Source organism: Tachypleus tridentatus, chromosome 3 (assembly GCF_004210375.1).
Source record: "Tachypleus tridentatus isolate NWPU-2018 chromosome 3, ASM421037v1, whole genome shotgun sequence".
Lineage (NCBI taxonomy): Eukaryota > Metazoa > Arthropoda > Merostomata > Xiphosura > Limulidae > Tachypleus > Tachypleus tridentatus.
Window position 1 is genome coordinate 93,691,239 of NC_134827.1, and position 72,089 is coordinate 93,763,327.

The 72,089-nt window shown below is 33.0% G+C and overlaps 1 protein-coding gene across 5 annotated transcripts; it reads right to left on the bottom strand.

Annotated features, from left to right (window-relative positions):
• Positions 1-7,261: 7,261 nt before the first annotated feature.
• On the bottom strand, positions 7,262-40,903 carry Sap30 (SIN3-associated polypeptide 30). Of its 5 annotated transcripts, XM_076495727.1 has the most exons (8): positions 40,748-40,870; positions 37,806-37,901; positions 26,036-26,120; positions 24,785-24,844; positions 19,342-19,520; positions 13,017-13,139; positions 11,390-11,488; positions 7,262-8,181 (listed from the first exon to the last, which is right to left on the bottom strand). In XM_076495727.1, the coding sequence occupies exons 5-8, from the start codon at positions 19,507-19,509 to the stop codon at positions 8,053-8,055; spliced, it is 519 nt and encodes a 172-aa protein (XP_076351842.1). In that variant the 5' UTR covers positions 19,510-19,520; positions 24,785-24,844; positions 26,036-26,120; positions 37,806-37,901; positions 40,748-40,870; the 3' UTR covers positions 7,262-8,052. The 5 variants fall into 5 exon arrangements, with proteins under 5 accessions (XP_076351842.1, XP_076351841.1, XP_076351840.1 ...); XM_076495726.1 differs by lacking the exon at positions 37,806-37,901 and having other exon boundaries at positions 40,748-40,903; XM_076495725.1 differs by lacking the exon at positions 24,785-24,844 and having other exon boundaries at positions 40,748-40,859.
• Between the last annotated feature and the right edge of the window lie 31,186 nt (positions 40,904-72,089).

Below are 72,089 nucleotides of genomic sequence, written 5' to 3' on the forward strand. Positions count from 1 at the left end.
GGAGGAAGCTTGACATTTTTATAATTTTTTTATGCTCAATATATCTGTGTGAGGAATTCTCTGACTACATATACTCTTGTTAGGACCCATTCTTGACACTGATATGAAAATGTTTGAAATAAACGATTCAATAATAGATTCCTTTTTACCAACCCTATCAGTATAATGTACATTAATCGACATTTTTATTTAATCTCAGTTTAATTACAGTACTCATATAAATCGTAAACATTGTTATGTTAATTATTATTACTTTTCACATTTATGAAGATTATTCTACATCTTTAGCTTAGTATGTGGATGTAGGACAAATCTTAAGTCTCCTAAGTTGGCTAAATGCTGAATCTCGTGAAATATTGGGATAATGACCAAAAATATTGTTTGCGTGTGTGTGTTTTCTTATAACAAAGCCACATCAGGCTATTTGCTGAGTTTACCGAGGAGAATCGAACCCCTGATTTTAGCGTTGTAAACTTGTAGACTTACAGCTGTACCAGCGAGGGACAAACATATTGTTAATGTCAAGAACATGGAACTAGTTTCACATCTTAATCGTTATCTTTCAGTTTCATTGTGTATTGATGATGAAACTATGGCCCCTCGCTGGTACAGCGGTAAATCTTGTGATTTACAACGCTAAAATCAGGGAATTGATTCTCCTCGGTGGACTCAGCAGATAGCCTGATGTGGCTTTGCTATAAAAAAACACACACATTAAGTTAGGTACTTCTTGTCAGTTTGCTGTATACTGACCTATTAATTTTTAGTTCTGACCATTAAGAATAGCTTTCTTTTTATCATAGGTTATTAATAACGATGTTTTTATTATAAGTTGATGCAAATAGCAAATATACATTTATTTTTACTCTTACACTTTAATACAAAAAATATAAGTGTTAGGAGTGGTTTGTTTTGAATTTTGCGCAAAGCTACACGAGGGATATCTGCGCTAGCCGCCACTAATTTAGCAGTGTAAGACTAGAGGGATGACAGAGTCATCACCTCCCACCACCGACTCTTGGACTACTATTTTATGAACGGATAGTGGGATTGACCGTCACATTATAACGCCCTCACGGCTAAAATGGGCAAGCATGTTTGGTGTGATGAGGATTCGAACCCGCAACCCTCAGGACTAGGAGTCGAATGCCTTAACTACCTAGCAATAGTGTTAGTAACGTTAAATAAACCGTGAAGGAATTTTATGGCATTCAGTTCTATAAGTTACACAGAGAAACATTTACACTGAATTTTATTAAGCCATAATATAAATTAATTCATTCATAAAATAACCATGTAAATGTATTGTGATCATATACGTAAGTTAAACTTTCATAGATATATTGACTCTCAAAACATTATGATGACCAATCTATAAGGTCAGTTTAATTGTTCTGGTATCAAACTCTTGAAGTGTAGTTTTTATATGTACATTATTTTTGTGAACATTTCATTAATTTTAAATTTACGTTTTCCTTACAGAATAGTCTCTACGAAAAATTAGGCCTGGCATGGCCAAGCGCGTAAGGCGTGCGACTCGTAATCCGAGGGTCGCGGGTTCGCGCCCGCGTCGCGCTAAACATGCTCGCTTTCCCAGCTGTGGGGGCGTATAATGTGACGGTCAATCCCACTATTCGTTGGTAAAAGAGTAGCCCAAGAGTTGGCGGTGGGTGGTGATGACTAGCTGCCTTCCCTCTAGTCTTACACTGCTAAATTAGGGACGGCTAGCACAGATAGCCCTCGAGTAGCTTTGTGCGAAATTTAAAAACAAACAAACAAAACAAACGAAAAATTAGCTGACGTTATCACACTGACCCTTCGCTGTTTTCCTAACGTACAAGTGCTAGGTTTCAGGAACCATATAAAACATACCCCGAGGATGAAATAGTGAAAACCTCACACATTATATTTTTTATTATAAATCACTTTATTTCTACACTAAACAATACTGCTACATTTTGGAAAACTGTAGCCTAAAGAAACAAGTAAAATATTCCAATCTGGTTTTTGAAAGCTTTATACCGACTTACATTAACCCTGCATAAATCAGGCGTTCTCTGTAGATCATAATTTTTTTATGTAAAATTCTCTAGTACCGGACTATGAGAAGCTTTTGTTTGTTTGTTTTGAATTTCGCACAAAGCTACTCGAGGGCTATCTGTGCTAGCCGTCCCTAATTTAGCAGTGTAAGACTAGAGGGAAGGCAGCTAGTCATCACCACCCACCGCCAACTCTTGGGCTACTCTTTTACCAACGAATAGTGACCGTCACATTATAACGCCCCCACGGCTGAAAGGACGAGCATGTTTAGCGCGACGGAGATGCGAACCCACGACCCTCAGATTACGAGTCGCACGCTTTAACACGCTTGGCCATGCCGGGCATAAGAAGATTAGTGTGAAACTTTTTCTCAAAACATAACAATGTAGTCGTATTACATTTTACTAATAATCCGGCACATTACAATGACAATCATTAAACTTTATCACATTAAGTATTACGTTGTTAAGAATTTTCTGAGTTATCAAACATGGTATATATTGTTTAATTAATGTGCACCATACAATTCGACAGCATATTCAATACCTGTAGTTAACTTTACTTATATCATCTTTAAACTACAAAGTTACATAGATTTTATTGATACACGTTTATTTGGGAATTTCTTTCGATAAGATATACTCTTAGCAAGTAATAAAATACGTGTGTGTGTGTGTGTGTGGCACTCAACTGGCAGAATATATGTTGTTTTTCCTTTTGTGGTTCACTGCTTCTAATGTTAGTTCAAACGTGAGACTGATCAGTTATTACACCAAGCTCCCTTTCTTTTATGACGCTGTTACGGTTAATTCTATCCATATTTATATTATGAGGACCCACATGTAATGTCTCACATTAATTATAATTAAAACTCATTCGCCATTTATTTGCACAACTCACTGAATGATTTAAATCCTTTTGTAAATTAACAGTATCCTCTTCACAGCTGTCAACACCCAATATCATAATACCATCTGCAAAATTTAAGCATTTTATTCACCATTCCTTCATTTATGTCATTAATATAAATAAAAAAAAGAGCAAAGGTCCTAATTAGGCTGAGTCTTGAAATAACCAACTTGTAATGTTAATCTAGTTTAACTGAACTACTTTAATGTACAACCCTTTGCTTTCTTCCATCTAGCTATTTTTCTATTCAATTAGCTAACTTATCACCCACACCTATAAATGTTTTTTTTTTGAAAGGCTTTTACGTGGCATTTTGTCAAATACCTTCTGGAAATCCAGATACACCAAATCTAGACTCTTACCCTCATCTGCATAAACAGTGATCTTTTCAAAGAATTCCAAGAGATTTGTAAGGCGAGGTTTCCCTCAGTAAAACCATTTTGACTATCCAATAAAATTCTAAACTTTGTTAAATGACTTTGCAAAGTATCTTTTATCAGACCTTCCAAATCTTTTCCCACAGGTGATGTAAGACTAATTAAGTCTATAATTACTGGAACAATTTTTATCACCTTTCTCGAAAAGAGGAGTTACATTAGCAAGCTTCTATTTCTCTCACTATTGAAAGACTCCTGGTACCTGACCATTATTCAAGGATTGGCAACAATTAGTATCCAGCAGCTCACGTATCCAATCTTTAACCTCCTTCTAAACCATTTTGGAAATATTATTTGTCTCGAGAGCCTCGTTGTTCTTTAAGCTTCTCAGTTTATTTCTTAATTAGTTCAGAATTAACGTTGTCATGTTGTTTAGTCTCGTTTCCATTTATCAATTGTTTTTTAACGGTATATATACCATTAACTTTAACAAACCTTTCAGCAAATTGGCAATCTACTTTTAGGCTCATATGTAACAAGCTTTGTTTTACCAAAATGACAGCTTAATATTAATTTGGAGGTATACAGACAAATACTTCGATGATGATTCTGATGTGATACAACGATGGAATACTGTTTTAACTGCATTCTGTGGATTGGGAATGAAATATGGTCCACTTGACCACGAATATCAAGATATTCAAAATAACATCTTTTAAGATGTTAAACAAAATTAAACAATTTTATTTTCTCATGTCTAGCTGTTATAGATAATCTCAAATAAAGCAATTAAAAAATAAAATGACCATTAGATATTATCTTTAGTTTAAAAAACAAAAGTTTGACTCTAAACTCAAGAGTATCGTGCAGAAGTTATGTTTGTGAAGCACCTTTAGACAAAAGAAATCCGTTAGACTAAGTTTTCTTACACAACTTTGTATGTGCTTAAGACTGAATCTCACGTTTCGAAAAACATAATAAAATATCAGAATTGTTATGTTTCTCAAAGGCTACTTTACATCAGAGCCATTTCATTTTGGCCTTTGGTCATTCTCTCAGTGTATTTTACAAGCCAACAAGGATTACAACATCCTTTTTAAACTAACATGTTGATTTCATTCACGTATCATACAGGTTCCTCCGACTTTTTATGAATATTCAAGTAGGTATATCAATTTCAGTTTTATGGAAACAACTAGTTACTTATGGTATAATATTGATAAGCGGTAGGTATGTATATCAGTAAAAGAAACTTGCTGGGTAAATCTCATTACAAATTGAAATACAGCATTTGCAGAACTTGTCTCAACCACCCGTGCGGTGAAACTTGACTCTGTTTATGTATATAACCATAAAGCTATTTACACTTCGCTTCGAGAAAATTGAGCTGATTATGAAAACTTCATTAGAAAAACGTTTTCTAATTTAAGAAATTAATGGAATGTTAACATTTGCTTTGAAAATATTATATGATCAGGCCCAGCTGGTTAGAGCACTCGACTCGTAATCTGAGGGTCGCGGGTTCAAATCCCCGCCACACCACACATGCTCACCCTTTCAGTGGTGGGGGCGCTATAAAATAACGACCAATTCCACTATTCGTTGGTAAAAGAGTAGCCAAAGAGTTGGCGATGATGACTGCCTGCCTTTCTTCTAGTCTTACACTATTAAATTAGGGAGATAGCTATCATATAGCTTTGCACGAAATGATAAAACAAACAAATGTTATGTGATCACGCAATAAATCAATTATTTTTGATCAACTACATTTCCATTCCATGCTATTAGTTTGCGATAAGTTTCTAATATTTGATTTTCAATATTCAGGCTCTTTATTGGCCGAGGTAAATCTGTGAGCTCATAACGCTAAAAATCAGAGTAGTACACACAGAGCCCATTGTATAACTTTGAATACTTCACACAAATACAAACAAATCAATATACAGAAAATAATGACAACCCTTCTTATTACTGAATGGTTTGGTTAGATCTTGAAGGTAAAATTCTGGTGAAAGATCTATAACTGCGTTTGTACTCCAGTAGTTTCGCTTTTGTTCGATAGGTTGAGAATTAAGATTAATGATAAATTTTAAAATCATCCTTTACTTTTGCAACGTAATTTTCTTTTGTGAAGATGCTTCTTTGCAAAAACACATCTGATAAACAATTCAGTAATTAGCTTAAGCCATTACATGTTTATTGACAAGTAGCAACAGGCTAAAGAAATAAGTTTGTGACAAAGTACGTATAATTATTTAGTAATAATGTCTACAGCAACCAGTATCCGTGTTATATCGTTTTTGAAATTTGGTTGATAAACTCGTCAATAGTCATGTTAATGGTTAAGGCACTATTTTACTTTGAGGGAGTTGTCAATAGTCACAAAATTTATGTTCCTTACACTTAACAACCAGCAATTGGAAAATTGTCATACTTACTAAGTAAAAAAATCAACTTATTTACTGAATGAGAAGATGTAGCACAGAAAAAGTCAATTAGGCCTAAGGTTTTTATTATAAACTTTATTAATCACAGTTCTTTAATTATTTAAGTTACGTATCTTTTCTACCTAAGTAGAAACTTTAAATAACGATTTTTTTTTTAAATGTTACGCAAAGCTACTCAAGGGCTATCTGCGCTAGCCGTCCCTAATTCAGCAGTGTAAGACTAGAGGGAAGGCAGCTAGTCATCACCACCCACCGCCAACTCTTGAGCTACTCTTTTACCAACGAATAGTCACATTATAACGCCTCCACGACTGAAAGGACGAGCATGTTTTGGTGCGACCGTGATTCGAACCCGCGACCCTGCGATTACGAGTCGAACGCCTTAACACGCTTGGCCATGCCGGGTCTCAAATTGGTAATTTTTAAATATAAAAATATTAAAACAAAACAAAAACTAGTTTTGGTATTAACTATATTAAAATAACAAAATCCACTAACCTGAATATGTCAGTTAAGGAAGGCTTCTGTATGTTTGGATTATTTTGTGTCCGCTTAATGTGATAAAAAAAATCTGCATTTATTGTGGTTGGCTTGCAAGTTCTCAGTGACGAATATGTCATTATTAAAAATGATAGTGATAACGTATAGTGTAAAACGAAATCAAAGAGAAAGATACAACGAAGACGTAGCACATTTCCTAATACTTCTTAAACATCTCCAACATGAAACGAAAATATTTTGTATAAATTTCTGTTTCTCGTCTTCAAATACCTACATACATTATTATGTCTTTACTTCTATCATTTTTAAAGCTTTTAACATATAAAAAAAAGACCTAAACTGTATGAATCGCAGGTGAAAGAAAATTCATTTCTATTATATTAGTGCCTAAACAATCATGCTTTAACTTGTAATCATGTTCTTTACATTTGATTTTTATCACTGAATCAAGAGAACGTTTTTACTTACTTTAGTGACCTAGGAGTAAATATTTACCTGTGTCAGTGGCTTAAGAGGGACTATTTTATTGGTAGTAGTAATTTATAAGTGAATAATTTACTTGAACTTTTCCTATAAACAAAAAGTTTTTTTTTAAATGAAAAACTGAAAGAATTTTATTTTAGAAATATAATTAAAAAAAAAATGTGTTAGTAGATCAGCTGTTTTATTAGCAATACTAAGAAATGCTTAAGAATAACTTGTTCATGGAAATAATTTCTCTGCAATACTTCTAAATTCTTAATAAAAATAACATATAGGTTCTGACTGTTGAACATAAAGAGTACTAGATTTTATTTATTTTGACAATAATGTCTGAAATCTAAAAGAAATAATGAAATATCTTCCCACTATTTCATCTTACTTTATTATAGTTTTTATTGTTTTGAATAAACCATCATATACCTTAAACTAACTACAGTTTAGTTATTCAAGTTGATTTTAACAACAGATATGAAGCTTAAAAAAAGAAATAAATGTACATGTTAGTGTACTTTAGGTTTAACTTTATTGGTTTCATAGAAATGTATAAAAATACCTTGAAAAACCACCAATTCAGCTACATTTCACTTTATAAAAAATTCACATGTAGCAAAAATACAAAATAAAAATCATTTTTATCAGATATTTTGTTGTTGTTCTAAGTATTCAACAGTTCTGTACTTTTCCCTTTCAAAGGAACCTTGGAGATTTAGGATTCCAGCCAAATACAGTATCCATTCCTTCTTCGCTTATCAATTGGACATATTACTGTTTCAAACATACAAGTCTATTACATAACAGACCTTCACTAGAAAATTACAATGCAAACATTTTCAGGTGGTGATGGTATGAGGTTCTATTATCTAATATGAACTTACATATTTTCAGTTAAAACGATTTTCAAAATTCACTTTATTATGATACACAATATCAGGTATATTATCAGGTAGTGCAACTTGTCCTATGATAAAATAGCAAATTTATGTGATAAAAATATCCTTCCAAAGTAAAGATTACTGTAAATTACAAAGCACTGATTCTTTAGAAGTGTATATCTTATATCAACGTAACAATGATCAACAACTACACTGTACATCCATGGGAAATAAATTTATATGGAAAATTATAAATAAGAGACTAATTTTTCTTGATATATATATGTATATTCAACTTGAAGGGGTAATACTGTGCTGAACAGTGTATCATACATTCAGGATAAAACAATTCAGTAAATTCTTCACTATGTACAGTTAGTACGTGCACAGGCGAATCTTAACAAAATGTAAGTCATTCAGTTTTTAGCTACCACCAGAATCTGCTCCATTTTTTTGATCTAGTTTGTTCTTATTGTTTTTCACCATATAAATAAAAAAAGTTATTGCTTCTTTCTCCACAACCTGTATGGTCTTGAAATGTCGACTTAATGCCTGGAATGAAAATGAAATAAAGGCTTTTATTAACTAAAAAAAAAATTATTTCATGTACAATATTGTGGGTGTACTTATGGTAATAAATACAAGATTTACATCACCTCACACGACTGTCAGGCTTGACTTTAAACTTTCCAATTATTTCATAAGCATACTGTGCTTCCTAGTTCAATTAGCATTTATTACTTTTACACACAACGTTCTAAACTCAAAACATTTAGTGAATATCTTGAATATTAGATATTTCAGTTATGTTTGTTTTGTAATTTTGCACAAAACTACACGAACTCTATCTGTGCTAGCTGTCCCTAATTTAGCAGTGTAAGACTAGAGGCAAGGCAGCTAGTCATCACCACCTTCCACCAACTCTTGGTCTACTCTTTTACCAACGAATAATGGGATAGATCATTACATTGTAATGTTTCCATCGCTGAAATGGCAAGCATGTTTGATGTGACGGGGATTCGAACCTGTTCCCAGTTAATTTTTTTGCTATTCAAATATTTCAAGGTTCACAAAGTGATGTAAAAGGTATATGATTGGTCTTTCAGCCAATGTCCATAAATGAAACTTGGCAGAGGTTGCTGTATCTTTATAATTGAAAATACTTTATTTCAGTACTGAGTATGGTTCTCATGAACGCTAATAACAGCCTGGCACCGATTTTCATACTTAAAATCATTAATTACAAATCCCAGATATATCATCAAACAAAATGATATCATACATTAGTCTGAATTCAAATTAACAAACAGCAGCAAAAAAGTGTCACAGGATGTAGTCTGTATAATAAATGGTATTAATAGTACGATTCTACAGAGAATGTGGAGAGCAGTAGATCTAACAGTGCTTATTCCTTCTCAGACTGCTATGTAAAAATATGCAGTTCACTTTGGTTCCAAGTTCTCTTCAATTTAGTATATGTTTGTTATTTGTCAGTAGAACAAAGCAAGGCTCTTCTGCAGAACAAATGTTGCACCATGTCATTAGTATCTTGGACATGCCCTTGCCACCATCACAGATGCTCATTTAAGTACAATCTATTCACAGAAGAGCAGATAACACTTGAACTGGATGTTCTGAATGTCAAAATTAACAGAAGCATATTTGCCTTGCGGATCGTGGCTGTACTTACACTAGGAATTACTCCGTTGAATGGAAAGAAATTACATGCTCTGCTGTTGAGAGCTGTATCTATTTTGAAAATCCCTATTGTGATTGGCTGGTTTCTATCATTTGGTAGTTCTCCATTTGAGTGAAACATCCAGTTGTCCTCCTGGGTCTCCAGCAGTGGTTCATGAATGATGTGAAGCACTTTAAACTGTGACCAACATGAAAGTGACAACTTGGACAATAATACTATGCAAGAAATAGGCTTAATCATTTTTACTTCAAACATATGACTGGTCATCATATTTAATTTACTTAAGTAGGAACCATGGAGGCAATTGCATATTTAAAAAAAGGAGTGTTTAATAACAATACAAATTTTAATTAACCTTTATTTAACTCAGTATTTAATTTTAAATTAGAAAAAAACAAATGCTTTTGTCTTTAAAGCTAAACCTATTTTAAAGAATTTTGAATCTATAATTTTAATAATGTTTTGAAACAAATCATGTGTGAAGTAAACAATTATACTTGTTATTACATCAGTGACTTATTTTGCAGCATAAAACCCATTTTCAAAAGAACTTTATGATAAATTATCATAAAAATACCATACCAATGTTTTACTCTTGTATTAAGATACTGGTTGAAGCCACTTAGAAAGAATTTCATGTTATTTTGGGAGAACAAAGTGGTTGTTTTTAAATTTATCGGTTATTGCTACGATGTTCTTATTTTATGGATTGTGGTAAGAAATTTACTTAATGTTGTTGATATAAATTATATTAAAATAAACATGAAAATTTATTTTAAAAAACTACTAATTTCCTTGTGAAACAGAAACATTGTTTAGCTGATCTTAAGTACGATAACAGTTAATCAAATTTTAATAAATAAACTTAGAATTACAAAATTTTTTAATCTCAAAGTCTTATGTGCGAGACAGGTCCAATTTAATCTACACTTTGATCAACCAGTGTTACTGGATTATAACAGTTTCAAAGAAGTCTGCCCCTCATCAGTAACCCTGAACAGAAGTTAACCAAAGAGAGATAAACTGAACCTACATCATTTTGTAAAGTATCAAACATACTGTTAGCATAAGCAAGCTTTGTTGTTGCTATGAAAAAAAAACTAATAAATTGGATAGATGAAGGAAAATTGTAATTGCCTATTATTCACTTGCTTATCCAGTGTATATGGTTTTCTCACAGTTACTATCAAGCTCACTCACACATACACCAACAGTATGTTTAATATAAACTAAGAATTTATATAATCCATGCCTACTTGGGAGAATCAAAAATTTATATATTGTCTCTGAAGGCCCCTTTCATCAATTAAATGACAAACTATTTTATATTTACAACTGAGAGAATAAAAGTTTTGTATCATAAGTGGTAGGGTGGGTCAAAATGACTCGTGTAATAAACTTCAAAATATTTTTTATAACACGGTGGGGTATGAATGACTTCCAAATAATAAACAATTACAATAGTTGGAAAGAGAACAGCAACGGAACATCCACTCTGCTTAACTGTGAAGAACTAATTGAGGGTAGGGTCCAGAAAATGTCAGAGTTCCTGAATTGAAATACTGAGTTGAAAAATCAACATGGTTCATTCTAACTCCACCCTACCAACTAGTTGGGGGGTTAAACTTACATATCAGCTGTATTAGTACAAAATAGTTGAAGGAGCAAATCTTGGTTTCTGATTGTTGGCTTTCTTACTAAACTCCAATTAAAAACTTTAATGAATTTTATTTACTCTTCTCAGTGGTGATCATTAGAAATAACACTAACAGTCCTCAATCTGACTTTATAGTTATTAAACCTAATTTGTACAATATATAAAATTATTTGAAATAATATTGGTAAGATTAATCAAATAATTATTTTACTAAAAATTTTGGCTAACGTTCAAATGCATAAGCTGACAGATTATTTAAAAATAAGCAAAGAAAAATATTGAGTCTAATATGATTTTGTTCACAAAAATTGTTGTCCTACATCTATCAAGGGCTTAAATGATGACCATCACAGTATTTCTAAGGTATAACTTATAACTAGTACAAAATTAAAAATATTCCTTACATCAGCAAGCTGGGCTTTGTTTAGCCCTGGTCGAGTTTGGATCTTATAATGACGTTTGTACCTTCGCAACGTATTAACCTGAAGCTGGTACAAATCAACCTACCGATAAAAGAAATAAATGAAAATTATTTAAGAACTGTCAGCATGTTAATGTAGTTGCTATAACTTTGAAAATACTAAAATTCCTGTTTCCTCACTTTAAGTTTTCTTTCTTCCTTTTGTTATTAATTATCTTTCATTTCTCTTTTAACTATTCATAATTAATTACTTAACTCTCTCTATTTTGTCAAACAAATAAGAAATTGTTACAAATGTAACTTCTTAATGGTATATATATAGTTTTTTTTAAAACATTTGCCAATTTTTCACCTGAATGTGAAAGTGTCCCCCCTCACACAAATATATCAAATCACCTATGATAAGATTTTATATATCTGCCTGACTATTTGAATGTCTTGCTGCTATATAAAGTTGGTTATTGTGTATACATTTAGAGGAGCAATCAGTGAAATTTGCTAATCAGTTAATAACTGGACTTCAACTATGCAATTATTTGCACAAGACTTGAATAGTTTAAATAGCCAACAATAGTAATAACTGAAAACATTCACTTCAATCAAGCTGAAAAGCCTTAAATTGAAAATAATGACAAATCATAATGTCAGTATTCTGATGACTTGGATGGTTGAAATAATTGGAAACCAGTTTCAGTTAATTATTTTCATGTTACATATTTGAAAACTGTTTCTCTATGCCAGAAATAGTTCAATTATATTCATTTTTTTATTCTAGTTTTTTGTAGCCTATATTGCCACAGATTCCTGATCTTAATTTATTATGCAGAAATGTGTATACTTTTTTATTTATTATTTTTAGTATCCTTGAGTTGCATCAAAAAATAAATTCATTAAACCCTGAACTCATTCCTCAAGTGATACTACATTTTACAAAAAGTCCAAGTCACGTAATTTAAAAATATCTGCTGTTAGATTTTTTTAGTACCTTTAAGTTACAGATTAGACCTTGCTTTAGCAGCCTATTTATGTGTTTCACAAACTGATTTTTATAATTAATATATAAAGGTATTTATTTTAATAAATTATTTTATTGACAACCTCAATTGGGTAAAATATGGTAAATAAAAAAAATGAAGTGCTTCTAAACAACATTTTGAACAAAAAAAAGGCACAAACAAGATACTTTTGGCTTGGTTTGTTTTGAATTTCGTGCAAAATTACACGAGGGCTATCTGCACTAGCCATCCCTAATTTAGCAGTGTAAGAATAGAGGGAAAGCAGCTAGTCATCACCCCCACCACCAACTCTTAGGCTCCTATTTTACCAACAAATAGAGGGATTGACCATCACATTATAACAGCCCCACAGATGAAAAGGCAAGCATGTTTGGTGTGACGGGGATTCAAACTTGTGACCCTCAGATTACGAGTCAAGTGCTCTAATCATCAGGCAGTGTTGGGCCTTGACACTTTTAAACACTGTTTTTACTAGTAACATGCACATACTGTTTACCTATACTTTTAAACGCTGTTTTTACTAGTAACATGCACATATTGTTTACCTATACGTTTAAACACTATTTTAACTAGTAACATGCACATATTGTTTACCTCTGGAGCATCAATGTCTTGCTCATTTGATGCATTGTCATCATCACTGTCTTTTCGTTTTCTTTTAGCTCTAACACTCTGAATGACACTTTTATGGTGATCACATATGTAAATATGCCGGGCCTAGAAAACAAATACATTTTGTTACAATAAATGTTTTCAGTGTAACCACTTAATAAAAACATATCACAATGCATTCACAAATACTTTTTAAACTTTAAATAAAAAATCTAACACTTATAAGCAAAACCCATTTAAAAGTTTGATTAAATACTTATGATATGATTCAAAACGAATAACACTGACATCTGCTGAAATAATCAAGGAAACAACTACTTACATCCACTTTATATGAGGAAAAGTTGAGTACATTTTCAAAACTTAAATTTAAGTAAACCATTATGGAGTTGCACTTGTAATAACAAAATATTATAGTGTTTACCAATTCAATAAACTGATTTCTCCTTTGAAAATAATAATATTTTTTGGGATAAAGTTGTTGATGACCAATGATAATAAAATAAAACTCAAAATTACAACAAAGCATGCTTGAAAGTAATTATAAATAAAAGGAGATAAAAACAATTATAGAGGAAAAGGGGTTTCAGCACGTGAAATGGGGAAGGGGGTAAAATAACAGACAGAAATAAGTTTACATCAAAGTTAAGTAGCCTTTATAATTATGGCTATCAAAATCCTTTTTAAATTTTTTCATTAAACTGAGAAACGTTAATCATAATAAAAATAATCCAAGTTGATTTAACAAAAAACAAGGAGCATTATAGCAATGTCTGAATACAATTTTTTATTCAGATACTGCTAAATACCAGAAGAATTGTAAAACAGTGTGCCTTCATTTTGCGATACACATATAAGGTAACTATGTTTAAAATTTGTCTTATGTTATATACATATAACCCAGGTTGCCAGGTGTTAGGAACAATTAGTTCTTGTCCTGGATTAAAAACTACCCAATTACTTTAATATTAACTTGGCATTTGCTAGCCAGAACTGATAAGCTTTTAACTATGGTTCCAAACAAAAATCAAATAAGTCAGAAGACATTTCATAAACAGCTGCTGGAAGTCTGTTGATTCTTCAGTAGTGGTTACAAAAAATTTACTGTGGCTGAATATGAATCAGTTTACTAGAATTTTAGAATATTTTTTTTAGGTCTAATGATAAAATAAGTTTCAATATGATTGGACAGAGCAAGAATAAGAATATATAATATCATAGTAAATATAACAGAATGAGTTGGGTGCTAATTTAGAAGAAATACATTATTCAATTAAGTTTTTAATTGACTTCTTTGTTATAAATTGATTGTTTAGTTCTGTCTAAAACTACAATGCTTTTATAAATAGAGTATTTTTCAACTTACAAAAGTTTTGAGCATGGTGTTTTTATTACATTAATTCACCTTGAAATGAGATATATAAACTAAGTTTAGCAAGTAGAGTAGGTGGCAGCAAAACACTGAAAATGCAAATTCTTATTAACTGAATATCACTTTCATGTTTATCTTAGCGAACAACATATATAAATAAATACACTAACTAGCTATCTAGTTATTTCTAATTGTGATTATTTATGTATTTCACACAAGATAAACAGGATACCATAGCACACTTTACGAAGAAATAAACTGGTCATACTGCAATTGTCTTTAGCTGTCATGTGATTCACCACATAGGAAATGCCCAGATTACTTTACAAATACAACTTGTGTTAAAAGATTTATCCTATAATTATTTTTATTTTTGTAAAATGTGCAAATTGCAAACAGAAGATTTTTTATAAAAGTGAAAGAAGGATAAATTAAAAATTACTTTTAAAATTACCAGCTTTCCTATTATTCTATAAGTCTGATCAAAAACATTTTAGGCATAAAAAAAAGTATGGCTAAAAATGATTTGAACGTGCCATTTAAAGGAATGAATTAAAAACTGGCAGCCAAACTCGTAGATACACTGACACCATTGACAATAATTTTAAAATAAATATCCATTTGTTGGTTAACTATTCTGCTAATTTCGTTTCACCCATCGTCATGCTCCAAGCTGAACAAAAAACACAACCTGGCTAACTAATGAATAATCATCTATATGATTATATAGATGTGATTATTCACTATATGCTGTTAAACTTATCAATTATATGAGTACAGCAAACAGATTGGTTGCTAATTTTGATTTTTACCCCTTTAAGTCACATAATCAATCCTTTTTCAGCCAGCCACACCTTTTTCTTTTTTTCATACCTAAGGTGTTTTTAATTAGATACCATGACATTTAGTCAGTATACACCAACAAACCACTGCAAGTAAAAAAGTGACACTTTATAGTAACCCACATTAGTTTTTAAGATTGCAACCAAGTTATTCAAAATATACCTTTACAGAAATAATAAGATTCTTTAAAATATATGGTGATAGTTTTCTCTCTCTAAAACAGTGCTAATAACTTCCTTTATCGTAACGCCAGGTAAACTAGGTTAACAGTAAACTGTCATCACCCTCCATACAATTGTTACAGCCATATCAAGCATTGCTTTTTATTATAACTGCTAAAGCTAACATCATGTAACATTAAATACTCTTTAAGTAGGATAACTTGATAAAATTGAGTAAGTTTGAGCTGAAAAGTTGGCAATGGATATTCAATAATAACCATCCACCCATACAATTCTTTTGAAAACTTGAGCTAGAAACTGCTGATTTAGTTTGCTTGACCTAACTAATACTTATATATCTGCACATCCTTTTAACCAGAGTTCTGCTGATCTAAAATCATCTGTCTTTAATCCAAATGATAACACTCTTAAAAAATTGTCCACATTTACTTTTAGGTGTAGCTGTAGTAAAACGTTCAGACTGACAGGTCACAACTTTTTGCGTAGGCACACAAAATTTTTGACAAATTTGAGTGGTTTTCTTGAACAACTATGCATATATAGCTTATATTTACACCAGATAAAACTTTTAATTGTAGGTTGAAATAGTTATCTGTGAATCACCTTTGAAGAAATTCATAGAAGTACGTTTTTCTATCAAATAGTTTCTCTGCTTGTTGAGAAGAAACTTAATCAAAATTGGAGGCATTATGTCTAAAGTTTTTTTGTTTTTTTTTTATGGAATGCCTTAAAATTTGGTATGTGAAGAAGTAAGAGTCCAGTGGAGCACATCCAATGAAAATATGTCACAGTTTGAATTATCACAGTACAAGATAAAAAAGGTGGTAAATCCTTTAACTATCACTCTTGTTAATAACACACTATATCCTGCAGCATGCTGTTTCATTCACACAACACACTACCATGTGTCTTGATCTCCCTTCTTACCTATTGTGTTTTTGTCAGAAAGCACCATAAGCCATTTAGCCTGAGATGCAAGATTAAAACCTTACCTAACAGATATGGGCAGATTTCAGAGAGTGATTTCTTACTTACAACAGTCTAGTCAGAGATGGTGAATAAGATCCTTGAAAAGTTATACAAATTGTGCCATAATATGTAACAAATACACATCAAAACTTCTGTAAAACCTATCATTTGGTTCTCTTCACCTGTTATTTTGTTGAAAGTTGTAATTTTACTACACTGTAAATTTGAAATATTTCTGATAGATGATTTCATCCATTCACAAGACAGCTATTCCCATTTCTTGTTGTCCTCTACAAGAGAACTTGTATTTTTATTACATATGCCAAGTCTTTCACATCACACACACCCTTTTTAGAATCACTTGATCCTAACATGTCTCTCATGCAAATTATCATGCATTACTTCTCCACCAGTTGAAACATAGTACACTCACTTGGCACATATGACTCCCTCTATGCACTTTTGAATTTTTGCAGATTATGGAAGCACTGGAAATGAGTGAAAAGGACAGGAACTGTGAGAAGAGGAAAATACCTATCAGAAATACATTTTCAATACAGGAATATTTTAACTTTCAACATTGTGCATAATTTACTGAAGGGAGTGAATATATACATAACCAAGGGGAATTAGTGGTGTCAAAGAAGACTACTCAACAAAAAATATAAGTAACTCAAGCCACCCAAAGGGGAGGGTGCAAAATTGGTATACTGTCCTTCAATGGCCTAATTGAAGATAAAGACAAGATAGTACAGAGATGGGAACATGCAGATAAGCATAGGAGATGTTCATCTTGGTCATCCACAGACCTGGATAAAATACCTACTGAAGACTGAGATAGTAATCTGTGGTAAACAAAATGAATGAAGTTGGTCAGACTGATGAAGGGCCTACAGTCCTGTCTTTTTGGAAACCACAAACAGATGAGAGTAAAACCCTAGTGAATAATATGCAACAGGTTTAATAGATGACAGGTTATGGGATCTTGAGGAGAAGGGAAAGAAACAGGTACCTGGGACAAGGGAAGTGGGGGTGAGAAATGGAATTTTTGTGTCATTCAGACAAAAACATAAGAGCCTAAACATCAGTGGTGAAAGGACTCCATTCACAAACAAAGGCCACAAATCAAGTTTCTACTAGGCCTGAACCAATCAGGTACTCACCAGAACTGTTGATGACATATTGCGAGTTGAGAAAAATGACAAATTATGGTACTGTGGTGAGGAACAGGGCTGGAAAGGGAAGGACAAGAAACTGCATTTGATGTAACATTCAGCTCCAACCGAGATAAAGAGACTACCAGATATGAAAGGGTTGATTGTTGCTGAAAAGATGCCTCCAAGGACTCCAGAACCATATCAAAGATGAAACATCTTAAAAAGAACTCCATATTCAAATCTTGGAGATAAAGAGCACGTAAACAGGTTCTAGATAAGTGAGCATCATGACCAAAATAAAATACCAACAACAGATAAACCACATTTGCAAAGCCAGAGCCAAAGACAATATATGAGCCAGTGGAGTTTTATTAGTCTTAATTCTCTATTATCAAATTACTAGCCCAATAATTGTACAATTAATTAAAATTAACATATTCCACAATTTACAGGTTAAAATGCAAATATAAATATCAAAATATCTTTTAAAACTTGTAATAATACTATTAATTACTAGTAATGCAACTGTGTACACAACTTTCATAAAATAATATATTTTTCATTCATAAAAGTAACCCTTTTGTGACGGGCTTGGTATAACATACTAGTTTGTCTACACATTTGCACATGTTAAGTATTTACATTATGTCTTTTAATGCATCATGTATATCTTCATAAAAGTTGGTAGATATTGAATGAAGATTACAAGCATTTTGTACACAAAAAATCAGATTTTTAATGAAATATTTTCACCGAAGATTTGTTTTTGATAACACCTTGTCTGTTTCATTTCTAGTCTAAGTACAAAGTGATTTCATGTTATGATTAAAAAAACTATTCTTCATTCCAAAAACTCAAATATCATTTGTATAATCTCTAAAACCTTCTAAATACATTTCATATGCATGTTTTCAGTAAGACTAAGTTATTTACTATACTCTTAACTATGTGAGATTTGTCACCTGACCAACCTCAAAACCATTATAAAAAAATTAGGAAATATAAATTATGCTTTTAGGATATTGTAATTGTAGATATTGTAACACAAAAATGCAAATGTTTAGTCTAAGCAGCTTAAATCTTATAACACTATATATTTATACCAACATTTATTATTATTGTGTAGACCTTCCAGTTGTGCCTGGCTAACATCACATAACTGGCACTGATGTGGTGCATCTGCACTTATGTATCCAATAATATAAAACTGACTTTTAGTCTTCCTTGTCTTGACTGTGTTTTACTGGACCAGTATGTTGTAATATACGGTCACAATTCAATTATTATGTTGTTATATATTACATATAAAATACTCAAGTAAAAAAGTTAGTTCACATGAACTTCCTATAGGTACTGATTTTCATGTTTGCATAATTTACAAATTTTTACATTCTTTAGGTGCCAGGTAGACGATTCAAGTTCTATAAAATTACTGAGTTTACCTTCACTAGCATTCAAATACCTTACTAGAAAGATAATTATAACATTGTTAGGAAATATAGGGCTAGTAACTTTTAAAAGTACAATGCACATAACAATAACCCTTAAACCCAATTGCAAAAAGTTTATCATTATGAAACCTTTTAATTGTCTATGTTTTATACACAAGCATATATACAATACTGACAGGAAACAAGAAATATATCATTCACGTTATATCGAAAAATAAAACCAGTCATTTTACACAAATACATAAAATACTCAAGTAGCTTACAAACATTTTAAAAACAGAAACAGTTTTAAAAGTAAATTCTAATGTTATAAAAATCTCTCATGCCACTTACATTGTGATCAATGTTGAGTTTTAGCTTTCGCTGTGCCACTGTTTTCTGAATACGTTTACTGTAACTGGCATTTCCAGCAACTCGTGAACAGCGGTTTCCTTCTTCCAGAAGGCAGCATATTTGATTATGACCAATTGGTGTATCTTCTTCAGTACTAAAACCATTCATTCTTTTTTACTCTGCAAACAAACAAGTACTCTTTATAAACTTTGCACAATAATTTCAACATACTTAAAAAATAAGTAATATTTAGATTATTAAAGACCTGATAATAAAAAACTGTTAATACCTGCATCTGTATAGAAAGCCATATTATCAGTAACATAAATCAACAGAAGAAATACAACATTTATTTATTTATTTTTTAAACTTAAATTCAATTTAACCATAAACTAACATCAAGTTTGGTTATACAAGAAACAAAATAGTTGCAGTAAAATAAATCTGATGTCTATTCCATAACCAAGTTTCGATAGTGAACATACTTCATAATTAAATCGAGAATAAATGTATTAAACTGCTTACATTAAACATCTGTAATAATTTCCATAAAAACTTCTCAGTCAATTTTCGATACTGTTTTTCTTTACATCTTAGCTGAATAAGCAGTTGTCAACAATGAACATCATAAAAACTATATTAAGTTTTGTAGATAAAGCAAAATTTAACACGAAAGCCACACTAATCAAGTTTGTTTCAGAAATTTGTGTGAATCTACAGTGCTATCAGTAATTCTGAACTACTAAACTAGAGGAAAAGCAGTGTGTCAGCCACACCCATAAGCAGTTGTTATGTTACTCTTGTCTTACCTGAATAGTGGGATTTGGCCACTTTCACAGTGCAACCATAAACCCAAATACAGAGTTCATTTTTACCATGATGAGTCATAACCAAATTCTTGGATTCAGAGTCAAGACTCAGAACAAACTTTTTTGGTCAGGGTGTATGCCATGACCTCACCACATACAATTAATTTCCACAAAGTATTTTCAGTTTTTGTTGCTATTTTTACATATCATATTTTAAGTATATGTGATAATAAATAAATTTCTTAAAGTGAAAAAAAGAAAATACTTAAAAATTTAAACAACTCATGAATACAATTATCTAAAACTTGGAAAATATTGAAAAATCTTCCATCTTACATTAAAACTAAGCTCTAAAGCTGTACAATATTGCTGTATAAATTCAACACAAGTTAATATTTGATAAAATGTGGTAACTAAATTAGTGTAAAGATAAAGAGAAAACTGAAAACTGATGGTATCAAATAGTGAAAGCTGTTACAGGCAAATACTTTATAGACTTTAGCCTTATTTTACAAAACTTACCATAAAACTACAGCAGTTTGGATAATGTATTGGAAAATTATAATTATTATTCTCTAAGTTTTTTACTTTTTACCTTAGTGAAGATAAAAGTGTTAATTTGTGTGTTACTGTTTGAATCTTCTAAGTTGCTCTTTAAGCAAATATTTGTTACTTCTGACTGGATCATGTGGTGAAATTAAAACAGTACAAAAAAGACAAACAAAACAAGAGATTTAATGTAGTATTACTACCACAGGCAGTCACTTCCATGTATCGTGATACTTTTTACAAAACTAACCCTGTGTGAGTTAGTTATTATTTTGTGTCAATAATCTGTGTTAAGTGTTTAGAATTCTACATAATTCTCTTGTGTCAATCAAAGCTTATATTGTTGGCAGTTACTTGAGACTGAATAACTAAGAGTGTAGAAGCTGAATGCACAATAATGCTTTCAGATTTAGTTAGCACATAGGATCACCTACAAAAGTTGTAATATTTTCAAACGAGGCCCAAAATTCGAACGCTTTCAAATAGTTGACTATTCTTCTTCAGGAAGAAATCTCGAAAATGCTTGGATTTTGTGTCTCATTTTGAAAATATTAAACAATAATGCTGTCAAGTATTGGGATGTAATATTAAATATGTGGTTGGTTTGTTTATGTCACTTTTCCAATCACAGTTTTAAACATAGCAGAAAAACATCAGTGAGAAAAAAAAAGCATAAATGTTTTATCCAGACTGGAATATAATTAATTAATATAATTAATTTTTTGTTTTTTTATAAAATTCTACAAATTTTCACACTAACATTATTTGATTAGTGTCTTAAATTAGAAAACAAAAAAGTTTCCTGTGATATTTGCCATCTTGGTGACAATAATGTATAAAAGTACAATGAATTGTTTCTAAGCTTTTTTTTATTATTATTCAACTTATGTTTTGACACTGCTAGTTGCTCTATAAGATCTCTTTGCACATTGTTGTAACTTGTGCAGAAATATTACTGACTGCAATATGACAAATTTACTAACTGTTTCTCTGGATGTACTCTTCAGCAGAATATTAAATATCATAACTATTCTGGCTTGATTGGTCTTTAAATTACATTGTTAACTTGTAGAACTGAGCAGTTTTTTCTTTCTTTTTTTTTTTTTACAGCAGCTCCAAAGGCTAATATTTTTGCAAATTATGAATGGCTTATTTGAACATCCTGTGTTACGTCTTGTTGATATGAAACATTGTACACAAAACTGTAAAAAACACTCAATATTATGCAAGCCATGGTCATCGTATACATGCTGAAATGCAAACTGATAAAACAGTAAAAAATGATCAATGTTTTCTGACCTAAACATTAAACACAATTCATTACTATCATGAGACCAATAAATGGGTAGTGACTATATTTATGCAATTTGTAACAATTTCATGAACTACGTAATAATGCCATCACAAATATCAATGCATAGTCATGTTATTTTTCTGAGCATTATTGAGTTATTTTAGATTGTAACCATGCATTGCCATAACAAGATCTACCATTGCTTAGATTGTGCCATTTCTAAATAAATACTGATGGCTGAGTTATAACATTTGAAGTCATGGACTAGGCCCATTGACTGTTAGAGATACAGGTACCGAGATAATCCCACATTATAAGTTTCATGTTTAAAATACAACACTGGGCAAATAAGAACAAGTGAATGCTGAAATTTCAATAATGATTGATACTATCCTTCTACTAGCATTTTCATAATCTGTGTATGTTTAACATTTCCAGCAGAAACGTAGATATTAAAACTGTGTTACAGATGGTGTAAATATAATTATAATAGGTACTGAAATATTACATTTCTGCAATCCCAAGGAATTAAATTTCGCTTCAGGAATTTCACCTTTTATTTGGCTTTCCCAATCGGGAATGTGGTCTATCTGTATTCTTGTAGTTAAGACCAACGAAAGTGAACCTACTGCATGGATTAAATAAAAAAAAAAAAATTTATTGGGAAATGCAACTTCAGATGAGGGAATGTAACCTTCTTGATAGCTTTCCTTGTGAATGTATTGTTGTACTTTGTTCAATCACTTGTTTGTCAAACAATTACTTTAAATAAGTTGGTGTAAATAAGACCAAGTTTAATCCATGTTACAATAGTAAATTAGTTTATTTTTCTTTAACCTACAGCATACTATCACTTGCATGCACATATTTTTATTTATAAGTTCACAAATGTTTTCACTTTAAAACTCAATATATTTACTCACTAACAGTACTATGACTAATTGACAAATAAACTTGCTTGTAAAACTGCACACCTAATCAATCAAGTAATAAAACAAATGATAATGAACACTGATTCAAGTGTTTTACTGAATAATTTACATTATTAATTAAAAACTAAGGCATGCTGATTCTCATTTATAAAGTAGCCTTGTTTCATGACACTTCACAGTCTCTCAATCACTAATATTCCTAACAATTCTAGGTATTCTAAGTATACTTTTATAAACACAATTTTAAAATAATACACCCTAAGGCTAACATCTAAAACAAAACATTGAACATGTAGTTACAACAATTTCCCTTCCTGGACTGGGAGGTTTTTTGAACAATTACAACTTGGAAATGAAACAGTATCATTAAACCAAATCATTTTGGTGTTTTTCACTTCCAAGAACCAAAATATGCAGATATCACTACCTCTTGTCTCTTATCATCATAGGCTTCTTATCATTTAGGGAATTCTTCTTAGGTTGATAATTTAATGAATCCACTGGCAGCTCCATCCTTGATCATCCTCAGGAAGGAACTCTGGTTAACTTTCCACTTGCAAATTCTTTTCTCACAGACATACTTCCAAAGAGGATGGCAGTGGAGGATCTCTGGCTTGGGTTGCTTGTCTATCTGAATAACAAACCACAGTGCCAATTCTTTTAAATACAGTATATGGTTCCTCCCAACACCTGCTTAATTGTAGAGTTTGTCCCATCTTGTGGCAGGAACTGTACAGCCATACCATATCAACTTGATGGAATCTAGTCTTATGAACATTAACATCATAATTACTTTTCATTTTACCATTAGTTTTTTTCTGCATAAAGTCATGCATTATATTAATGGTGTTCCTTGATCTCTCCACATATTCTTTTCCAGACTTTTCTGAGTGAATAACCACTTGATTAAAGAACAAAGATTCAAATAATAAACTCTCTCCCAATTATCAGTGATGATAGCATTTTACCCATAGTTTCATGTACTGCAGTGTTAGATCCAGATCTCAGCTTTTCTGATGTTCATCCACGTAAATGGCTGATTTCACTATGTATATTTTTATATCTTCCTGCCATCAGATGATGGATGAAGAGCTATTGTTTGTCTTTTTCTTTTTAATCCCAAGAATTCAACACAATTCCTAAAATAAGGCTGATTCAAAGATCCATCCAAAGTTAAGGGAAGCTCAACAGACATACATTAACTTGAAGAGATTCATTGAAAAATGTCCTTGCAAGTTACTGTTTAATACTCAGGAATAGCACATGCTTCTAACTACTTTATAAAATAGTCCATCAAAATTTTGATGTGTTTATTCTGCCAGCTACTATCAAGTCCAGTGGTAGCAACTTTTTCAATCAATGTTCCAACAGAATACTACTATAACTGCCCATGCTGTTTCTTTCATGGACCTTTTTGCTCACAACCACAGTTTACATGTTTCACACCAATTTTGTAAAACAAAAATCACCAGAATCTATATCTAACATGAGTGTATTTTCAGAAGTTGATTGTCCTTATACAAAAGTACTGATCAATTCTGTCTCCAGTTTATTAAATGCTTTTTCACACTTGGTCATCAAACAAACCTTGTTTGGCTTTCCAGGTAATCTGTATAGAGGATAAGCTATGTCATCTTGATTTTACCAAACAATTTTCATTAGATCTGTAGACAACCACCTCTCCACTGAATGTGTATATTGTGTAAACACCTGGTGACAGAACAATTCACAATTCTTGGGATTCAGTTCAACTCTACATGCACAGGTAGAGTCAAAAGTATACATTACTGTCACTTACAAAGTGTCATTTAACATGGTATTACATATTTGATGTTAGAGTTATCAACCATTAATTTTACCTTTGTTGATTTAGCAACAGTCCACACCAGAATAAATAACAGATACAGCATAAAGGAATACTAAAAAAAAAAAAAAAATGCTGTAGATATGCAGGAGGTTCTATAGGTTATGTAAATACAATAAGCAAGATGAATGAGGGCCAAAGGTATTTTAATTTTTCACAAGAACATCCTTGATAACAGCTACTTTTGTAACATCTGATTTTTAGTACAACAATTTTACTATTTACTAGAAGCTTGTCACATTTCAGGTAGATGCATAATGAATTCATAACAATAGTCAGAATTCCATCTCCAACACAGATTTGCACACATTGGTTCTCATATTTATAATGTAGCCTTTTTCTACACACTTCATAAAGTCTCTCAATAACCAACAGTTGTAAACATTCTAGATATTTTAAAACTACTTTTATAAATATACTTGATTCAAAATTACATACCATCTAGTTAATACCTAAATTAAAACAAACCATAAGACAGCATGTTAAATACAGTGACTAACTGAAACGAAAGTATCATCAGCCACATGACTAAAATCTTTGTGATCTAGTCACATACACTGCGTATGTGAAGTTTAAACATGACGAATTAACACACGTACTGTACAACTGAAGAGATAATACTCTGTAATAAATAGCTATTCCTATCTGTGCACACCACTACATAGTGTGTTTACAGTTATTTTACTAGTGACAACTTAAAACAAAATATCAACCACTGTTTTACATGCTTGGGAAAACTGAACACTATCAAAGCAACTTTTTGCATCAATATGAAAATATCAATTATTTCTAGATATTAAAGCTTGAAATTTATTGAAGGCAAATAATAAAGTTTTAGCAATTTTCATTATATTGAATAATTGTGAATAGTTTTGCTATAACTCATACCTTAATGTTATATATTATCATTTCTTATAGAGCAAGAATGCTATATTCTCTAACTAAACCATGATCAGCAAAGCTCAATCATAATAAATGTGTAATATTTTAGAATCTAATTGATTATGTAGATTAAAATACAGGTGTTGATCATAATAAACAAAACCTTGTGACAATCTGCATTTGAAAAATTTGGTACATCAGTGGGCTCATTTCAGACTATTAATCTCACTTTTTTTGTTTGACTGATGTGAGAAATAGTGTAACATACATCATTTTATATCTTTTATAGAGCAAGAAATAACCAAGTTTATCACATTTATAATACACTAAAATGAAGATAATGAAATTTATGAATTCAATGTACCTTTTAGTAATAGTTGAAAGAACTGACTCCAACTGCTGGTCTGTGCTCACACATGCAACATAGTCCACGATATAGATGAAAACAACTGGAAGAGGTAGAAAGTTTGTGAAAAAAAATATGCATTGCAAACAGAACTATTTACTAAATGCAAAATTAGAATAAAAACAGGGCAGTTACAACTAAGTTATAATTGGTCTTTTTTTTTTAGATGAAATTTCTTGTGGTTGAAAGTGTACAACTTTTCTCAGTATTGAAAAATCACCTTCCATGTTTAGGTCCAAGAACAATGCCTGACAAGTCTCTTCTTCAGTTAGAAATAAATCTATAGTCACCTCTTCCTATGTTTTTAGAATCGCAAAAAATAAGAGCAATCACAAAAATTGCATACTCTCACCCTGCTGCCCCTTTTTGAGATTGCACGTGTTTATGTTGGATAATGTTAACTTGCACTTTGAAAACTCGGAAAATCCTTCTCAGATCCAGAATGATCAATGATCCAGATAATTTTCTGTAGCATGGTGAGGAGTTTCAACCTTAATGTGCACATGAAATTTAGTAACAGCTTGATCACACTTTACAGTGAGAACTAAGAAAATTCCCTATTTCCACATTACAGAACATGTTTCAAAGTGATCCAGAATAAGGACTTCAATCAAATTTGGAAAGTAATGTCCCTTACTGAATTTATATCTTGTGTACATCATCATATTCATTTCTGAGAAACTCATGTGGAAACACAGACCAAAGTGAATACCCTCATCCTGTGAGGGTAAAAAATGTGAAATTATTCGAATCATTCACTTAAGTAATTAATAACACAGAAACAAGGTGGCACATGACAGACTCTACCAGAGACATTCTTGGCTATAGGAAAAATCTTGGAGATTCAGGCCTAGCAAACAATTTACCTCATGTGTGAGATGGTCAGTAAAATTATGGAATGTTTCAGGCTTGATTTGTGAAAAGAAGCACTGAAACCTTCATACATCAGTTTAGTTTTTCTTGTCAAAACAAGTAATACAGTACCATATGAAACATGTTTTTTACTTTACTAAAATTGTTTTGTTAAGGGCTCTGATCTTGTAGGCTAGCACTCAGCAATACCCATGTACTATACTATTCACATTCTCTCAACTGTTGACTTATTACTGCCTTTTGCTCTCTGTATGTACAATAAGCCAATTTTCTAACAAGTCCTTAGTTCAACTTTTGTAATCAAATTTTTAGGTGCATCTTAAAAATGGCTTTCTGAAGGTGAAGTTTTAGATGTGTCTTAACAAAAGCTTTCTGAAGGTAAAGTTTTAGATGTGTCTTAAAGGCTTTCAAGGTTAACCTTTAGATGTGTCTTTACAAAAACTTTCTGAAGGTGAAGTTTTAGGCATGTCTTTACAAAGACTTTCTGAAGGTGAAGTTTTATGCGTGTCTTTACAAAGGCTTTCTGAAGGTAAAGTTTTAGATGTGTCTTAAAGGCTTTCAAGGTTAACCTTTAGATGTGTCTTTACAAAGACTTTCTGAAGGTGAAGTTTTAGGCATGTCTTTACAAAGACTTTCTGAAGGTGAAGTTTTAGGCGTGTCTTTACAAAGGCTTTCTGAAGGTGAAGTTTTAGGTGTCTTTACAAAGGCTTTCTGAAGGTGAAGTTTTAGATGCGTTTTTACAAAGACTTTCTGAAAGTGAAGTTTTAGGTGCATCTTTACCAAGGCTTTCTGAAGGTGAAGTTTTAGATGCGTTTTTACAAAGACTTTCTGAAAGTGAAGTTTTAGGTGCATCTTTACCAAGGCTTTCTGAAGGTTAACCTTCAGATGTGTCTTTACAAAGACTTTCTGAAGGTGAAGTTTTAGACGTGTCTTTACAAAGGCTTTCTGAAGGTGAAGTTTTAGGCGTCTTTACAAAGGCTTTCTGAAGGTGAAGTTTTAGATGCGTTTTTACAAAGACTTTCTGAAAGTGAAGTTTTAGGTGCATCTTTACCAAGGCTTTCTGAAGGTGAAGTTTTAGGTGCATCTTTACCAAGGCTTTCTGAAGGTGAAGTTTTAGGTGCATCTTTACCAAGGCTTTCTGAAGGTGAAGTTTTAGGTGTATCTTTATAAAGGCTTTCTGAAAGTGAAGTTTTAGGTGTATCTTTATAAAGGCTTTCTGAAAGTGAAGTTTTAGATGTGTTTTTACAAAGGACTTCTGAAGGCAAATTTTAAGGTGTGTCTTTACAAAGGCTTTCTGAAGGTGAAGTGTTAGATGTGTCTTAGCAAAGGCTTTTTGAAGGTGAAGTTTTAGATGCGTCTTAACAAAGGCTTTCTGAAAATCAAGGTACACGATATAAAATTGGATTTCCTCAAAAATCCTGATGTTTTGACAACACTTAGAAAACTTTTTTTTTAATCATACTTAAAATCAAAATCATTAATTATTGCTTTACAAAGGATTCTTCAAATAACTTCTGAATATAAACGTCAATATTTTGCAATCATTCAATCATCACAAATTATTAACTTCAAAACATACGAGTTAAAGCTTCTATTTACTGGTTAAGTTTCTTCAACACTTTATGATAAATTTCATCAGAAATGTCTGCTTTATTTTTAACGAGTTTTTCATCTTCTATAAAGCAGCTTCTTTTGCAAAAATACAGTATAGAGAATTTCCTCTTCCACTTTTAAAACCAAAAACCAGAAACTCCATGACAATTTGTTTGTTGGCCAAACAAATAATCGAAGGCTATCTATAGAAATATAAAAGTTTTGCAATATTATTGATCAGAAAGTTGCATTATTAATCAGGCAAGTAACAACACTGCCTATGTATGGATCACTGCATCTATTCAATGAGATGGTATTTTAAATATCTCACTAGGCCATCAAAACTTTACAATATTATATAGTGTTTCATTTTCTAACAACATCTACATAATGAAGTCACAAGTTCTCTAAATATTGTAGTAAAATGTTTGAATCACTTTTTATTCTGCTTCAATTTTATTACACAGAAACTTAAAAACCAAAACAATGGTGTCAAACAAGCTCATTATGGTGACAGTTGCAAATGAAGTTTCCACTTTTATAACTAATATCAACTAGTGTAAATGATATTATCATTAATCTTTGAAGTCAGCTTTCTTACAAAAATTTGGTTCTGCTTTAAAAAACTTAAGGACGAGGTTAGTTGGTTGGTTTTGTGTTTAATGGTACAAAGCAGCTAGGCTATCTGCACCAAACATCTGGTAAAAAGGTAAAAGTAAATTTAGTAAAATTCATAAAAGGAAATTAAGGTAAAACAAAACAAAGTTTAAAAAACAACATAAATAACATAAAACCAATGTTTACATCTGGTCTACAGTGTTAAGAGAAAAACTACATTAATATAAGTCATAAAGGACTTTCTGTAGCATAATTGTAATTATCATAACCTGCCAGGAAGACTAACAGGTAAGTACAAAACCCACTATCAGTCACCTGAAGTTGGCCTTTCCAGTCCTGGTTCTGCATTATTTGACATTATGGTCATTTTCAGAAAGTAAAGTAAGAAAAGTTTGAAAAGACTTGTACCAAAATTTCAATTATAACTCACCAGGATAACTAAAGGGTAGTTCAAACAACATCATTAGTCATCTGAAGTTGGCCTTTCCAGTCCTGGTTTCAAGTTATTTAATGTTATAGCCATTTCCTAGTTTCAACTCAAACTAGATGGACTTTGATTCTTGAAAGGGAATCTCATTAAAAAGGTTTAATGTATAAATTAAAAAACTTAAATGGCATTAAAAATATTAATGGCCTTTAAAAACTAAAAACCTTACCAAGGTGGACAGTGTCACCATCACCAATAACACTGTGTAACATAATGGACAAACCTTGTGACAGAACATGTTTAAAATGGTGCCATTGTTGAGAGTCGTAATGACAGCAAGAAAGTAAAATGTGGTGTATTGTGATCTGAGTGTTACACAGACTACACGCTGGTGCATCAGTTCCAGATAAAAGAAAACGATGAGTTAAAAAACCATAACCAATGTGCAGTCTAGTTAGAACAACTTCCTCTTTCCAATCCTTATGGAAGCAATGGTTGTTGAAATTGATTTATCAACTTTTTTAACCATGGAGGTCAAAAGACTTATTTGTTTGGAAAACGATTCTTTTGGAGGCACAGAGATCTATCTGCACTCCCACTGTAGTTGTGGAATGAAGTGCAGCTGCATACATCGAAGATGAAGCGGTGGACAGCAATTTTCAAGCTTCAGGATAAATAATGTTATGAATCTTTTTCAAACGCTGCACCTCTTTTTCTTCCAACCATTTAGAGCATGAATGAAAGTAGGAAGGGGAGAGCCATTGCAATTGATGCAATGAAGGTCCATTTCACACTCATAGGAATCATTGTCCTTGCCACCACAACATGACATCTTTGAATGACTAAACCTCTGACACTGGAAACATTGGAGAGGGTTTGGAATATGTGGCCATAGCCTGCAATTAAGATAACCTGCCTTGGTGGTGGCAGGTGGACATGGTGACATAAATGTCAGAACAAGGATATTGGTCGGCATCGTAATTCAATCTTTGCAAGTGGAGATACGCCTCACTGCAGAAACTCCCTTGAATGGAGAGACCAGCAAGAATCTCTGACTCAGGGATGTTCTTCAAATCCCTCTCAACAACTCCTCATGATGAATTCAAAGTAGCATGAGGTGTAACTTCAATAGGTATATCCCCAATTGCCTTTGAATTCAAGGAGTTCACTGTGTTGAGATGTGGATGTTTCCACCAATATGTCACCAGATCGAACCTTCTTTACTAACTTTGGAGAGCCAGCAAGTCCTTCTAGTCCCTTCTAAATAAAAAAGGGGACATTTGCTCTAAAGGTTTGTCTGAAAGAGAATATAGGATAAGAAAATGAGGTACAACAAGTGGTACAGATGTTGAAGATTGCTGCTCAGGAACTTCAAGACATTGTCATTTACCTATGAACTGTTTTTTCCTTTTTTTAAATTTGTATTTGTAGAATCCATAATAAAAAAGCAAAATTTCAGTGTCCACTGACCCCACCCACCATGGAGCCTTATGAGGGGACACACTACAATGTCAAACAAGGATATTGCAGCAATGCCAGGGTTTTGTAAGCACTATACCCAAACACCATCATCAGATACAATGTCCACAACACTTGTTGAGAACTTGGTTGACCCTAGCCCAAGTGGACCAGCTGGTTGACCCAAAGGGGCCCACCCCAAGGCCACCCATCTAGAAGAATTCAAGGCCAAAGTGATGTGTTAGGGTCTGACCCCGCAACCACCCGGATCCTCTCCTCCCTTTCATGGGTCGCCATGCATGACAAACACCAGTGTTGGTGTTTATATCCCAGAAGAAGTAAACTGAAAAAACAGAACCTTTCCTGGAAGGTCCCCTCACCACATACAAGAATCCACACTAAGGGGTAAGGACTGGGTGAAACAGGAATTACCAGTCAGTAACAGAAAAATTAATATTACAGTTGGAAGAACATTGTATTTGGAACTTGTTATAAATACAACCTTCTTAAACTAAGAAACACTGCGTTAAAAAGAAAATAAGTAAAGAATTGAAGAAAAAACTTGTGAAAAGAAAGTTTACATAAATATTGGTAATATTAATCCTTCTAAAATAATGCAAACAAGACAGTAGAGATTGCATCTATATTATCCCTAGATAATATAACAGGCACCACAGGGTAGCAGAATGTCAATAGACAACACTAGGACAAATTAAATGCAATTGCGATTTTATGTATATTTTGGTCTGCGTTATTTAGGGATGATGCAAATATCATCCCTACTACCATGTCTGCACTGCTTTAGAAGGACTGTTGTTAGCCACCCCTACATTTACTTCCTGTTTTGAAACGTTTTCTTTACTGGTATCCAGTTAGGTCCAACTTGTTTCACTTTCATTGGGTAATTATTAATTACTTTACCTACTGAAACAGTTATATATATATTCACAAAAATAGCATACAGCACCAAGGAACAGTAAACACATTTATAGGTTAAATAACTTTCACTCATATCTTAATCCTACACTATATTTTTTATCAAGCTCAATTTCTACCTAATAATTTCATTTCTTTAATAACTAGGAGCCATGGTGAAATTCCCTAAACAAAGATAGTTCCTCTCTCATTCCAAGTGCTAAAAAGTTCTTGAAAATAGGAAAACCGCATTGCTATATCAAACATATTCACAGTATGAAAAATTGTTTAATAAAGGGATTTCTTTTTACTTAGGGCTTGCCTAGTTTAAAACTGAAATATTGAGGTAATGGTTTAGTATTCTTTCTACTTTGTGATAACTGTGGAGGTTGGCTGTTTAACAAACATAGAAATTAAAAGTGGTTCTTAACAACAAAATTACTACTATGATGTTACTTTTAAAATCTTAAAACTTTTTAGGTGAAAGCACCATGTTCATACTTAACAGCAGATGGTGAAAGAAAATAGGTGTTAAGATGCTGAGGGGTATAACACCCAACATCTAACACTTAATTGCTTTTGTGTTATGTCTGATAGGTAGAATATCCCTAATGAATTTTGATATTATCATCACAAATTTTCATTTAAAAATAATTACTTCTGTTGTTTGTTAACAAATGGTATGACTTAATTATTTTATATAAATAGTAAAATTTATTAATTTGAATCATGTTACAAGTAATGGTTAAGTTTTACAGAAAACTTCTTGGTTTTGATTTATATGATGCATCCAATCTGAAGGTTAAGTTTTACACAAAACTTCTTGGTTTTGATTTATATGATGCATCCAATCTGAAGCATTAAAACAATTATACTTTTTAAACTTATTTTTCCTTTCAGAAAAAAGAACCTGTTTTCCACTTCTTGCAATTTGAATCAATAAAATTGTCAATCAATTATATTGTCTTCAATAAAAACAATATTCTAAATTCACAGTTTCTTATCTTCAATTTTAAATTATGTGTATAACTTGTAGTCTTACCAGAATTTACACGCTCATGCACACATGTATTGCTTTCTCTTGCATATTTACATATTCAGCATAATTAAAATACCTCAATATCATGCATATACCAACTGAACTCATTCCAACTCAAAATCTGAATTTATTTTTACTTCTCATTGTCCAATTTTTCATCACCTTTCATATCTGGTCAGAACATCACTCAAGGCATTTGTAAAGACTTTACACCTAACTTATTTCCAAGAGACATTTTTAACAAATAAAGAACATTGTAATAGGCAACAATATACATATTTGATTTTACTACATACTTAATATGCAATTATATCTGTAAATTAATTAATTACATAAGGTAATATAAAATGATATTGCTTTATGGTACAAAACTTGCATAATTAAGGATTACTGTTTATAACAAACACTTCATTCAAAAATATAGCAATCCATGTGCCAAAAAATGGCACCTTTCCACCATCATTAGCATCCTTCTTTCATCCATTAATAACAAGTAAACTGATTATATCTATCAGTACAATATACAGTTGACTTTTTCTTTGTTTTTAAACAAACTTTCAATAACAACCAACTTGGTGTCTTATTTGAATAATCAGATCATGCAAGCCAGTTGGCTTATGCCTGTATCGTACTCGACAAATTGGAAGTATATGGAAAGGTGTGTGATTTCCTGGCAATCTGACTGGCTTTTGTCAAGAGTTTGTAAACTAAATTTATGATGCTGGTACCTTTGGCCCAGTGAGCATCTGATCAAGCAGTAAAAACGAAAGCAATTCTAATTTGATTCTAGTACCTTTGGCCCAGTGGGCAACTGATCAAGCAGTAAAAATGAAAGCAATTGCAATTTTACTGCAGAGGAAAATAAAGAGCAAAGTAAAAATTTCAAAGGTGAAGCTTAAAAGCACTTTGCACAGTGTCTTGACTGTTGAATAACTATGCAGTTGTTTGCTTAACCCTTAAATGGTGAGCGTCAAATTGATGATGCTACCTACAATATTCCTGCTCTATAAGGGTTAACAATAAATTTATTAATAAACATAGAGTTTTATCATCTCAATGGTTTACCATTGCAAAATTCCTGGCTTGCCATTCTCACTTACCCTAAATCTCATACAAGAATATTCCTTTTGTTTCAAAACAAAATTTCAGTGCACTTCTGATTTGTTCTTGAATCCACCTTTTCTTTTGGTCAGTTTGATGTGCATGAATTTCTTTTATAAAATTAATATTTTTTTTTCATAACTCATACTGCTGAATTCTATTTCAGCAATCATATTACTGAAATGTATCTCTCATGCAACATGCATTTTCAGCCAGGTTTTCTTCATCCCTAGTCACGTTCTCATATTCTTCTGCTAAGATAGTCACAACACTCATGTGTAGGCTTATCAGACAAACAAGCTCTTTATTAGTCAGGAGAGCAAGACAAATAATTGCTATGAAAAAAATTAGTTTAAGGAACTCTTCTCGAATCAATAACACCACTCATAAAAAAAATGTTTGTTAGTACTTTAGGCATTTTTCTTGATCTATATTGTAATATTTATTTATCAGTTTCTATAAACCAGCTTCCCTAACAGTTGAAATGTAATTTATTAACATTACAATGTGTAAAGGTAATATTGTAAACACTTGTATTCAATCACATTTTTCTTCCTTAACTCTTAGAACAGATTTTAAAACAACTTACAGATTATAATCTCCCACAAGTTAAGTGAGAAAGAGAGAGACTCGTTTCATCAACTCAATTTCCATGAAATTAAGACTTGCATAATAACAACTTCTGATGAAAAAACAAAGGTGAAATAGGTAGCAACTGCCTAGTTTAGCATGAAATATGTGGAGAATGTCTTGAAGAACAATTAATCTATAAAAGTTGCCGAGTGGAAATGACCGAGTTTCAATAACATTTCATCTTTTGTTGTTAGGTCAGCTGCAAAGGCTACCAAACATGTCAAGCTAAACTAGAATATTGTTGCCTATTTATCTTTTGTTTATTTGTCATTGTCAGAGATTTCACTATACATCTTATAAAATGCCAAACAAGGGTATGTTTTTTTTCAGGTGAGTGGCCCCAAACACATTTCCCATTTGTTACAACAAACAGTTAACTGCAAATGATATTTTTTTTTCCAATTCTAGAATTAATTTTATAGCAATTTTCATGCCTATTGGTTTTACAATGGCTTTTGGCATTTAAACCACAATATTTCATGTTTGTTTTAACACCTCACTTTTTAAAAACAAAACAGCCTATCTCATGTCCTCTTATATAGGTAATACCTTCATAATCCTCAACTAAACATAACCCAGTAACTTAACTTCCTAGGGGTAAAATCAACTTACTAAAATAATATATATAAACTACTTCTATTATATACAACTATTCTCTCTCAAATATTTATTCAGTTTTCCCTCTAAAGTCCTTCTTTCACAATTCACACACACATCAAATAATGCAAAATTTCCAGACCTTTCTTTCCCCCCTATCAAAATACATTGTTCCCTGATCATCTGATCTAAGTTTGGAATGTAACACTGAATTATTACTTATAATGAAATACAAAATATCAAGCAAAACACATTTTCATTAATAAATAAAAGGTAGGCTCTGGGTTAGAAATCAGTGTGCTTAACTGTCATTTTGCAGTTTCAATATGACTGGTCATGATGTTCTTAAATTACAGATAATTTATTAAAACACACAAAACAAATGCGAGTTATTCAGTTCTTTACGACACTGCATATTCATAACATTTTTCATGTTAATTTATAACAAAAATATTATTAGAGCATAAACAACACTACAAACTAACAACTGCTACTACTACATTTTGACTTTTAGTATATGGAAGAACATGTCCACCATTGTTTAACCCTAAATGCATGAGTGAGGAGTCAAAGTGCATGATATGACAGTTATATTCAAAGTTTAATTACATAACTTCATTGTCAACATACATCAATAAACGCATCTTCAATTTCCGGTTTCTTAATTTACAACAACAAAAAATCAAATAAATGCCCAATCATAATTTCTATTTGCCCCATCATACCTCTCTGCTCTGAATTCTGATTTAGATTTTCTTTCCTTATGTTGGTTTTAGAATGTCCATCAGATACACCAATCATAGATACATACACACTAGAACTTAAAACAAGACCTCCCACTTTCTTCATTTTCTGACATACCAATAAATTTGTTACGCCTACCACAGAAGCTCTTTCCAACGTTGTGCTTTTGAAAATGCTTACTTATCAATGCCTATAACTAAAAGAAAAGCTATTTAGTGAACTATTTTAGTTCTATGATAATTCATTTCAGTAAATAGCATCATTTCCAAAACAAATTCAATTACTTGAAGATCATGGTTGGTACTTCAGTTGTAATGAAAGTTTCTGAACATTTATGTCAATTGGAAAGCCAGATAAATTAAGAGTACTTTTGCACCATTTTGTTTTACTTTCAATTACTGTTTTGTTTTAAAATGTATATCTGAAAGCTACATTAATTATTTTTGGATAACCAACTTAGTGAGAAAAATTTAGAGGTGATAAAGACCAGATTCCGAGAACAAAATGGCCTCAATCTTCAAGTTATAAATTATTTTTTAACATGTATATTCTTTACTTAGAGACACTTTTATATAAAAATAACTCAAATATAAAAAAATTAAAATATTTTTGATTAGATAAAAAAAATAAATGAATTTTTTTTCGTTTCACTTAAAGAGATCCACAAGGAACATACACAGTTAGACATTACAGTATAAAATGAAATTTTGTTACCCTAAGCTCTCCTCACTCCTACTGGATGATGGATTACTATTTGTTGTGATTGGGCAGTTCAAAGGTCAATAAAATTTAATTGAAACAGATACAAATTGTTATGAACTTAAGGATGTTTAAGATAAGTCATACTTACTGTGTTACAATTTAGTCATTTTAGAAATAAGGATAATTTAGATCCATTTCATATTTTTCTTGGTAGTTATGAATCAAATAATAGAAACAAAACAATAAATTTACTGAAGAAGCTTTTGATATTTATTTTGGAGGTTTTAAGGGTTACGTTAGTAAAGTGTAAAAACAGTAAGATGAAAAAATGTTTATCCTGAATATCAAAATTATGTTGCCATTGGACTAGTCAGAGCTGGGTTAGACTGACTACTTAAGGTTTATAAACAAGATTTTTTAAGTAGTGCTTTATAGCTGGAGTATCAATCCCATAGACAAAAGTTATGTAAATTCAATATTAAACAAAGATTATCTTAGAACATCAACTGATGCTTCCTAATGAACCACCATAACAATTTTAGAGATCCATCCATGTTCTGCAAAATAGTTACATGGACATACAACAGACAGTAATATTTGTAAAGAATTTAACTTTTGTGTACTACATATTCATAATATTCACAAAACACTAATCAAACTTTGTAAAGATACAAGTTTAGCTTTTCTCTGGTTTTATAAACTTGCAATATCTTCCAGTTTACACTTCTTAGACTTGTGGTGTTTTATCTTAATAATTCAATTATGTTCCATTTTCCTTTTTAGGGACATGATTATCTTGAATAAGAGAAAAACTACGGTAATACTGGTTGTAAAGAACTTTCTGTAGCATAATTGTAATCATCATAACTCCCTAGGAAGACTAACAGGTAAGTTCAAAAATCACAGTTAGTCACCTGAAATTGGCCTTTCAGTCCTGGTTTCAAGTTATTTGACGTTATGGTCATTTTCAGAAAGTAAAGTAAGAAAAGTTTTAAAAGACTTGTAGCAAAATTTTTATTATAACTCACCAGGATGACTAACGGGTAGTTCAAACAGCAGCATTAGTCACCTGAAGTTGACCTTTCCAGTCCTGGTTTTGAGTTATTTGATGTTACGGCCATTTTCTAATTTCAAATCGAACAAGATACACTTTGATTTTTAAAAAGAAATCACATTAAGCAAGGTCTAATGAATAAATTTAAAATAACAACACTTAAAAAGATAAATGGCCTTTAAAAAACTAAAAATATATCTGAGGTGAACAATGTCACCATCACCAAGAACACTGTCTAACGTTATAGATAAACCTTGGGACAGAACACGTTTAAAATAGTGCCACTGTTGAAAGTCATAAAGATGGCAAGACAGTAAAACATGGCTTATTGAGACCTGAGCATTACACAGACAACACACCAGTGCATCAGTCCCAGATAAAAGAAAACAATGAGTTAAAAATTGTGACCAATGCGTAGTCTAGTTAGAACAAATTCCTCTTTTAGATCCTTATGGAAGCAAGACGGCCAAATTCCAGAGGATTTTATTTAGAAAAGCTTATTTTCACATTGTTCACTCCCAAGTCGACTGCCAACTGGCACAGAGCCAAGCCTTGAATATAGGACCACAGTCCATGTATGGAACAGGCATAGCAGTGATAGTGCCAGAGCATATAGATTAAGCTGCGGTATCAGGGAGCCCATTCCCGTGAATACCAATGTGACCTGGTATCCAGAAAAACTGGATAGAAGTAGATGTTAAAGAGAAATGGGCCAGTCAGTTTTGAATATCTGTGAGAATAGGGTGTGAATTAACATGAAGTGATTCCAAAGCCAGTAGAGAACTAAGTCAGTATAAATAGTGCAATTTCAGTACTGCTTTGCTTCTATGTGATCCAGGGCAAGAGAAATGGCATACAGTTCAGCAGTGAACACAGAAGCTGTAGAGGGGATTCTACGTGCAACCATCAAACCACAACAAACCGTGGCAGAGTCCACACAGTCACCTGATTTTGAACCATCTGTATATATAGGAATGGAAAGATGGTTTGAAAGATGCTCAGCAAATAGCAGACAGTACTTCCAATCAGGAGTGTCTACTGTACTCAGATGACTTAAAGATAGGTCACACTGGGGGACTGTAATAAGCCATGGTGGGATGGGCTAACCAGTGGATACAGCAATGTCATCCAAGGACAGACCCAATTCATCCAACTGTATCTACAGAAATATTGAATACAAGTGTTAAAGAAGTTATAATTTAATTGTTAGGCCACATTTGGAGTCTTGTGATAAATCTTGGGCTCCTTACCTTAGGAATGACATTGAATTATGTCTGGGATGAAGGGGTTATCATATGTGGAGAGATTAAGATCTCTAAAATTATTTTCTTTTCAGTTTGAGTTTGTTTTAAATTTCACACAAAGCTAAACAAGGACTATCTGTGATAGTCATCCTTAATTTAACAGTGTAAAACTAGAAGGAAGGCAGTTAGTAATCACCACTCACCACCAATTATTGGACTACTCTTTTACCTACAAATTGTAGGATTGACCATCACACAACACCCTCATAGTTGGAAGGGAAGCAGGTTTGGTGGGATTGGAATTCAAACTCATGCCCCTCAGACTGCAAGTCAAGTGCCTTAACCTCCTGGCCAAGCCAGATGTTTTCTTTAATAATAATGAAAAAAGTAATAGGGGATCTAAAATGGGGCTGATGCATCATCATTTTTCATACTTAATAGTGAAAATAGTAGGACTAGAGGACACCAATATAAACTTGAGCAAGGTAGGAGTCATCTTCAGCTACAATAATTTCATTTTTCTAACAGGGTGGTTGGCCTCTGGAATGGGTTGCCTTCAGATGTTGTGAAGGCAGTAAATTTAAGTGAATTCATGAGAAAGCTTGATAACTATATGACTAATGAGCTGACTTTAAAATTTTTATTTGATGGTTCTATTTTAATTTACAGGATGGAATTGTTGAGATGAACCAATATGTCTCTTGTCATCCTAAAATATCAGTGTTTTCCTTGTCATTTCCCAAAGATGTTTAAATAACACCTTTTAGCTCATTATTATATTTCACTAACAATAAATCTTCTCAGAACCACAAAATTGGCTTTCTAAAAATTAAGAAGTAAACATTTCTTTTTTTTATCTCAATAGCAAGCAGTAAACTTAAACCTAACCATATGACCACCATTCTTACCCAAATACTCCCCCTCTTTCATCCAAATACTTTATAGAGATTAACGATAAACCTAAAATGGCATTTCTGTCTCTCTGACCCTTAGTATAGAAAATAATTATGAATCATATCAAGAAATCTCACTCCAATACTTGACGCAATAAAAATCCAACTCCCAAGCTAACGTATCTTAAATATCCCATAATTATTGAATGACTAATCGTTTTAGTAACAATAAAAACCACGACCTCAACATGCAGATTGTCACATTATCACCACTCTTGACCTAGTAATAGTAATACCGTAATACGTATAGTAATAACACATAATTCATAACTACCAGTTAAGAATTAAACACTTACTGCCCTTAATTTTGAAACTCTTATTGACTCAATTTCTTGGTTGTTAATACGTTATTACAAGTCCAAGATCCATGCACAGGATACTAAACTTAAAATTAATTTGCAAATAAAAAATAAAGCTATATGAAATGAGCAACAGACTAAATAAAAAAAAATGTGAAAACAAAACGCGATTCTAATTACTAAGATTACTATTAGGCCAAATAATTATCCATCAAAATTTCGAAGCATTTTTTAAATTTTAATATCATGTTGTTGTTGTTTTCCCTTAACTGAGTTAAAAATAATATTAATTTTTAAAACTTTCTTGATAACAAACGACAGAAGCATTTAAGTTTAATCACTTCAACTCAAAATCTAGCAAAGTTTTCTTATATAAGAAACATCACTTGTTTAATAATAATAATAAAATCAAATACATACCACTAAATCTAGATATTAAACAAATATGTTCAATCCAAAGAAACTACACAAATACAGTTCTCAGAAGTTATACCACTAGGTAAATCAGTTTATCTGAGACGCCAAAGATTAACAGCATTTTCGGTTAGTATCCAGAATCTACTCAATATAGCTACGAACCAGTGACTTTTATTGAAAAGCACTGTTCATATATCAGCGTGTCTCACGAATGGTGTAAGGGTATCGAGATTAACTATTTCTAGTATTATAAAACCAGTAAAAATGTGTTGTTTTTGTCTCCAATAGAGGGCAACAATAATTGACATGCTATTATTATTTTTTAAGTTATACGACGAAGCGCTGATTGAAGTAATTTAGAAATATAATACGGTGAAACATCGATCATAAACTTCAGAACCAGTGATATTTATTTTACTCGAAATTTCTACAACTAATTCATGAGCAATCTTCTACTCACACTGCCACACCTCACAGTAATATTATTTTCTTATGAATGTCGCAGAACCATTGATAACACTGTTGTAAAGATGTTCAACTATTGTACGGGTTCTTTTAAATCGCTGGGTAACAATGAAACCATATCCAGTCCACATAAGAATACTAGCTTACTTAGCTGTAATTTACAGGTCTAAGAGATATTACAAATCATGTACAAATAGAAATACAATGAGTAATGTAAAAAGGAAAAAAGTAAAATTTCATGATAGTTGACGAATTAACTAGATATATGTTATAATTCAGATTGATGCAAATATAGCAAGAAAATTAAATTCTTCACTGGACCAAAACTGACTGGTTCGTTGCTAATAATGTCAAGTGAAAGCGAAATTTTATGACTCAACGTTTCACTGATTCTTGTACTTAGGTCGATTCTCGTTTCTCTCATATCCGAATTAAAATATCAAAAATCTAATTTGCGAAAAAACTTCTAGCGCAGTATTAAGTAGATCTGGAATGGTGTAAGATTTTTAATTATTTGTTAGTGAGATTGAATCATCCACTAAAATACTTTGAAGCAAACTTTTGTTCTTGTGAGAACAATTGTCACTTATCTTTTTGTAATTTGTAAACCTGATTTTGAATTATGAGCGCTTATATAATACGAATCATAATATATATAAAAGTTGGGAGAAAATCTTGCATTTAAGCAGAACTTATATGCGAAATATATATTAAACGATAAACTTAATTGACACAAAGAGATGTCTGCGATACCCTGGTGATTAGGACACTCGCGTCGCAATCTGTTTGACACAGGAAAGACTATTTTCACTGAACACATTCGGTCTTTTAACCACGACAATGCTATAACATCGGCAAGTTTACTGTTATTTAATAAAAGCGTGATCCAAGAACTGGTGATGGGTGATGTTAACTAGCTGCTTTCCCTCTAATCTACCACTTCAAATATAGAAATAACTGTCGCAGATATCCCTTGAGTTGCATCATGTGAAAGCCAAGAAACACTTATATACTATATTTATAATTCTGTAACTTGTTTAATTCAAACTTTAGCGAGAGAATGCTTGGTATTATGAACAAGCAAGTGTAGAATATAAATACCACATTTCTTGAAGCATCGCGATGCCAACTACAGTGTTTGTTTGTTTTTGAATTTCGCGCATAGCTATACGAGGGCTATCTGCGCTAGCCGTCCCCAATTTAGCAGTGTAAGATTAAAGGGAAGGCAGCTAGTCATTACCACCCACTGCCAACTCTTTGACTACTCTTTTATCAACGAATAGTGGGATTGGCCATAATATTATAACGCCCCAACGGCTTAAAGTGCAAGCATGTTTGATGCAATGGGGATTCAAACCCGTGACTCTCAGATTACGAATCGAACGCCTTAACCCACCTGGGTGAAATGTCAAAGTACTGCCTCTTTGAAATTAAGCGCAAAGTTACACAATGGGCTATCTGTAATCTGCCCACTACGAGTATCGAAACCCATTTTTAGCGGTGTGGGTCCGCAGACATAACGCTGTGCCAGTAGGGGGCGTGTCAAAGTAATAATACATTTTAATTAAAATGGGTTGTATTTTTTGTTTGTTCTATTATATCGTTATTCTTTCATTACGGGTTATTTTAAATTACCTATTGAAAATAATTTAACGCCCAATCCACCAAACGATTATAAATTACCCAATTTCCTCTGTTAACTTTACTTTAAGTTTGGGCACTTGTATATTGCCGCAAATTGTTGTAGGCTTACATTACGAATGACGTTAACTAACTCGAGAAAAATAAACCCACTTGTACAAAGTAATCGAGATACCTAAGGACTGACTGATTTACTCAACTAATTCGATAAACTCCATCTTCAAATAATTGTATATTCTTTATTAGTTTTCAACTCACTCTAACTTGTTCCAACACGGCCAGGTGGCTAAGGCACTTCACTCGTAATCTGAGTCTGAATAATTTATGGCCTTATGAAGCCCCATATATACATAATGAGCAATTTACACGAAATTTTGAAGTCTGTGAAGCACCGTTTATAGGGATACATTGTAGCGATGATTGAAAACTAACAATGTTACAACACATTTCGTAGTGATATTAGTTTTTATCAACAGATGGCAATAGCACCAATCTTTTCATTTTGTTTACAAAAATTGTGAATATAAATTATCTACTTTTAAAAATAACAAAACCAAAAAGGAGTTTATGAATGCATTCTGGTACGCTTCAGTTTTAATATTTTATTATCAATAAGTATGTCTTTGTTAAATGTTCCAGCTCTTGAAATCAAAAGCTTTTGTATTTTTGTTAATATTGGTGTGTTAGTGCGAATACAAAGCAGTGTTCAAATAGATGCACTGGAATTTAAATTCACAGGTTTAGTGTGACTAAATTATGAGTGAAAGTTTTTAATTGTACGAAAACAATGTTTATTTAATCTTTACAAAAGAAAAAGAATCTCAATAAAATTGTTATACATTTAATATTCAATTTTTTGAAATATTCCTTATACTGCTGTTAAACAGTGATCCTAATTATAAACAATTGCACTTTACTGCGCAACATATGCATGGTACTGTGAAACCTATCAGTAGCTACACAGTGTATTCTGCAGCAATATTTATGGTAACATGCGTATGTTACAGCCTCTCGTTTATGACACGTTAAGCCTGATTGATCATAACACTAAAAAGCGATAACAGTGGTGGGCGCAACACCCTGCCTTTTTTAGTGTAGCTTAGCGTTTAGCAATAAACAAATACGTGCGATATCAATTTCTGTTCATAGATGACGCTACCTTAAAATGTTTATTTTGCTTATACAGGTTTTTGGAACAACTGTATGAGTTGTAACAATGCTGATAATACCTACCTCGTTTATACATTTTTCTAGGATCGTAATTTGACAGTCAAATCTCATTCAATAAAACATTACTTCAATCACATTTATTTTTTATTTCTGTTTCAAGGCTTTATGCTAAATAACCTGCATTTATTACTACGATTGATAGAAAGGTTAGAACGACTTCTGTTTATCACCTTTATTGGACTTTAAGTTTTATTATAATATAATACGAACTTCTGGTAAAAGAATCTGACGTTCGGCCATAAATAAAGAATAACTTATAAACTGTTAAGCCTAACACTATATAACAAACTTACTAGAAGCAATTAATATCATGAATTTACATATTAGTAAAATACATTGTAAACACTAAGCGAATCGTCGGTTTCTACTCATAACGATGTTTTCGACCACAATTCCAACACCATCTAACTTAGAAAACTTAGGTTAGAACTTCACCCACATCCTTAGTTGACCTCGCAAATAAACTTCACAAGAGTAAAAAAAAAACTAATTTAAAATATTCAGATTAATTTCAAATACTATAATCAATAATATTTAATGAAATCGTCTAAAAATAATGTCATCACTTACAAACAGCACTATGTGTTTGATCCTGAGATCCATGCAGTTTATCAAAACGAGTAACATGAATATTCTTATACGCGTATATTAGTGTATATTCAACAGCAAAAGCCATCTAGTGGCACAGCGGTGAGTCTGCAGACTTATGACGCTAAAATCCGTGTTTCGAGACCCATAGTGGGTACATCACAGATAGTCCATTGTGTAAATTTATGCTTAACTACAAAAAACAAATCAGCAACTGATATTACATAGCAACAACGACACTTATCTACGCGTATTTTTACTAATATAACTATATAGTTTGTAAATGGATAATCGGACGCAGATCTTTAAATCAAAACTAGGCCTGGCATGGCCTAGCGCGTTAATGCGTGCGCTTCGCAATCCGAGGGTCGCGGGTTCGCGCCCGAGTCGCGCCAAACATGCTCGCCCTCCCAGCCGTGGGGGCGTTATAATGTTACGGTCAATCCCACTATTCGTTGGTAAAAGAGTAGCCCAAGAGTTGGCGGTGGGTGGTGATGACTAGCTGCCTTCCCTCTAGTCTTACACTGCTAAATTAGGGACGGCTAGCACAGATAGCCCTCGAGTAGCTTTGTGCGAAATTCCAAAACAAACAAACAAACAAACAAATCAAAACAACTCATTCATTGTCACTTTTATATTTCGATAAAACAAGTTATTGAAATCTTGCTGTTTATCTACAAATAATACAATTACCAAATAAAGTTGCTTCCTTTTTCATTTTCTTAAAGTTAGTAACGAAAGTTGATGTGTACACAATTTCTAAATACGCAATATTTAAAAACAAACCCTGAATTTTATTATATCTAAATATCCAAACACCAGCCGAATTCACTAATAACTTATCTTGATTCAAGTGAAAATAACTTTCTAATTCTGATTCGTTTGGGCCTAATAATTAATTAGTTTTTAGCCGCGGCATATCGGCTCATAGAATGTCTGTGAATTTGCTTTTGTCTTTTTAAAGTACAAACTTGTAGTTCATAGCTTCGTCATCTCTTGAACGACTTGAGGTCTAATCACAGTTTTGGACTCAGAACGTTAAACCTTTTTGATTAATGTATTAACCACGCCAAAGGTCTTTTGTTGTTGTTGTTTTTGGAATTTCGCACAAAGCTACTCGAGGGCTATCTGTGCTAGTCGTCCCTAATTTAGCAGTGTAAGACTAGAAGGAAGGCAGCTAGTCATCACCACCCACCGCCAACTCTTGGGCTACTCTTTTACCAACGAATAGTGGGATTGATCGTCACATTATAACGCCCCCACGGCTGGGAGGACGAGCATGTTTGGCACGACTCGGGCGCGAACCTAAAGGTCTTTTAGTAGATTAATTTACCCCAATCTTTCCTAAAAGGATTTCAAAATGCGCGGCTATTAAAGATTCCCGCTTGTTTGTTTTTTGTTTTGTTTTTTTTGTTGTTGAATTGGATGTAACAGTTTCACTTGACGGTAAAATCCATTCAATGTAGAAATGCTAAGAAATTCAAAAGGAAGAATGTATGTTAGAAGTTCGAATTAACTAAAATCAACCTAAGGGAGGTTTCGAACAATTGCTCTTCGTTAACTTAAGAGGTTCTATCAACATTGACAAACAAGATAAAATGTTACACAACTAACATAACATTAAACAATACGATTAAACAAGGTGAGATGAAACAATACTTACACAATAGACAAGAGGGAAGGCAGCTAGTCATCACCACCCACCGCCAACTCTTGGGCTACTCTTTTACCAACGAATAATGGGATTGACCGTCACGTTATAATGCTCCCACGGCTGAAAAGGTGAGCATATTTGGTGCGACGGGTATGCGAATCCGCGAACATCAGATTATGAGTCGCACACCTTAACCCACCTGGCCTAACCCATTTGGTAAAGTTATAAGCCTGTAGGCTTATCGCTGAACTACAGATTTGTGTTATCGGAACCTTTCTTATAAAAGTCGAAACGTTTTCTTAATCTTACATTGTCAGTTGAGGCTCAGTATTATGCAATTACAAACTTTTTTGTAAAACTTATAGAAACTACAACATAATACGCAAATATTGCTGGTAACTAGAAAGTGCAACACAATACGCAATTATTGCTATAACAAAAGAGTGGAATACAAGACGCAAGGGTTGCTGCTGTCTAGAAAGTACAATACAATGCAAAATTGTATAATCTAAATCATGAGTTTTGCTATTGAACTTTGTAGAACATTTACAATGTTCTTAAGGTAATTAATTTTTCTTTCTAAATATAATACTGTAATCGAAATTATTGCCTTATGTTCTATGTTTGAGCATCATGGTACATGGTTTTACATACATTTCGTCTTAAGCACAGATTCAGTTCTTCAAGCGCTACTCAGTTGGAAACGCCTCATATGTTCGCTTTGGAAAAATAAGAAATCAGACTGTGGAAAACTTGAAAAATGTGTTTATATTATTTTAATGCAGATAATTATGTTTGATTTTCCTTTTGCTTATCATAAAAGGCGAAGAAATGAAGAAAAGGTATCTGTATAGTATTACCTATTTTCATTATGGTAAAGGTATCTGTATAGTATTGCCTATTTTCATTATGGTAAAGGTATCTGTATAGTATTGCCTATTTGCATTATAATAAAGGTATCTGTATAGTATTACCTATTTGCATTATGGTAAAGGTATCTGTATATTATTACCTATTTGCAATATAATAAAGGTATCTGTGCAGTATTACCTATTTTCATTATAGTAAAGGTATCTGTATAGTATTACCTATTTTCATTATGGTAAAGGTATCTGTGCAGTATTACCTATTTTCATTATAGTAAAGGTATCTGTATAGTATTACCTATTTTCATTATGGTAAAGGTATCTGTATAGTATTACCTATTTGCATTATAATAAAGGTTTCTGTATAGTATTACCTATTTGCATTATAATAAAGGTATCTGTATAGTATTACCTATTTTATGATAGTGACAGTAGTTATTCATTTTGATCTGTCACGATTACATGCAATTAAACTTATCACAAATATCGTAGATTATTTATATGCATACATGTTATTAAACGTTTAAAATTTAAGGTGCTTGTGTAAGTACTAAAGGTGTGGCGAGACTGATACCGTAAGCGTATCGTATCTTGAAGTCATGTTATGATTGTATCGATACATCGTCTGATACAATTTATGTATCGTCACGAAATCTGACAAACTTTCAGTAAATATAAGTCTTTTAAATTTCCCAATAAAGTATTTTAACTAAAATTAATGATTGTATAAAGAAATATATTTCTTTTATCACAAACATTACGTGCAAAGTAACAAATTAACAATAGCAAAATAAACAGAGTGATATTAACCTGTATTTTTACACCTCTTACCAGCTACCATTTAGTTGATCAAACCTAATAATTTGAACTAATTGTAAAATGTGAAGTATTGAAATAAACAGTGTTAGAAATACAGATAATAAATTACAGACAAGACTGTCAAACTGTGTAACAAACCGTTGGTAAAATCTGTGTATGTATCTTATCGAGTATTATAATGAGATAAGCACCTCTTGTGAATACGGATAATTAAAACACTCAAGCGACCGACGTTTTATACATATATTATTTAGAACGTATTCTGAGACCGTCAGCATTCTCAAAACAAACACTATACATTTTGATGTTCAATATCATCATCACAAGTTAACCCCTCGTGAGAATGACGTAATAGAATGTCGAAACATACAGTGTCTGTTTCGAGACCGTTGCCGGTCTCTGAATAAATTGTTTACGTTATGCACGTACAAAAAAAGAAAGAAAGAAAGAAACGTTGAGTGGTTTAATTAATAATGTTTACGTGTTATATTTATTTACCAAAAACGGAATAATGTAAGCCACCAACTAAATACTTAAAAAACTGTTAAAAGAGTGACATTCAAGTAAGAAACGACAGCTTGTATCTTAAAACCTCCAAGAGAAAACGGAATGCCAAAAACCACAGTAAAATCATAGATAAATAAGAAACGACAGCTTGTACCTTAAAATCCACAGTAGTAAATTCACAGTTTTGAAGTACATAAGACCATGCAACATATTACTTACTTTGTGTGAACTGTAATATTATTGTTACGATTATTTTATTGTTACATAATAATTATAATTATGTGCATTGTAAAAGTCTAACGAAGCAAATTTCGTAACTTGAGCGATATGTTATTAATTGCCTATGTATTTTATTTGACCTTGTTATAAGCTGTGAAACTGTTACTACGTTTATAAATCTATTTAGAAACAGAGAAACTGTTTGTGTTTTAAGCACGCAGACTCACTGCTTGAACCAATGAAAACACGAACATGAATGTACATAATTCAATAAATGAATTGATGTTTAATTAGCCTTACATTATTATAACATAGAAAAATATATAATCCGTAACTTTTATTGTCCAGTAATTGCCATTATTTAAGTATAAAGCAAGGTAATAACGAAAAGTGAAATGTATTTAGTGTAAATATTAGCTTGTGTTAATAGGATATGGATTATTATATTATTCTGTGCTTTTCTGTAGACGGCTCAATCACTTTTCAAATAGAATGAACCAATAAAGTGAGACATGGAGAGGCGCCAAATTTCAGTTTGTAGCCAATAAAAGCACAATACGTTGTTGAAGAAAGAGGTATGGATTAACCTAACCCCTCCCCCCAGGTCTCGATAAAGTGACCACATTTCAATCCAGACGCCGCAAAGATTACAACGTTCCTCAAGAACAGAGCATTCACTCATGCAGAAAAAAAAATCACACATCTGATTCGACTTCAGTTTGATATATTTTATTTCGTACCCAAAATAACAAGTTTTAGATATAATTCTGGTTGTAAGTACTAATTCTATAAACCAGAACGTTTGATGGAACTCCATTGTTATGGAACGTATAGAAACAGAGACGATCATCAGATATTTCTTTTTATTCAACAAACATTCTCAGACTCACTGAACGATATAGGTTATTACGTTCACAACACTACTGATTCAACAGGCCTTACGCAGGACTCACTGTACACTGTACGTTACGTTCACAACACTACTGATTCAGCAAACCTTACGCCAGGACTCACTGTACACTGTACGTTACGTTCACAACACTACTGATTCAGCAAACCTTACGCAGGACTCACTGTACACTGTACGTTACGTTCACAACACTACTGATTCAGCAAACTTTACGCAGGACTCACTGTACACTGTACGTTACGTTCACAACACTACTGATTCAGCAAACCTTACGCCAGAGTCACTGTACACTGTACGTTACGTTCACAACACTACTGATTCAGCAAACTTTACGCAGGACTCACTGTACACTGTACGTTACGTTCACAACACTACTGATTCAGCAAACCTTACACCAGAGTCACTGTACACTGTACGTTACGTTCACAATACTACTGATTCAGCAAACCTTACGCCAGAGTCACCGTATACTGTATGTTACGTTCACAACACCACTGATTCAGGAAACCTTACGCCAGAGTCACTGAACAGTGCAGTGTATTACGTTCACAACACTTTATTCGACAGACCTTACACAGGACTCACTGTACACTGCATTGTGTCTTTTGTATTCACTCTTTCCACACATTTGTTGACACATCATTCACTGAGTAATAGTCCTGAAAACGTTGATGTTATTGATGTTTCATTACATCAGTTCAAATACTGACTACTTCGTATAACAATGTTCCTTTATTTCGTCGCGTGTGAGAAAAATTCGATCTCAAAATCAGTTTGATTAAAAAATATGACGATTATTTCCTAATGTATTTGTCTAGGTTGAAATAAATTAATTATTTTAATCACATGCATGAGTTTCTTTGAATTAAATATATATATAAATCTAAGTTTAACAATTTAGTTTAGACGGTTATACAAAACTAATATAAAGACGATGTTTTCCTATCTTGCACTGTGTGGACTCACACCGCTGGAAACCGAGTTTCGATACCGTTTGCGGGCAGAACACAGATAGCTTAATGCGTAGCTCTGTGCTTGATTCCAAACACCTAAGCTCATGCAGTGTAGGATTACATAATGCTTTAACATATTAGTTAACAATCAAGGCGAGTGATTAATTCAGTTTTTTTTACAGTTGCCAAAATATATCTATCATTATAAAGTACGGTAGAACATAGTGTACTAAGTATGTATCGTCGTTAAGTGTGATAGAACATACTATATTAATTATGTGTTATTATGAAGTATAGTGGAAGATACTGTACTAACTTTGTATCGTTGTAAAGTATAGTGGAACACACTGTATTTGTTAGTCTTTACTTTTCTTACTTCCGTAGACTCTAACCTTCCGGGATACCGAGTAACCTGAAATAATGGATACTAAAAATAGAATGAACTAGTGAAAGGGTTAGGTTGTTTACACACAAAAAAAAATAGAGACTGTTCGGCTGTTAGGAGCTAGCCTAACGTACAGTCCACCAAGGTCAGGCTTTTATTGTGTTATGAGGCTTTGGTGAGACGTTTACCTAGAAGCAAACAAATCTTGGAGGTCACCTGACCCTCTTTGGTTCCCCTAGTGACACACTTCCGTGCCAGCTCGGAAAGAGAAAGTTGTAAACAAGGTCTGGTCGCCATTGTCCATAGTAGCCTGGTCCAGAATGAAGCGTCACTGTCGCCTTCAATAAACGGAAGTTTACGGTGCATGCCTGTGCGTAAATAACACGGTCCAGATGCGGGACCTTTCACTAATCTTATTTATCTAGAAAGTGAATAAAGAAAGGTGCACACAGACAGCTGGGGACGACTTGAAGTCAGTTCTGAAGCAGCCACAAACATCCGACCTTAGAAGGGTCTTCGATAAGACTTGAACCTACTACACTTATATTGAAAGGAAATAAAGTATAGACAGAAGGGAAGTTGAAGTTATGAGCACATGGCTGTGACGGATGTTTTGACCCACATTCTTGACAAAACTTAAAAAACAAAGTGCAAATAGAAACAAAACTTACTGTCAATAGGCCTAAGAAATGAAATATTTTAAAATGGCTTTTTTTTTTCTTCTCTCCTTCTGCCAATGTGCATATATGTGTGTGCTAATTACACGTAATGCAAGAAACACCAACGTTTCTGTACTTTCGCAACATGAATTTTATTTAATAAATTAACTAAAACTGTGTGAAGGATAAGTTTTGTTGGTTAATTTAAAACTAGTTTTTAAAGTTCTACTGAATCTAACGAATTGCTAGTTTTATCTGATACAGTAAAAAATATTTTTAAGCATTTTAGCTTCGTTATTTCATAGTTTTTGGTTGTTGTTGTTTTGTTTGGCAAAATAAATTGGTAAAATTTTATCCATTTGTAATTGATTATGTCTCTAACTGTCATATGAGATCTTGTGAACTACACTCCTATAAATAAAAGTACAAAGTTGTAACTGAAATAGTTCTGATAGCTAATTCTGGTAAAACTCTTCTTAACGAAATAAGAAAAAAAAAATTGCAATGAAAACCAACACGTGAACCGCATCTTTGAATAAAACTGCATCTAGTTTGTACTCTTGTCACTTGAAATAGATCCAATAAATTCTCGCCTAGAAAACTGTGTTCTTTAAACACACAAAACATTAACAACAGTATTTTCCAATAGTTTAACGAGACGGTGTTAGTGTACATTAAATAATATGCATAGATTAAAAATAACTTGTTCCACTGATCGAGCATCTTCAGAGCTAATGAGATAAAAAGAAATATATATCAAAAGGTATACATTTCAGACACTGTTGTAATGTTGATCTATTGGATTTTATAAGTTATATGTCGATAATAATTCAAAGTCCAACCCACGTAAACGATAACAAATTATTTTATTTCTTCCTGGACGTGTTTTTGTTTTTTCTACAGATTGCCTTCACAGTACATAGATCACGCGTATCACGTTTACAAATGACATTAACTGCATTGCATTAACGTAACTAACAAACTTATACTGCTTTACGGCTGAAACGACACGATACTCTAAATGATAGACCCGGTATGGCCAGGTGGTTAAGGCACTCGACTCGTAATCTGAGGGTTGCGGATTCGAATACCCATCACACCAAACATGCTCGCCCTTTCAGCCCTGGAAGCGTTATAATGTGATGTTCAATCCCACTATTCGTTGGTAAAAGAGTAGCCTAAGAGTTAGCGGTGGGTGGTGAGGGCTAGTTGCCTTCCTTCTAGTCTACACTGCTAAATTAGGGACGGCTAACGCAAAGACCCTCAGAGTAGCTTTACGCGATATTAAAAACAAACCAAACCACTAAATGATTCGCTCTACCTTTAGAAAAACTCTACTACCTTAAAACAGCTGACCATTGTAACTAACTTTCGAAATGTTCCTTAACCATCTTTTATTTATAATCCACCCTCAAATGTACTAGAGAACCTGACGTCAAAACTCAAGAATTTTCCAAGCCTGTGTGACTTTAAAGCCATCATTACAACCAACAGATCCTTCAGCTAACAAACAAATTACGCTATTAAAATGTGTAGCTTACAACAGTGCCTCTTTTATGAATTACGAAGTACCTTAACAGTCGAAACCACACAAACACGTTAAATTATCCATTCAACAAGTAGGTTTTGCTACTTTTCTCTTACAAGGTCCATAGTACACAGTAGCATCTTATCCCTCGCTGTCTTGTGACTTGTGGACCTTCAATTTAGTAAGTGGATGAGTGAATCCAGTGGTGGATCTATCTTTCATAATCCTCTGGAAGTAGTCTCGACAAGAACTATTGGCTCCTCAGCAGCTTGAGTTTCCATTTCCAGGTTCTTCTTTGTAGTAACCGAGTTGGATATTCTTTCACCAGTGCACTTCCAAAGACGATCGTGTTATACGACCTTTGACCTATATTACTTATCTTTCAAACCCCTAATTACTTTTAGAGTTTATCCTCTGTTTCCCAGAGAACAGTTCAGCAATATCATGTCATTTTGATGAAATCTAGTTTTATACCTGGGCAAAACAATGTAGAATATCTTCATATTCACAAAAGCTCTTCCAACCACTAATTTCTCAGATTATGATGGAGTATATGATTCCACTGTGATCCAATTACAAAGTGAGGAATAATTTCTAGTAACTCTAAGAATAAGTATTTCAATTATTGGTAGTATATTGACTATTATCCCTATTTCTACTGGATGTTTAATGCCCGGTGTAGTAATTGCCACATAATGTATAGGAAGTTCCTGATCAGAAATTGTGAAGCTATTTGAAGTTATCTTGATCTCGCATACATATGCCCACGTGAAGTCAGTTCCCAAGACGCAGTTTTCTTCAGTTTCAACCACCAATACCTCATGAGGTATAGAGAAATGCTTTCTGTATTAAGGATCATTTAAAAACTTCTCTTTGCTTTAACTTCATGTCCACCTCCTGTTCTCAATAATTTTTCTTTTCTTTTTCTCCATCTCTCCAGGCAAATGTCCACTTTTCATTATCAAATCGAAATGAAGTTGCAGTTGTACTGCAGTTAAGTTACTGCAAGGTTTTTCAACAGTAAGTCCAGAGACTTGAGAACGATTTTCCTCAAATATTGAGCTTCTATTCTTATTTGGCATGGATGAAATATTCCCAGTTGAACTTTGCTTTATAATGCCTATTAATTCCTGGTTTCGTAATGCATCGTTAGCTCTACACTGTCCATTTTATCTGGTTGGAATAGGTTTCTTTGGTTTAATGAGAGCTGTTCATTTCTTACAGTCTATGTCTTAATGACCAAGCCCTATATCTATAACAATTATCTCTTTTTTTTAGTATCCTTTAAGAAGACCTCTTACTCTATGTAGATCTTTGCCTGCAGTTCCTGGCAATATGTATTTTCAAGTTAAACTTGAAACATTTACTGTTCTGTTGTTTATACCATGTATTCTGTTTAACTAGTTAACTAAATATCCCAATGTTTCTATACTTTGATAAGGGAATTTTATAGTTCAGTACCACAGGATTTAATTTTCCTGTAAATTTTAGAGGGCGCTATTAGTAGTTCGTCTGCAACTTTTATGGATTCAAGTTTAATCACTAACTTCAAAATTTTCTTTAAAGCATACATCTACTTTGTTTCAGCTTGATTCTCATATCTTTCGTCTGCTATGGAACATTTAAACTGGTTACATGTCTTAGAAACGTTTTCTGGTGCCAAACTTGAAGCAGCAACCAGTACTTGATAATTGTTGTATAATGTTGTATAAAGCTGCTCCTTTCAAATTGGCAGCAAAATGAGTGGTTTGTTGTTATTATTCCATCCATTCACTATGGAAATGATTCCAAATTCAGTTTGTTATGCCTCACATAGTACCTTTCCATACTAGTCCATTGGTGTCTTAATTAGCTGACGTTGGAGTGGTCAGTTTGCTTTTGGAACTTGATTTGGTAATGCCATGGTTGAAGTAGTTTAGGAAAGTCCTTAAGTAACAGGTGGCATAGCAGTGATATTAAAAGGTATGAATCAACTAAGTTCGTCTATTACATATTTTGTAGCTAGCAACATTGTAGGCTGGAACTTTTGACCCAATGTAGAAATAAATGTGACTTGTTTAACCTTCACATTTAATAATAAACTTTCCAGACGTTTTATTCTCTTACAAGTCTGAATAAATAGTTGTTGGGATCACATCGTATATTTTCAATAGTTTCATCGATCCTGTTTTCAATTAGATTTATTTTTTATTCTAATTCTTTCCTAAATAGCACATCTCCTCCATTATCCCATTTCTTATAATCCTGCCTCTCACATCTTGAATTTTTTTTATTTTTCAATCTCTTTCTTCATGGCCCTCTTTTAATTTTCTGTGAATTTCTTCCCGATTTTCTTATAATTTCTTAACCCTTTCTTCTAATCTTCTGTTTCATTGTTATAAGTCTTCTTTTAATTTTATATCTCTTTAATCTTTCCGTCTCTTTATTCTTTGTCTTGTGTTAATAATTTCATCATCTCTACTTATTCTTGAAACTCACTTCTTGACCATTTGGTCGTCATCTTCAACGGTTGAACTTCTATTTTATTTTCATTCACATTTTTCCGTCCCGATACCAGCGTTGCTTCCACTGTACACAGTTGTTGTTCACATTCAGAAAAGTCGCTAACTGCAATATACCAAAGTAAGGAATAAACTAACTTGTAGTCTCATATCAATTCATGATCAAAACAAAAGACTCTACCGGCTAGAAACATTTACTAACTTCAAACAACTCGTTATCACAACTAACTTTTTAGCTATCCTTCTATTATTTTGTATCTAAAATCTACCCTAAAAAATACTAGAAAACATGAAGTCAAATCTTCCTAGAATCTTCCAGGTCTGTTTAATCGTAACGTCATTATTACGATTCGCAACTCCTTCTAGCTATAAAATTACAACATTAAAAATATAGCTCATAAAAGTCCTTACTCACGCTAACAAATTAAAAAAAAGACAAAAGATATATTAAGCTGCTGTCTTGATATTAACTTCAAAACAAAATTTTAAACTAATTTACGTAATTATACTTTTTAGTTTTGATATCTATCTAAAAATTTTAATCGTTTTAAATGTGATACTTACATCAAATATACTTTTATTTCGTATAAAAGGTAAAATAAAAAAAAATGGAGGTACCTGTGACGTTTGATGAGTACGTGTTCAAATCTATTCAAGAAAGAAACTGCCTCAACTACAAACAGCCTTGAAACTGCCAAAAAAATCTCAGAAAAAATAGTTTCTTAAAGATAAAATTTCCATTCTTAACAAGCACATTAACTTAAAGCCCACCTGCTGCACTTTCGCACGAGGCAAGCAGGTGATTGTTGGAATCGATCGACTGAGTAAAGATGTCCATGGCCAATTCTGTCAAAATAGTTTTTTTTTATGTGTATCTTCACTCATGAAGCTGACATCGGTGAGATAATCAAAATGTTTGTGATGATATTTTATACCGCGCTTTCTTAAGCTAGCTTTGTTTAGGCCTAGTCCTTATTTAAAGTTAGTATACACCTATTGACGAGAACAGGTTTTTAATGGACAAATATACTTATTTTACTCGTGAAATTTAATATTTGAAAAAATAACAACTTTCTGAAACACGAAAATAAATGGAGATTAAAAATAAAGTAAAAAACCTGCAAGCCTTATTCTCAAAAAGTTATTAAAAGGCTTAATAACACTGTTCAATATATTTCCACAACAACTAACAGAAAATACATTCATTTTGTAATTTTATTGCTTGTGTTTTTCTTATAGCTAAACCACATTGGTCCACCAATGTAAATCGAACCCCCGTGATTTTAAGGTTGTAAATCCATAGACTTACCGCTGTACCATTGGTGGACTTACTGCTTGCGATCTTTAATTCGTAGAGTGTTTTATTATAAAAAAGTATCAAATACGGGGGCATTCCAAAAATTAAAATAACGGTTCTATTTTACTCTTAATTACATGAATGACAATTAGGAAAGTGTAAAAAAAAAAAAAAGTAAAATAATAATTAGAAAATATACAAAAATATATAAAATAAAATAAAATAAAATAAAATAAAATAATCCTAATTCACAAATTACTGGGCCGATTGTTAATACACATCGGGTAAACTAGTCCAGCTGCTGTCATTGAAAGTCAAAGGATATTCGCAACGTCAAAAATAACGTAGTTTATAGCTTATAGTTGACAACTCGCTATAAAGATGATAAGTTGTGAATGTCCAACTTTCGGTAAGGACGGAATGATGTATTTATATAAAGTTTAACTATATACATTAAGCTCTTTTTTTACTTACAATGATGTACACACTGATAATTATTGCAACTGCCTTAATTGTATACATTCTGTTGACGTTCATATGTATTTCAGATACTGTTTGTTTGTTTTTGAATTTTGCGCAAAGCTACACGAGGGCTATTTGCGCTAGCCGTCCCTAATTGAGCAGTGTAAGACTAGAGGGAAGGCAGCTAGTCATCACCACCCATCGCCAATTCTTTTACCAACGAATAGTGGGATTGACTGTCACATAATAACTTTCACACGGCTGAAAGGGTGAGTATGTTTGGTGTGACGGGGATTCGAACCCGCGACCCTCATATTACGAGTCGGCCATCCTAATCATCTGTTCATGGGGGGCCTTTCAAATACTGACTCATACGTTTGGCTCTTCTGTGTGCAAATCCACATTAAGCCAGAATGTTTAGGTGCAAATCAGTATTGAACATAAAGGTTTAAGGCCACTAGAGTGTTTAGGTGCAAATACAAACTGAACAAACAGGTTTAGTGTCGTTACAGTATTTAGGTGCAAATCTATACTATCATTTAGGTTTAATGTCATTACTGTGTTTATGCGCGAATCCGTAACAAACATCTAGGCTTAGTTTCACTGCAATGTTTAGGTACTAATCCATACTGAGCGTATATTTTTAGTTTTTAGATACGTAACGTATAGTTTTGGTAACAAACAAAATGGTGTTTGTTTAAATTAAGACTTTTTTAGCACTTTACACCCCCCTTAGTTTCTGGCCCTCTATCGAACTCTCTGTAGGGGAAACTGTATTGTTTGTTTATGTACTCAAACACCACAAAAGATCGTTCTGGTAATCCTTCACTGTGTAAACAGTTTCCGAGCGTATAACTAAACAGATAATTCCAAACATACATTGCTTTAACTGATAACAAACATTCAGAAACTGTTAGTTTGTTTCTTTTCAAAACCTTGCCAGAGAAATTTGTTGATAATAATTTAATATCAAAGAATTTTTTAGCCTTGCCATAGTGGCTCATAGAACGGCTGCGAGGTTGGTTTTTATCCATTACAACTGTTAGCTCATAACTCCTTTATTTCTTCACCGATTTGAGATTTGATTACAGTTTTGGACTCGTGAAGCCAAATACTTTTGATTGATTATTTGATCACATTCAAAGTCTTGTAGAATAGTTTACTCTAATCCAGCCTAAAAGCATTTCAATTTGAAGGTAGGCTGTTATAGATCCTGATGAGTAACAAAACTGAATCAGGTGCACTCGCGCTCCACGACTGGTGCACAAAATATAACTAATAATAATGGAAAAAAAAAAAAGGTCTTATAAAGTTAATTTACTTTATCCTTTCTAAAAGAGTTTCAAGTGCCGTGGCTACTGAAAATTCTCTCTTCTTTAGCTGATTTTCTTCACAAACACGTACTGATAAACAAGTGAGTCCTTTTGGCCTAAATACTTCAAGAATTTAACATCGAATAAGTTCATGATCTTATCACTCACAAATGTGGAAAATTCTCATTCGCAAATTCATCAAAAGCACTCAAGCTACTTAACGTATTGGTAGTTAACAAGTATTTTACTGATGTATTCAGTATTTCAACAGATATTTTACTAAAATATTCAAGATTTCAACAGGTATTTTACCGATGTATTCAGTATTTCAACAGATATTTTACTGAAGTAATCTGAGGGTCGCGGGTTCGAGTCCCCGTCACCTTTTCAGTCGTGATGGCGTTATAATGTTACGGTCAATCCCACTATTTGTTGGTAAAAAAGTAGCCCAGGTCTTGACGGTTGGTGTGATGACTAGCTGTCTTCTCTCTAGTCTTACACTGCTAACTTAAGGACGGCTAGCACAGACAGTCCTCGTGTAGCTTTGCGCGAAATTGAAAAACAAACAAAGAATATACGGCAGGATACTAATTGTGATACAGAAAGTCGCTTTCAGATTACAATCTTAATTTCCATTCAATGTTGCTGGCTTAGCGACGCTTAGACGGACCACAAGTATTGGAAATTGTCACGTTTTTATATTATCACTCAGTGATACGTGTCTTTAGAACCTCTTAATAAAGTGAAGAAAAAGAGAGTTTAATAGCAATATTAAAGAATAACTGTGGATAAAATTTGACATACTCTATGAGCCTTAAAGAGTCGTTATGAATACAAATTATGATTCGGATTTTTGTGTTTGATTGACTGAAGTTCGGAAACGTTTTTAAGACGTTTAATTTGTAACGAATGAAACTGCTGAGCTCAAGACAGTACTCTACATCACATACAAATACTCCAGAAACAGAAGTTTTAATTACAGACTATACTGAACGGATAACAAGGAAAGGAGTGATAATAACTTCAGGTAGTCCTAAAAAGTGGGGGAGTTCTAAGTACAGGCAGCAGCGAATGGATCAGAAAGGGAAGATTTGAAACCTCGGGCAACATTGAGGAGATCAGGGTGAAAAAAAATTGTAACTTCATTCAACATTGGGGTGATCAGAGTGAAAAAATTGTAACTTCATTCAACATTGGGGTGATCAGAGTGAGAAAATTGTAACTTCATTCAACATTGGGGTGATCAGAGTGAGAAAATTGTAACTTCATTCAACATTGGGGTGATCAGAGTGAGAAAATTGTAACTTCATTCAACATTGGGGTGATCAGAGTGAGAAAATTGTAACTTCATTCAACATTGGGGTGATCAGAGTGAGAAAATTGTAACTTCATTCAACATTGGGGTGATCAGAGTGAGAAAATTGTAACTTCATTCAACATTGGGGTGATCAGAGTGAGAAAATTGTAACTTCATTCAACATTGGGGTGATCAGAGTGAGAAAATTGTAACTTCATTCAACATTGGGGTGATCAGAGTGAGAAAATTGTAACTTCACCGAACACTTAAACACTTCATCGAAATGAAGAAGTTGTAAATTCAAACAAAACTCGAGAGATGAGAAAGTGAAAAATGTAACTTTAGACATAACTTAAGGGATCAGACAGTGAAAGTTGTAACTTTAGACATAACATAAGGGATCAGATAGTGAAAGTTGTAACTCTAGACATAACTTAAGGGATCAGACAGTGAAAGTTGTAACTTTAGACATAACTTAAGGGATCAGACAGTGAAAGTTGTAACTTTAGACATAACTTAAGGGATCAGACAGTGAAAGTTGTAACTTTAGACATAACATAAGGGATCAGACAGTGAAAGTTGTAACTTTAGACATAACTTAAGGGATCAGACAGTGAAAGTTGTAACTTTAGACATAACTTAAGGGATCAGACAGTGAAAGTTGTAACTTTAGACATAACATAAGGGATCAGACAGTGAAAGTTGTAACTTTAGACATAACATAAGGGATCAGACAGTGAAAGTTGTAACTTTAGACATAACTTAAGGAATTAGAGAGTGAAAGTTATACCTTCAGACAAAACGCAAGGAATCAGACAGTGAAAACCATACCTTCAGAGAAAACTGAAAGGATGAAAGATGTACCTTCAGAGACAACTCTAGGGATCAGAGCATGAAAGTTGTAACTTCAAACAACACTCAAAGGATCAGAAAGTAAAAATTGTATCTTCGGAGAACGCTGAAAGGATCAGAAAAAGATATGAAACACAAATTGAATTAAGTAAAAGTGTTATAAAACAGACGAACACAAATCTTGATCAGATTATGTTTTCTTTTCGACCACGTTATGCCTGAGCGGATCTCATATTTTGAACATGGTGCCATCACACGTGCTTAATTGTGGAGACATTATAGGAATGTCAGATAATTTAGCTGTTCGATCAACATCAGTTGCGTCTTCAGGAGGTCAGTGCTGCCGACTGGTTGCATTCCCTCTGGTTGGCAGTAACAATTAGAGACGACTATTTAACAATCATAGAGGTCTATGACCTCAATATTTATCTCTGTACGCATGAAATGTTCAGATAAATAACCAGTTTTGTGAGGTAGTATGTCACAAGTGTATTATGTTCCTGTTATCAGCACCTCATAATATCCTAAACAAACACGTATACATTAAGAACTGCAATAGTATACTATGAATGCTTTTTCGACACACATGATAGGAACAGTCCAGATAGCCAGCGTATTGTGTAGCTTTTCGCTTAACTACAAAGAAGCAAATCTATTGTCATTAGCTCATAATATCCTAAATAAACATGTAACTACAAAAAAAAACCCACAAAAAACTGCGATAACACACAGCGAATACATTTTCAATTACCGTCCGTTCGGTATGGCCAAGTGGTGAGGGCGCTCGGGTTCAAATCCTCATCCCACCAAAGATGATCTCTCTTTATACCTTGAGATCGCTATAAAGTTACGGTCAATTCCACCATTCGTTGGTAAAAGAGTATCTCAAACGTTGATTTGCTTTGAATTTTGCGCAAAGTTACACGAGGGCTATCTGCACTTGTTTGTTTGTTTGTTTTGGAATTTCGCACAAAGCTACTCGAGGGCTATCTGTGCTAGCCGTCCCTAATTTTGTAGTGTAAGACTAGACGAAAGGCAGCTAGTCATCACCATTCACCGCCATCTTTTGGGCTACTCTTTTACCAACGAATAGCGGAATTGAACGTAACATTATAACACCCCCACGGCTGAAAGGGCAAGCATGTTTGGTATGACAGGGATTAGAATCTCGTACCCTCAGATTACGAGTGGAGTGCCCTAATCACCTGGCCATGCCGGGCAATATCCAGTCATTTAAAGATACCTCATCAGTGTAGATATTTTATACAAATTTTGAGATTAAACTTTGCGGATAGTTTATGAATAAGTTAAGTCTATTAACGTTAAACGTTGTAGACGTTTCACACAAGAGCTAAGGTTCAAATAATGTAAATCTCAGTGTTACAAACATACAAATACCATGCAATTCACAGTTGTTTTAATCCAGATTCGGGTTTATTAAGTGTATGTTGAGATAGAGAGTAGTTTTTCGTATTCATTTTACATTTTGGTTGTATAATCTGGTATTGTTTCGCTTGTTTTATTTTTATAATTTTGATCTATTGTTATATAATGGAGTTTTGTTGGTTTTTTTTAATTTCGCGCAAAGCTACAGGAAGGCTATCTGCGCTAGCCGTCCCTAATTTAACAGTGTAAGACTAGATGGAAGGCAGCTAATCATCACCACCCACCGCCAACTATTGGGCTACTCTTTTACCAACGAATAGTGGAATTAACTGTCACATTATAACGCCCCCCACGGATGAAAGGGTGAGCATGTTTGATGCGACGGGGATTCAAACCCGCGACCCTCGGATTGCGAGTTGAACGCCTTAACCCACCTGGCCATGACGGGCTCACGGCCACGGGAGGAAAATTATTAAAAATGAGGGCCATTATTTAAAACGACACTAGTAATTTGTAATTACTTCTAATAATACTTTACTATTAACTGTAAAATGGCTGACTTGTTTTTATCATGTTAATCGTTAATTATCGGTGGAGTCAGAGGCGTCAAGTGCTTAAAAGATTCGGCGATCGTGTTCACAAGCGCGTGATTTTTAATGTGTTATTTGGCTATCAATCATGGTTTTCTATTATGATTTTTGAGACACTATTCGAAGATTTGAGGACATTGCGACGATCCTGGATGGAGCACACAAACTGTATTATCATTTTTTACTTTTACAATACTCAGACTAAAAACTAAACAAATGATTGGGTGAAATAATTAACTTTCGTGTAAGTACGTAAGAAGCCCTCAGCAGTAATTAGTGGGAATACCTGTAGGATGGGTGACATTCATGTTTACACGTGTTATAATGGATTCTTTAACTAATTAATCACAAGAAATTTGGTGTATTGATAGTTTATAACTGTTTAGGCCTTACCGGTAACATTAGTTTATAACTGTGTTCAGACATACGTTGATAATCCATGTGTATCTCACCAGTAACTGTTAGTTTATAAGGATGTATTTATAAGATATCCGTTAATGACCTGTGTTGACCTCACCGGCAATTCCGTTAATTTATAACTATGTGTTTAGGCATTCGTTGATGATTCGTGTAGACTAGACCTTACCGGTTGTTCTGTAGAGTTAACATTGATGTAAACAACCATGCTAGACAGATATTTATTCTTTCTCGAGTGTGTTTGTGCTCTGTTTACAGATTGCGAATTCTTAATTTTCCACTAGCTCCCCTTGGGGGGGTTAATGATTTACTTGAAATCCGAATGAAAATAAAAGACATCGTTTGAGACAGCTAACTGTGTTAATAGTCATTAAAATCTTTATTTATAAAGAGAAAGAATATTAAATATTGTTTTAATAATGAAACGTGGTACAGATAGTGTTAGCAATATAATTTGTCTTCACTGATTATTTTAATAACGAAACCTCCATTACAAATTGTTTTAATAATCAAAGTTGGCATCACGTATTATTCTACTCGCGACATTTTAATAAGGCACCCACGTCTCTAAAATGTGCAGCTCGATTCAGTGGCAACGTGATGCGATCCGTGTTCTTTTGGATTTCATAATTTGACACTCTAAATACTAAACTACGCCAGTTTCACTATTCGATTAGAATAGCCCAAGAGACAGCAGTGAGCGTTGTTGACTAGCTAGTTACCTTGCCTTTAATCTATCAGTTAAAAATTAAGGTAGGTCAAGCACAGAGCGCTCTTGTGCAGCTCTGAGCAAAACATCTACATATTACGGTAATAAAATTTTGTGGAATGAGGCACGTTAAGACTACAATTATTACGAAACTAATGTTCATGATAATAAGGTACAAATAAAGTGTTTATGACTGTCTTCAGAAAGTTTGATTAATTTGTTCGGTTCCTTTTTTTTCAATAAAAATTACTACGGTAGTCAATATCTATATAACGTTTGTTTTTTAAGTTTTTAACTAACGCTTTTAACAATTTTTGGTAGCATTTTCTATTCTCAAGCCATTTTCTCTGCGGTTTTCGCGAGTTCTATCAATAGAAATGGAATAGGAAGCTTACTTGCCGCTCTTAGGTGAACAATCGCAATATCTGCCAAAAGTGACCCATTTTATAATTTTCTGCATAAGAAACAACCTTCCCCCCTTAACTCTGTATCTTCAGGACTGAACACTATTGAGTTCTTTTCACAGTATTTTTAGGTTAACAGATCTGTTATAGGATTACATTGTTTTAATAACGAAAACCTGACTCCTCTGTAGTCCATCCTCACCTCTAAATTCGATCTCTTCGACTCAGAGACATACTGTTTAATAGTAAACATACCAATGCATAGTTTACTGTTGAAAATTAACAGAATGAAAAGCTCTTATTTTTAAATGTTCTTGTTTTGAATAACGAGGATATTTTCACTGAAGTTTCACTTTCACTGAACTTTAAAACAATACGAAAGTTTTGATCTTTTAATATTTAAAGAAAATCGTGTTAAAACCCTACTATACACAGCATTTGAAATATCGGAAATCAAAACCTTTTAGAAGTAGAAGTTGAGAACATAAACGATTAGAGGTGATTGTTTTTCTTTTTCTTTCCTAAACAGAATAATTCACACCGAAATCGTAATGACGAGAAACCCACTTGATAAAAAAAAAAAAATCTTCTCAAGACGATTGGTATGGGTATTAAAACTTTAATGGTCCGGCATGGCCAAGCGCGTAAGGCGTGCGACTCGTAATCCGAGGGTCGCGGATTCGCGCCCGCGTTGCGCCAAACATGCTCGCCTTCCCAGCCGTGGGATCGTTAAATTTGTGACGGTCAATCCCACTATTCGTTGGTAAAAGAGTAGTCCAAGAGTTGGCGCTGGGTGGTGATGACTAGCTGCCTTCCCTCTAGTCTTACACTACTAAATTAGGGACGGCTCGGTGCAGTGGGCTAACACCCTACTCACTTAAATACCTGTTGAAGAATTCGCAAGCGATTGCGGTCCTATGTTCCTTGATGGAATCCAGTGGTGAATGAAATGAATGAATTAAGACTTTAATTAAAATAAAATACAAAACAACGTTTCGACCTTCTTAGACCATCTTCAGGTTATGAGATCTTGAGAATACAATTCACACCAAATTTTAAAAATTAAATATCTCACGTGTTTTTATATTAGCCCAATACATACCCGTTCATACAATTCAACATTAAATCATCTAAAATAGTGATAAACAAATGTGAAACATGCAGTCAACTCAGTCCTTTCTGTTGGAAAGTATACGCAATACGATAGCCTAGTAGGCCGTTTAAAACCATATTTTACCATTCCATGTGTTATTTCAATAGGAAAAATTGCATTGCGTTTGCTTTTAAGTAAAGGAGACTGAATACAATATACTGTTTGCAACAATATTTGATTATCAATACAATGGTCCCATCTAGCACATTAGAGCACTCACTTTTGTTAAGTAGACACTGGTATTTTTCTTTCACCGGATGTCACCGTTCCTTTACATTTTGCTGATCGCAAGAAAAGATCGCTGAGGAAATAAACGTTTTTTGACACTTGTCAATTCTATGAGAAGACTCAAAGAGGAGATATTCGATTCAAATAAGTTAATTCGACATGGTACAACAAAATCACACAGCTATATAATACCGATATTAATATATATGTAAGTCGAACAACATCAAGCACGTGCTCAAACATGTTCCTCTCATTTTGCGTTTTTCCATTTCATGTATTATCTTTGAAATATTTCTTTCAATGCGTTTATTTCATGACATTCCCCCCCACACACACACACACAAAGAAATATTTTTGTTCTTAATAAGTTTTCTTAGATTTACCTTTCACTACATACGAAGACCAGCGTACTGATGTTGATATCGAAATTCAATATTTGGAATTCGAAAAAAAAAAAATCTTCTTGTAACATGTTGTTGAAAATTAGTATTTCGATACATTTGTGTGCGATTAACCATTCAGGAGCTACAGAGCATGGCATAAAGACAGACAAACATACATTTGGTTATTATACATATAGGTGTTCCAAAGAAAACTGTTACTTTAGTCATATCCTGCTTAGGCACCATTTCATATTTGAAAATAATGAAACAGCTATATTCACTAGTTCTGCTTAAACTTTAAAACAGGGCCTGCGTTAAAAGGGCTTTACAACTTTAAAGATGGACAACACCCATTGACTACCTCTTAGTGGTATGTGAGTTCACGTACCTGAGGTGCAACCAGGGATAGATTGAATCAACCATTAGAAGGCCATACAATAGAATGAAAGAACACTGCAACCCTAAGACGTGCCCGTCATTAGTTTTAACAACTACTGTCTAAACAAATATGATATGCTCACATCGTGTGTTTTTCTGCTTCATTCCTGATTCACGAGAAAAATTACGCCTCAAAATGTTAGAATTTCTTGCCATTAAACAAGCTTTTGACCAGAACATGACATCTTCAAATGTGAAAATGTAAATAATATAACATGAATGTGACCGTTAAACGGAGGTTATTCACGTAAGACAGGCCACAAAGAACTGAATGGAACGAATTATTTTACATGAAATTTATGATTAAAGTGGTCAAATAAAAAGTAGAAACTGGAAAGCATACAGAAATATTCTTATTTCTGAAACGAGATAGAAGATGACTAGCATTACATACTGATTGTTAACCTCGTTCCCAGTGCAAGCCTTATTAAGAATGAATAAGTCATGTCTCTTACTGATTGTTAACTTCGTTCCCAGTGCAAGCCTTATTAAGAATGAATAAGTCACATCTCTTACTGATTGTTAACTTCGTTCCCAGTGCAAGCCTTATTAAGAATGAATAAGTCATATCTCATACTGATTGTTAACTTCGTTCCCAGTGCAAGCCTTATTAAGAATGAATAAGTCATATCTCATACTGATTGTTAACTTCGTTCCCAGTGCAAGCCTTATTAAGAATGAATAAGTCATATCTCATACTGATTGTTAACTTCCTTCCCAGTGCAAGCCTTATTAAGAATGAATAAGTCATATCTCATACTGATTGTTAACCTCGTTCCCAGCGCAAGCCTTATTAAGAATGAGTAAGTCATATGTCTTACTGATTGTTAACCTCGTTCCCAGTTTGTCTTATTCATTTGACGAAGAAAATTAGTAAAATCCTCCTCTTTTTTTTCGGTAATTTATTTATAACAGTGAATAACATAAGACTACTTAATATGTGAATCCATAGGTGGTGAATGTTATATAAAAGTCGGTGTTTTTAAGGTTTAATGTAATTAAAATACCCAGTCATAGCAATGAAAACACGATGTACTAAAGTAATGTTCAGATAACATTTTGCCTGTTAATCTGTTTGTAGTTAAGTACAAAGCTACACAATGAGCTATCTCTGCTCTGCCCACCACGGGTATCAAAACCCAGTTTCTAGCGTTCTAAGTCCACAGACACACCGTTCTGTCACTGATATATTAATAACAGCGGTTTTTAAACGTACTGTAATGGTTGTATATTTTTCCCTTATTATAAACATTTATTTCGTCCAGTAATTTTTCGCTCTATAATTTCCTATTCATAAGTGGAGAGCTTTCAGCTACTAAGCCTACTTAAAGTACGGCAGAAAAATTTTCATATAAACCTACCGTTCACTTGTCTTATTTGAAGTCAGTTAAAAATTAAAACGCATTCATTGTAGTGCTGAGCTGGACGTGGTCCATTGGTTAGCATGCTATACGGCAATAAATGTGATATAAGAGTGAATGTCAAGTCTGTTTCTCTTTGTCAATTACAAGCTATGTACTGCTACATACAAATTGTCGTTGTGTAGGTTTTCGCAAAAATCCTAAACTATATTCATGATCAATGTGATGTTAGAAACAGAATAATTATTTGGTTAAAAATCCCTGATTATGTCGGATGAGATTTCGCTTAATTACAAGAACACCCACCCATATTATTTTAATATTAAAAAGATTGAATTACCTTATTGTTTTCGTTATCTTACTAATTATTTAACACAAATAAAAACATTTTTTTTATGTTCTTATTCCTAAAAGGAACTACGTTGAACGATCGTGCTTGAGATTTTCGTTTTCTCCATATCTCTAAACACCAACCAGTATAATAACAATTTAGCTAACACTCTTTCAGTATGTAAGAACGGTATACAATTTAGCCTCACTTACTTTAGAAGCCAGGTGATTAAAACATTATAAAACTGATACTTTATCTTGTTATAATGGCCTATTTGAAAGCTAGGTAACTAAACCATTATTAAACTGATATTTTATCTTACTGTGACGGTGTATTTAGAAACCAGGTAACTAGGCCATTATCATACTGACATTTTATCTTGATATGAAGGTTTATTTAGAAGCTAGGCAGCTAAACCATTATCCAACTGTTACTTTATCTTGGTATGAAGCTCATTTAAAAGACAGGTAACTAGATCATTATTAAATCGATAATTTATCTTGCTATGAAGGTTGCTTTAGGAGCCGGTTAACTAAACCTTTATCAAACTGATAATTTACATTGTTACTGAGATTACTTTACGCTAATAATTCGGTTTCGATACGTACAGTGGGCAGATCTTACATAGACCAATGTGTAGCTTTGTGCTCAACAAAATACAAACCGATATCTCTGAACAAAACAAAAGTGTCTTCGAGACGATAAATACTAATTTCACGATGTGAAATGAAAATGTTATTAACAGACCATTCCAGTTCCACAAAAACTTGTTGGATCTACAAGTTTTATCAACACAAAAGAACACGAATAATTCTCAGAAGACATTACTTGTCTTTATTGTGATTGGTTGAATAAGTCTGGTCATATCAAAATAACTATCACGATATATTTTTGCACATTTAGTGTTTTATAGGCTAACATTCTTTTGAAGGTATTTTGAAGAAAAATTACCTAATGAAGACTATGATTTTTATATATGCACGAATAATGAAAAATAATAAAGTTTGTAGTTGTTAAATATAGTTTGTTGTTGATATCGACGTCTGCAACTGGTAAGGTTAAGAGATGATTAACCCTAAACAATAAATAATTCAGAGTCGGTGCTAATATGATAATCATAATCATAAAAGAAATTGGTGACTCGAATTTAATGGAAATTAAAGAATAAACTTAGGGTAAAAGTAATTCACGTAAAACACTAAAATAAATTGCGGTATAAGATATCAAATGTCATATATGATCAGAGTGATGGTTTATCAAATATAAAAGATTAAAAAAGAACGTACAAAAATTATAATACACATGAAGAAAGTGAGGATCGAAAAGGAGGGTGAGGAACATTATGAGTGTAAACTATAGAAAAAAATGTTCAGTATTAAAACTGAAATAACAGTCACTTAAAAAAAAACAAAATGTGATTCTCGCAAAATATTTCAAGTAATCTGAGACACAGTAAGTGAAACATGAAATGGTAAAAAATATATTAAAATCTCTAGTTATGAAGGTTGTAAAAATAACGTGTATTACAAGAGAAATCTGTTTGTCAGTGTTGGTTGTATAAAGTATTATCCTCAATTGTTACGTGTATTACAAGAGGAATATATTTGTCAATATTGGTTGTATAAAGTATTATCCTCAATTGTTACGTGTATTACAAGAGGAATCTATTTGTCAGTGTTGGTTGTATAAAGTATTATCCTCAATTGTTACGTGTATTACAAGAGGAATATATTTGTCAATATTGGTTGTATAAAGTATTATCCTCAATTGTTACGTGTATTACAAGAGGAATCTATTTGTCAATATTGGTTGTATAAAGTATTATCCTCAATTGTTACGTGTATTAGAAGAGGAATCTATTTGTCAGTGTTGGTTGTATAAAGTATTATCCTCAATTGTTACGTGTATTACAAGAGGAATATATTTGTCAGTGTTGGTTGTATAAAGTATTATCCTCAATTGTTTCGTGTATTACAAGAGGAATCTATTTGTCAGTGTTGGTTGTATAAAGTATTATCCTCAATTGTTACGTGTATTACAAGAGGAATATATTTGTCAGTGTTGGTTGTATAAAGTATTATTCTCAATTGTTACGTGTATTACAAGAGGAATCTATTTGTCAATATTGGTTTATAAAGTATTATCCTCAATTGTTACGTGTATTAGAAGAGGAATCTATTTGTCAGTGTTGGTTGTATAAAGTATTATCCTCAATTGTTACGTGTATTAGAAGAGGAATCTATTTGTCAATATTGGTTGTATAAAGTATTATCCTCAATTGTTACGTGTATTAGAAGAGGAATCTATTTGTCAATATTGGTTGTATAAAGTATTATCCTCAATTGTTACGTGTATTAGAAGAGGAATATATTTGTCAATATTGGTTGTATAAAGTATTATCCTCAATTGTTACGTGTATTACAAGAGGAATCTATTTGTCAATATTGGTTGTATAAAGTATTATCCTCAATTGTTAGAAGTGAAATTAGAAAACTTCTTGAAATGTATGCACAATAGCTAAGAAACGTTCATGTTCAGTGAGACTGTTATTAACCTGCCTCAGGTGCTAGATACCCTCTTAAAGAAAGTTTTAAGACACGCTTGGTTAGGTTTGGAATAGCTCTCATGTCGTTCACCTTTTTCAACCAGCTTGGGGGTGGGAGGGGGGTGAGCACGCACATCCGGCGGACGTTTGGACGATGCGAGTTTGCCACGCACGCGCGGCAGGTGCATGACAACTTCTGAGTGCCACTGACCTATAAGTCCTTTCCTCACCTTGAACAGCCAACAGGGCGGTCCATTGATGAGGTCAACGGTACGAAGAGTAGCCGCAAAATGCACCTGCCGCGAGCTCAGTGAAAAGTTAGTTCCTTCCCAATTGGTAAGACAACTAGAGCATCCAATCACTTTCAGCCTAAAGCACGTTATGACGTTTCTGGGGTCTTCTTCGTGTCAGCTGGCTAACATGTGCACTTGTACTCCATCTACCCCATCTAATGAATTCCTTAAGCACCACTTTATACAGAAACCAGCGATAATAATGGAGTAAAATGACGAATATTTTACCAAAATAACAATTGTTAAAAAAATGTAAAAAAACATAATTTTTACGCTTCAAAACATAATCGCTACCTCTCTGGTTCTCCCTGAATATGAATAACTAATAGTCATGAAAGTGACTTTTTATCAATCAGTAGATGTTTATAAAGAAAAATAATTGTGCTGTAAGAAACTAGTAATTCATTTTGATGAGTACTCCCGCAGGTCCCAGGTTTCGATTTCGGTGGTAGGAAGAGCCCATTGTTTAGCTTTCTGCTTAATTCTAAACAAACAAAGAAATAAAACTCACACAGATCATGGCAATTGGTAACAAACAACTTACACTTTGAGAACGAGAAAGGCAAACGAAGGTTACTTCGGAAATCAAAAATGGCGAAGAGTGTAACGAGGTTCGAAGTTAACACGACCAAAGGGACTCGCAGAACATATGAATGCATAGGCCAGAAAGAAAAAAAGTCATACTATTTCGCCTTCCCAGCTAGAATAACTGAAACATAATGTGATCATACATCTCTTACGTGTTACAATAGAATTATAAATTAGGTTAAAATAACATTAAATCAAAATCACTTCGGAAAATACTTCGTAAAAGATTCTATTCCGGTTCGTTATGTCTAAAGGACTTTTAGTATTATGATGAACTGATTTTAAGGTGTTTGAATACTAACTTCTATAGAAGGATATAAGGCATATGTTAGATAATTTTTACTTTACATGTACAACTCAGTTAGTGCAGTAT

Coding starts and splice junctions, on each gene's coding strand:
- Sap30 (XM_076495724.1), bottom strand. CDS start 19,509: ATGAATGGTTTTAGTACTGAAGAAGATACACCAATTGGTCATAATCAA. Junction 13,140..19,341: donor AACTCAACATTGATCACAAT/GTAAGTGGCATG, acceptor TTTGTTTTCTAG/GCCCGGCATATTTACATATG. Junction 8,182..11,389: donor ACAAAGCCCAGCTTGCTGAT/GTAAGGAATATT, acceptor TTTTCATTCCAG/GCATTAAGTCGACATTTCAA.